We start from the raw sequence: 72,089 nt of genomic DNA, 5'->3' as shown, positions 1-72,089 counted from the left end.
AAACAACATTGATTCATCAATCTTTAATCCCTGATTATGGATATTACATGACAAGCTGCTTTAAGCTTCTATTGACATGACATGATGAACCGCATTTTAAATTACAAACCAACATAAACTTTTCCCTTAAGTTGCTTTTGCCATTTTGTATTTTATCAGGCAACAGACAAAGAAATGAATGCTATGAACTTAAAGATACTCTACTAGTAGTACTCAGGACTGTACAAACTTGGACAGCTACTTCATAACAGCTTACTGATTTGAGGAAGCCAAAACATCGAAGGTAGATCTGTCTACTATGCCCAAGACATAAGCATTACTAACGTTCCAATGGCTACAACATTAATAATTTGCTGCTAATGCTGTGTGTTTCTTGTTACAAAATAGGAGTGAAAAATAAAATGAAGGTCACTGTCAGGATGGCAAAGCAAGAGCTGGTCTAGAAGACTACCAAAGTTCAAAGCAGATATGGTACCAAAAGCAAAGCAAACAAGCAGAGGTGAAGTTGAAATAACTAAAAGTAATTTGGAGAGACAAAATGGTTTGATGTAGTATGAACTTTGTACAATGCAAAAGTAATATTGGGAAATTTGATTTTAAAATTAATAAATTGTAAATAAACAAAGCATGGGCTTGGGGAGATCATCAATTTTGGTAATAACTTGCCATAAGGAGACAATGCTTAGAATCCCATGAGAGGAAATGACAGGCAGAGTAAAGAAAGGATGACTAATCAGACAACCATAGGGAGAGTGATAAAGTAGTTGAGACAAGACAAGGAGAAAAAGGAAAAAACCACATCCATGAGACAATGCATATCCAGTGAGCTGGCTTTGTGGTGTAATCTCAGTACTTGAGACTGAACCTTGAATATGGTGTAAGGTGACATTCAATTCCAACTAATCTTCATCAAATATACACACGACAGTCAAGTCATGTTTTCCTGTAGATGAAAGCAAATCACCAGCAAGTGTTTGAAATGACGAAAATTAAATGAATGAAGTTAGAGAAGAGAAGAAACACAGGAATTAATCAACGCCTTAAGACACTGCTGAGGTAAAAAAGTGGATCTGTGAAAAGAAATTTAAAAAACTAAATTAAGCAAGATAGGAAAACAACAATGAGATCAACTTTGTCATGGTTTTACCAAGTTTTCTTGGTCCTCTAACTCAGAGATCCTTACATTCCACCACACCCAGCTTTATCAAATATTCATATCTCTCCCTCTCTCTCTCTCTCTCTCTCTCTCTCTCTCTCTCTCTCTCTCTCTCTGTGTGTGTGTGTGTGTGCGCGCGCATGCGTGCACAAATGTATGAGAGCAGGTAGAAGACGACTTTCAGAAGTTGTTCTCTCCTTTCATTGTAGGTTCTCAGGGTCAGATTCAGATTCTCAGGATTGCACAGCCAGCACTTTTTCCCACTGAGAAATCTTGTTGATTCAAATTTTGCAATGTTTTCAACCACAAGTTTGATCAGGAAAATATAAATGCAAAGAAAATGTTTTTCAAAAATATTATGGCTAGATTAATAAAGAAAATATATCCAGATACCACTTAACATAATAGCCCTACTTCTTCCAGCCAGGTTGTCTAGAGATGTACAAAGACACCCTTAAGAGAAGAGGAAAAGCATTGGTGAATTTTACTAGAATAGAAAAAATCTCTATTGGTAAAATCTGCATATGCAACATAAAAAAAACAAATTATCACAAACTTGTGATAATATTGTAAGTCACCTGACTTAAGGGAATAATCTCCCTAATTTGTAATGACCTTCAAATTAATAAAAAAAATTGTCAACAATCCTTTAGACTACACATCAGAAAAGCATTTAAGCGGACGCTCCCAAACAGGAAATACAAACACCACTTAAGTATACACAAACTCAAGAGATGTACTATAAACGCTAAAGTAACCAACTAAAAACAGAAAGCTTATAATAAAATAAAATTTAAACAACCCTGAAATAGTTCACTAATTTTTTCTACTAATTTAGTAAAAATAAAAATCAATAATTTTAATAACTTCCTTCATTGGTAGGGAATTAATTGTACAAGACTTTTACTGGTATGTCAATGGGTGGATGATGGATGGATGGATGGATGGATGGATAGATAAACAATGTCTAAATTATAAATGAATATATCACTAACCTAGACATTTTACTTTTAGGAATTTATCTTACAGAAATTTATTTCTGGAAAAATATGACTTTATTTCTGGAAAAAAAGTTGACTGTACTTTTGTATTGATGTTCTTTGTTTCTTCTATTGTGTTTTTATTAGACAGTATCTTTTTTTTTTTGGTTTTTTGAGACAGAGTTTCTCTGTGTAGCTTTGGAGCCTATCCTGGCACTCGCTCTGGAGACCAGGCTGGCCTCGAACTCACAGAGATCTGCCTGCCTCTGCCTCCCAAGTTCTGGGATTAAAGGTGTGCGTCACCAACGCCCGGCCTAGACAGTATCTTACTAAGTTGCTGAGACTGGATTCTCCATGATCCTTCAGAGTCAGATTCCCAAATGTTGAAATTATGTTGCATGCCTTACATTTTCTATCTTGGGTCTAGTAGCTTCATGATTTTCTTGCACATCCTGACAAGTGTTGTCAACTATGAAAAAAGCCACTTAAGATGTAAAATTAAGAATTTCTTATAACTTATCTTTCACAGTTCAGAATAAGGACACAGCTTCTAGATGTTAGACAACTATATTAAGGGCCAGTGTCTCCTTTGCAATGGTTATAGAACTATGGTATCACAAAATAGATAATAATGTTAGGAAAAGAGATCATTAGATGTGACTTCGTGTGATGACACATTGATCACACCTGCAGTTACCTGAGTCAGTCAGAGGCTCATAGGGAAACAGAGTGTACTCCACCTTTATAACTGTAGTATGGTTTAATAAACTGTCTATCTACAAATGGTATAAGAAAAGAAATGAATAATAACCACTTATTTTATCCTATAAGTTGTTCTACCTTTGAAAGTAAAGAGAAGAGTCATTGATAAGTTACTCCAGGCCAATGTGTCTGGCACAGCCAAACTGTAACTATGGGGATAGGGCAGTACACCAATGAGAAATAATTTGGAGCTGTTAGCAACCCTAGATCAAAAACGTCAAAATGATGGAATAGTTTCAGAGCCTGTCAGAGCAAGGTGAAAAGGCTCAATAAATAATCTGTGTCTCAGTAGGAGAAAGTATCCCATCTCCAGCTGGCCAACAGAAAGAGCGAGTCAAGACTTTGAAGATTCCCCCATGGAAGGCCTCAACCTCCCTAGGGAGCAGAAAGGAGTTGGGATGGGGGTGGGGAGGCAGGGGAAGAGGGGACCGGGATTGACATGCAAAAGAAGCTTGTTTCTAATAAAAAAAAAGAGTGAGTCAATAAAGATTCTTGGTTTATTCTCAGTCTTCTCTTTCATTTCTTGCTAGTATCTCATTTTGGTTACACTCAACCAGAAGTGGGGGGTGTTGGCTAAAGATAGCCTGTGAGCAAAAACCTGTGGGTCATCTCCCCAGGATATAATACAGAACAGGGAAGAGTAGAGAGAATTTACACAGAGGCAAAATGCAAGCTGTACAGCATAACTGTGTTTGCAAAGTATATGCATTCGCCTACAACTCTTCTGGACCATTTTAATAAGCTTTATCCTTTACACTTCTTAAACCATTTTTTCCCTGTTACTGCTTATACAGTGTTACCGACTACTTATACAGTGTAAAAATAATAGTGAAGTAAAGCAAGGCCTTCTTACTTTTCATGCCAGCTGAAAGCAAAACTATACACAGAATTGATTATAAGCATTAAGTTTTCATGAATGTGTCTCCATGGTCTAAGTCAAAACTTCTAATATTTCTCAGCCATGGGCTGATTATGCACTTTATCAACAGTCCTAGTGTAAAATAAAATGAAAGGATTTTTTGTCACATTGGTCATAGAAAATCTTCTCATTTTATGTTCCTATCTTCCATGTCTCAAAGGGTCTAAGGGGACGTTGTGAATTCAATTGCTCAAATCCATAACAAAGCTGTTTGAACATAATGTATAATACAAAAAAGTGAGGAAAATGGACAATTATCACAAACCATACAGCATATTTCCTAGTCACTATGCCAAAGTGAATCCAATCAAAGAAAAACATAAACAAATCAACAAGGAAGTTGAAGCAATGGCTTAGCAATTGAGAACATTCATGTACTGTTCTTGCAGAGGGCTTGGGTTCAGTTCCCAGCATACATATGACAGCTCACAAAAGTCAGTAATATCCGTTCCAGTGGATCCAACATCCTCTTCTGACTTCTGTGGCACAAGGAACATACATGACACATATATATGCATGCAGGCAAAACACCTACACACATAAAATAAAAATAAATTTTTTAAAAATAAATGCTTCACTATAGGTCCAAGAAGAGATCAGGAACTAGGGAGATCTCCAGAGACCTACAAGAATGACACGATCTGACAATCCAGGTAATGGTAGAGAGGATAACCTAAAAGCCCTTCCCCTAAAATGAGATTGATGACTACTCTTTATGCCATCCTAGAGCCCTCATCCAGTGGCTGATGGAAGCAGAGACAGACATCCACAGACATACATTAAGCTGAAATCTGGAATTTAGTTGAAGAGAGGGAGGAATGAAGATCGAAGTGGTCTGTACCAGGTTGGAGAAACCCACAGAAACAGTTGGCCTGAACAAGGGAGAGCACATCGACCCCAGATCCTGTCTGGGAGGCCAGTACAGGACTGATCCAGACCCCTGAACATGGATGTCAATAAGGAGGCCTCTGCACTCCAGGGAGCCTCTGGTGGTGGATTAGTATTTTTCCCTGGTGTAAGAAGGGACTTTGAGAGCCCATCCCATATGAAGGGTTACACTCTGGCCCTGGACACATGGGGAAGGGCCCAGGCCCAGCACAGGAAGATTTGGTGAACTTTACAGAGCCCCCGTTGAGGGCCCTACCCTGCCTGGGGAGTGGAGGGTGGATGGGGTGGGGGGGGTTGGGGGTGGGGGAGGAGGGTTGGGGTGAAAGGAGGAGAGAGGGAGAAGGGATTTACATGTGAAACAAGCTTGTTCCCTAATTTGAACTAATAAAAAATTTTAAATAAATAAATAAATAAATAAATAAATAAATAAATCTTACTTCAGAAAGTATGTGCTTTCACTTGTGCAAGAGGTGGAAATTATGCAACTAACATCTGAGAGAATCAGAAAAATACACATACTTCTGGGACACAAAGAAAATGATCTTTTGGGAAAGGTCCACTGTTACACATCATAAAATGGTACCAAACTAAGGTTGTCATCTGTCATCAATATTTCTTATTACAAAGAAGGGCATCTCCCCCATTCCTTCAATAAAATCTGTCTGCTATCACTCCCATTTTTAAATTCACAATTTCTATAATTTAGTACAATTTAAAAATAAAGCAGACTTTCCATAGAAATTTGGCTCTATTTCCCAAACTTAAACAGAGTGAAAACTTTAAATATACTGGACAAACTATGTATGGAGACATTTGGGGCAAGGAGCTCAGCAGCTTGAGGCCAGTTTGGGCAAGATAACTTGAAAAAAAGAAAGAAAAGAGAGATTTATAAGAGAAAGGGGAGAAAGCTGAGAGAAAAGAAAACTGAAATTCAGGACAAATTGAAGAAATGGGGTAAAGAAATAAATTTAGAAAGAGAAAGAAAATAAAGCATGGCAGTTCACTTTTGTCATTCTTGTACTTATGAGGCTGTGGCAGGAGGACTGCCACAATCACAAGGCCAGCTAAAGAGTGAGACACTGTGTCAAATATCTCTTTTTCAAAAGGGGGACGAGAAAGAATGAGTAAACAAACAAAGAATGAGACTATTTTAAAAGTTGAGGAAACAAGTGAATATTTTTCTAGTGAGAGTAGGGGAAAGGATGGTTATGCCATGGATCATCTTTGGGCCTGGCCCATGGATGAGAATATTGCTAAACTCCCTAAGTAGTCACCCAGATCTACCAATGACCTCATTCCTATTTCCTACCAAATGAAAGATGCCCCGGACTTAATCCAACCTAGGATTTCCCAAACTGCACATGTAGATACTGTTCAGACCTTCAGCATTTAAATACATGGAATAAGATAAAAACAGGAAGCTTTTCAGCACACAGGAATTTCCACCAAGATGCCCTGGCCTGATGGTTGCCCCAGGTAGACCTAAGTAGATTCCAAGAAGGTGGCAGCAATGAGCTACCAAAAGAAATCTGTGTAGCAAGCTCCCTTCAGTAGGTGGCTATGGTGATATCTAGGGCCTAAGATAACTCAACTTCTCCTAATACATGAGCAAGCTGTAGTCCCTGCTACAGTCCTCACTATGCCCCAGTGGTTTGGAAGCTCAATTATTCCCTTTGTCTCAATTGTCTTTTTTTTCCCCCAAATCTTAATAGTGATTGTTCTATGGCCTCCCTGTACCTACTCTCACTTCCTCATCCCTTGCTTCCATTCTTACCTTAGTTTGTTTTTTGTTTTTTGTTTATTTTTTTTGCTTTTTGTTTGTTTGTCTTGTGTTTTGTTTTTGCCTGCCTGCTTTCTTGTTTTGGTTTGGATTTTAACTTTGGCATCGTTATATTAACTTCAAGTGCTTCAGAGTGAGTAAAAAAAACACTGAACAGATGAATATTACAAATGAACACTGAACAAATCAATATTACAAAACACATCTTAGCTGAAGGATCTCACAGGAGGAGAGAGAGAGAGAGAGAGAGAGAGAGAGAGAGAGAGAGAGAGAGAGAGGGAGAGAGAGAACAAAACAAAACATGATGTAATTAAACACAATAAAATAGAAGCCCAAATAAGTACAGCTTCAAAGGTAGCGGGGTGATACCCCAGGTAGGAGAAATGTGAAATGGGGTGAGTATTGTACAACTCAAGCCAACACCTGAGGAGGTTAGGTCTGTGTCCTTGGGTGCATGTGACATCTCTCTTGCTACCCTCACCCCGGAGTACTCATGACACCCCACCACAACTCTCCTAAAAGTGCTTCCTTCTCCTCCCTTCACATTAGAATCCCACCCTATGATTTAATATAACCAGTGAAATGCAGGTACCATGTATGGGAGACAAAGATGCAAAAATCCTAAAGGACTCCATCTTGCCAGGCTCGGGATTCAGTTCTTTTTAACTCCAGCCTGTGTTAGCACAGCTAAAAGTTGTTTTCCTGAAGCCTGGTGTCACAGCTCTGTGATCAGAATCCCATAACAAGATCCAGAAGAGGCGAGTTCAGGAAATGTTCAGAGTATATTACCTTAGAATACTGTTTGAGGGAGGCCTGAAAAAATAAAGGAAGAAAGGCTAGAAAGAGCTTGGAGTCAACACAGTAGCAATAGGCAGAAATCAACTGTGAGTCTACCAAAAAGGTTTGAGGGGGGAAAAGTCAATATAATTGAAATGACATAAGATGTCACATAATTACCAGCAAGGAAACTGGATACCAAAGGGACAAATATGTAGGTGATGTGCTTGACAAGGAGATGCCTTCTAAAGTCCCTGAAGGATGTTCCATGCCTTCCTCAGATCTACCTAGACATACATAGACTATAGACTCATGTTTTAAAGGAGAAACAAAAGATGACAGGTAGGCTGGGTGCACCCCGAGGGGGAATGCAAGCCAAACCTTACCGGGAAAAACAGGTTGTTGTGTGACATTCTTGCCCCCATCAGCAATTACTCCCGGGCCCTGCAGCAAGTGAATCTGCCTAAAAGTTTCGAGCAGAAAAGCAATATAGCTCAAGTGACCTGAAAGACCACACAATTACCAATAAAGAAGTTAGTTCCCTACAGGGAAAGGCAAATGAGCTGGGACAACAAAATCAGCCACCATTTCCTTTCCTTTGTCCCTTGGAACTATCCTAATTCAGTGACCACATCAGGATCTTCTGCCTGTGCAATATCTAGCTGCTGATCAGAATCATGTCTGATGTCACACCAGATGAATCAGGCTTTGGCATCTTCCCACATCACTTCGAGAAGTAGCGATGGGAAGGGGGGTGGGGCGGTGATGCTACGTTCCCAGCATTTTATCATAACTTAAGTTTAAAACTTGCAGGGGTCCGGAAAAGTCTGTCTTTAAAGTCATCAGCGAAGCAGATGCTTTCTTACACCCTTCTGCTATCGCTGCAATCTTTTCTCTCTAGTCCTAACACTAACACCAGAGAACTGGGTCCAGCTGTTGAAGACCTTCTGGGAAAAGTTCACCTCTGGCTCCAATCTGTGCTTTTCCCGCATCATTTACCAATCTCTGTGCTCCTTCCCTGGCTCAGCGTGGTCTGTGACATTTGTAGGGACTCACGTGGAGTGCCCAACCTCATCGCTCTGAGCGATGACTCCTAGGAACTTCCCAAGGACCAGATTGATGCAGGCTCTGACACGCAAGAGAGGGGGGAGTGGACTGAGTGTTAGGAGGGCCTGGGGCAGCCGGCTGAGCTCCAGCAGAGTAGGGGTTCATCTCAACAGCTGGGTCGATTTTGGTCTTCACTGCCTGCTCCCGGTACTGGCACTGCTCCAATCAGAAGGCTGCTAGACATCCTCTCAGGCGCTCTCCGTGACTCAGTTGGCTGTACTTGTTTCGTACTCCCTCCCGTGTATCTACAAGGATTTGAAGTACAAATCCAAACCCGCCATCTAGATCCTTTCTCCATCCCTGCTATTGGTGCTGGGACACAGGCCTGAGGCCACCCAAAGTTTCTCAGGCTGGTTGCGGGGGGAGGGGGGTGGAGAGACAGGAAGCCTGCGCAGCTTAGCAAGTCAGAAACTGCCTATTCCAGGAGGTGAGCGTGCTGGACAGGTCCCCAGCAGCTTACAACTGCAGACCAGACCTCACGGTTCACTTTATGAAACCCCGCAATTCCTGGTGGGGTATCTCCACTCCACAAAGCCCTAGATAATGGAATTATGAAGGTGGCTGGGCGCTTGACTTTATGCTTTTAGAAAACTTTACACTTTTAGAATTGGGTATAGGAGTCCCCAGCCCATGAAGTGCCTCCCCACCACCTCCACTTTTCTTTATCAGGCTTAGGTGCTCATCCTGAAAGTTTTGAAGATGAGACTCATTGAACCTTTCTTCATACATTCTAATTTTTCATTGTTCCCATTCCCACTGTTTTGGTTGCAATTCCCTCAGTCCCAGTTTGATGTCTCAGTTAGTTATCTTAGCCCGAGGCTGCACTCCTCCAAAATGTATCATTTTGAACACCGAGTTGCTCAGTAGCACCAGCTCAAACTCCACGAAGGAAACTTTCTGGGTGTTCAGGGTGGCAAAGCATCAGTAACAATCCCTTAGAGGGACTGCAAGTGGCAGAAGGTGTTTTTCCCCAAGCAGAAAGGACCAGTCATAGAAACCGTACAGTAGGAGAAAGATGTCAAAATGACAGTAGAGTATCCATCCCTAAAAGCATATCCAAGCATGTAGCAAGTGTTTAGAGCAAAGTTTTTTAAAAGGAGAAAGGTGAGGGAAATTCCTGATAATTTTGCTAATGTTAAATAAAATTCCATAGATTTGGCTAGCCCTATTTCTTTTCTTTTACATCATCAATTTAGAATTCTATAAAGAAAGAATGACATCAAAGAAAATCATTGGCCTAGAAGAAAAGAGCCCGTAGGCGTTTAGGTGTTATATATATGGAGCCAGAAAGCACTGGAGCATCAGGAAGACTCCAACTTCAGGCAACAGCATGGGTGAATATGGACCTTATGTGGACTGGGGAGGTGGGTTGGGGCTGATGCCTAAGCACAGTGCTTGCAGGTCTAGAGGCTCTGCATGCGTGGAGGGGAAATTTCCATGGGAAACCGAGTTGGAACTGGGTTTCAGTGAACATTTTTTTTATGGTGTGTCTTTTCAGTTCTTCTCAGGGACCTCCTCATCTTGCAAGTGGTACAGTTGGTGCTAGCTTACAATTTTTCTAATTGTAACTTCGAGGAGATTTCAAATATGTATTCTGAAGCAATTTATCCTGACCTGTTTGAATATTTGAATGGGGTAAGTGGAGAGACTTTCTTGAAAATGGGGAGGTAGCTGCATATCACACAAGCCACAAATTAACTTTCAAGAAAAGGAAAATAATTTGGAAAAAATTATCCCCAAACTTTCTTAGAAGTGGTATTTCAAATACCTTGGCATATAAAATGTGTATACACATGGTTTTTATGGAGCAAGCAGAGTCTGGTAATAGTTATGGATATTAGTCTACTCCTGGCTACACAGGGGGAATCCTTGTGACATAAGAACTCAGGAGTGGGGGCAGCTAAGCCATGGAGCTGTGCCTTGTGGCTTTCTAGTGTTCTAGATGTTTCAGAATACTGCTGTGAGATATGGCACACTTTAATTTCTTTTAAATACAGAGTAGTAGCTATTTCTCTAATAATCCACATTCTTAAGTATAGTGTGAGTTGGTGGCAAAAATGGATGGCTATAAAACATCTGTAGACTTTCAAAGAATGGTCCTTTGCTGGAAGTGGCTAGTAAGCGCTAGGCGCAGGTATGCCTGCTTTGGGTGGGGCTAGGGCTCCCTCTGTAAAGCTAGCGAAAGCAGAAAACTAAATGTTTCACCACGTTGTCCATCACATAGGGTCAAGTCACTGGGTTGAAACTGCGTTCAGAGAGCCCTGGAAGCCTGGAAGCAAAGGTCTGGGGAACGATTTTCCCTCCGACTCAGATCTTTATCCCAATTTGCTTTCTTCCAGAGTCTGTTCGAACAAAACGAGGTCTGTGACAACTCGGTGAGTGAAGTTGTTGGCTGTGCTGGCTTTCCCCGGGGTGGCAGGCAACCGGGCAGGGAGCTGGGGAAGACCCCTCAGGCGGTAGCTGAGCTCCAGGAGATGCTGGCTGCTGAGCCGATAGGAGACATCTGGGTTTCCAGAGCAAGGCTCCAAGCAGTCTAGGGCGCCACTTCTGGGTTTAGAAAGATAAAGTCCCTGTTGGCGGAACAAGATTGCAGTAGGCAATCGCTTCTGCCTTGGGAAGAAAGGCCAATGGGAAACCCGGAGGAACAAAGTCCTGATACCTCCCAGGGACCCCGGGCATCTACCGTCTGTGCTGGCTCTTGACAACCTCCTATGTGGCTGGGCGGAGCCAGCAGGGGTGGAAACCCTTCCAGTAGGAGCTACTTTTGCCAGGCCCCTCCTTCCTGTGGGTTGATTCCGTTTCTCTCTCAACCCAGACTTTGGATTCTGATCCCAAACACCTTCGTCGTGTCTTCCGTTCTCCTCCCCAACCCCTCCCTGCCCCTTTCATTCAGTTTTTAATTTCTGGCGTTTTCTTTGCTCCCTGAACTCTGTGAGCAGACAGATTGTCTCATGAAAATCGAGTACCTTACTCTCAATCCTATCCCGGGCTGCCCGTCACTCCCCCGGGAAATATTCGCCTTGCATACGAAAGCGACCCTCATTAGTCAATGCCCAGGCTACTCAGAAACTCAGGTAAGTCGCAAACATCATATGCTAGCTTTACAATGAGTGGGGAAAAAAGAGCCCTGAGTTAACCCGGGGCTTTAAGTGCAGTGATTTATGTTGTTGTTGTTGTTGATTCTGATTTTATCTTTTAGGGAGCAAATGAACCAGGTGGTCAGTCGAGCTTAATTAGACAGAAACACACAAACACAGTCTATCTCTAGAGTTCCATTTTGTTGTTCTTTGGTTTGAATTTTGGTTCTAACTCTAAGTCGGTGTTTCAAGGTGTGATCATTGATCCTCTCTCCCATGGTAGCAGATTATTCTCCTGGTTCCTGAAATATGACAGTTCAAAAACCCAATTCTAGGGCACACAATCCACACCCCCAAAATTCCTGGGTCTGGTGCCCCTTAAAAGGTTGCTGTTCACTCTCTGCCTAGACAGTCACTTTGTAGTAATGTGCTTTTCCTTAACATTTACATTAATCTTCTACCCTATTTCACTCCCCTGCTTGTGTGGAATTGCAATCTCTTTTCACAAATTATTTGTGTATGCAGTTAGATATGAATGAGTGGAAAATTAAGACTAGGAACTTCAGAGACAGCCTGCCTAACTTTGAGCTACCGAGATTTGGATAAAGTAATTAGCCTACAGTGCTTTGGTAAAGCAGAGATGATATTAATGCTTCCTATGCAGGGTTATTATGGGAACTAAGTGAGTCAGCACATGTGAAAGCACTTAGAACAGTGCCTGACACATAATAACAGTTCGTCAGCATCTGCTTCACTTGGCAAGCAGAATGTTTGTTTTCATGATGCCATGATTAAGACAGACTTTTGGGTGTGCATGCACAAGTAAACTGGTTAACTTAGTGGACTTTGTCTATCACTTGAATGTAAATGTAGATAAGACTGTCTTGTGTTGGGGGGCTTCAAGACTGAACCCAGGAGTTCAATCAGGCTGGAAGTGGAAGCCACCTAGGTTGAACTTGCATGAGTAAAACAGTATTAGGCAGCCATCTAAGAAACCTGTTTGGCTCAGTGCCTTCTTTTCATGAAGACCCTAACAAATCTTCAGATAGACACAGTATAATTTAGCAATAACCAGAGCCCAGAGGACAGACTTGATTAAATCTATAAACTTTGTGTGAAAGGGGGACAACCTGGAGGAATTTATCTCAGCCTCTTCCTAGCCCAAAGGTGAAGCTGAAGAAGATGTAACATTACTGTTTAATAAGCCAGTAACTTTTATCCCCAGGAGACCCAGTCTGTCATGACTCTAGGGCAATTCATTTGAAGAACTATGCCAGAATCCTCTTCAGAGTGGGTCTGTAGGTATCTAGTAAGGTGGATGTGTGAGCAAGAAACCTTGAGTTTTGAAAAACAGCCTGAGTTGATTGAATTATGCCTACCAAGACACAAAAGACAGCTTGTGCCCTCTGGGAGCTTATCTTGTCAAAGGGATCATGAAACTGTAATTTTATTCATACATTTAATTATGCAATAAGTAACTAATGTCTCTTATTTATAAAACTCTGTACTCAGTGTTTTGGGGAATACCCGTGATGCAATAGCAGTAAGAGCCAAGTGAAATGACACCTACTGTGAGGTCCAGAAGTGTTTCAGAAAGAACTGTTTGAACCATTAGCAGAGGCTTTACGGAGGAGGAGGTGAGAGAGGCAGGGCCTTCCTTTGGAGAAGCACATGCAATCATACAGTGAACATGTATTTGGGGAATTTCTTGGGAAAGGGTTATAAATAGAAACATAAGCTGTCACTCACCAGTTGTTAAAGATAGCAAAACTAATGTTGAGTTTTCTTCTATTCCACAGAGAAACAATGCTCAGGAAATGAAGCTAGAAGTCAAAGACATCTGCCTGAATCAAACCTCACAAATACAGTTCTTGTGGCATTCCCTTCTTCAAACTCTAAAATACTAAACTTATCTTTCATTATATAGGGGGAAATATATCATGTTTTTAGTAGACAGAATACTAAGGGTGTGACATTTAAAAGAACACTAATGTTTAATCTTTAATTACAGAAGGGATTCTTAAACTTATTTCTGGCAAATTGCTATTGTTTGGTATAGGCACTTTAATGGGAGATAAGCACAGACCCTCTAATGTCAATGGAAATATCTATTCTGTTAATGGCTGGCTTCTGAGTAGCATCTCTCTTCTGCACCTGCAGACACCTTACTCTGGAGAAACCCAAAAGTAGAGTAGGGAAGGGAATTGAAAGTGGAAAAAATAGTTGGAGCCAGTGACAGCATCTAAACTCTGTTCAAGAGCAAGAATTTTTCTATCTGTAATGATTCTTCTAACATTCTTATCCTAAAATTTTACTAAGAAGAAAATGACAGCAAAGGAAACTGTGCAAGCAGTTGCTGCCACAATGAAGCAGTCTGAAGATGTGTGTGAAACTTGAAAGAAACTATTGTGTAAATCCAGCTTTAAAAGTGTCTAACAGACAACAGTGGGAGATACAGGCAGACCCAAAGTGCCTTTGTGCAGCTACAAGATATATATTTAAACTTGTATATAATGTATTTCTAATTTATTTTGTGAGCACTTTTGAAAATATATATGCTGCTTTGTAACTAATAAATTTCTTAATAGAATAATTCTCAAGTTCCTTTCTTTAGAATGATACTTTACATTGGTTAAGTAATTAACACATACTTTTCTAAATGACATCACTGTTGTTCACATCTTTTTTTTAAAAAAGGCTTCTTTATTGAATCTTTTGGGGTTTTACATCATGCATCCCAATTCTGTTCACTTCCTGCTTCCCCCAAGTCTCTCTTGTCCCTGTTATGCCCCCCACTAAAGAAAACAAAATGAAGTAGGCAAGCAAGCAAACAAAAGCAAGAACAAAAGCAACCCCAATAAACCAAAACAGAACAAAAGCCACACCAGGAACAGAAAACTCTCTGCTTCTCTTTCTCACCTCTCCATCCGTCCAGATGGCACCGGAGGCTTTGGTGTGTCATATAGTATACTCCTTTGTCCCATCAGCTTGACTGGCAGATGTCCATTGCCTCTGGTTTTTGGTACACCAACCTTGCTGGATCCTCACCAGAGCTCTTCTGGAGTATCCTGTGGGTGCCCCGAATCTTGGAGATCTTGAGAGTATTGTCCCACAGGACCAGTCCTTCAAGAGCTCCAGCAGGACCAGATGGAGTAGATGCTAGGGTGGGTCAACCCAAGACCCAGTTGAGGGCTTGGGCATTAGCCAGGTAGGCCAAATCGAACCACTGGGGCCACCAGCCTGAGTGCAGAGACAAAGTTGCCTCCCCTACATGCACACCCTCTAGGTAGGTAGGTTCATCCTCGACTGTGATGAGGGATGGGGGTCCTCTCTCCCAGGTGCAGGAGCCACTTCTCCTGCTGTGATGGCCGGCAAAAGGTAAGGCCAGCTTTCCCAGGGCAGTGAAGGGTGGGACTGGCTCAGTGTAGTCCTCTGATTTCATCTCACATGATTCCTAAGGCCTCCTGGGGTGACACTGGCCACAGACCTCAACACAGACCCCAGCTGTGGCTGGAATATGGACCAAGACATAGCCCTTGGCAGCAGCTTAGGCCTGGATGACATCTTGACTCTGGGTGGAAAGAAAGGCCCCTCAGGTGGGAATGGCTCTGGCAGCCCTGTGTTATTCATCTCTACCTCCACTTACAGCAACATCCCATTGGCCACAGCTCCTTTTATATGTCGCTGACCCTCCATGCAGGAGAAAAGTCTCCAGAGATAGTTGGCTGAAAATATTTAGATATACAATTGGAGTGCATCATTTTCTTATACTTTTTGCACTAGTGGATCTTTCGTTGTCTCCGTATAGATGGAACTAGCAAAAGTGGACAGTAGGAGTTAAGTTCATTCTGGCACACTGCTGCAAAGCGCCCTCTCTTTTATCCTCGGTTCTTCTGAGCACTGTCGGGAGAGGCAACCCTGGCTGCAGAGCTCAGGCCAGGTAAGGGTATGTGGAAACAGCTTATTCCCTCCAGTAGACATGTGAGCCTGAAAACTGTTTTGAGTGCTGCAGCTGAGCCATCAAAGAAAAGGAAAGTCAAATGTCCCCAAACTTGTCTTATTCACCAAAGAGGAGCTAACAATAAGCAACCAGTAACTATTTAAGAAGTGCCTACCATGAGCCAAGGTTTCTGGGTTGAGGTTTGAGCTGAATACTTAGATGCAAAAGTAAGATAGAACCAGTGTCTAGAGACACTCAGAGTAGAGCTGAATAAGCAATCATCACTAGCTCTTAACAAATTGACCAGTTAGTTTTCTTTTGCTTAGATTTAAATCAGGTCAGGCACACTCCCACAAGTCTTTCTCTAAATTGCCTAACCAGAAGTGTCATCCGAAGAAAAACTCCAATGGGTCCAGAAAATGACAGCATTCAATGATTTTCTGAATAAAAGTTGTGGAGGGCTTATATTTTAAATGTTAGCTCAGTCTTAATAGAGGTACACTCTACCTTTTATTAGACAGTGAGGAAAAAGTAGACCCTTAGACCCAATTGCCCAAAACAGAAAAAAATAACCTCTCTAAATGTAAAGAACAACTCTGAGCATTATTCCAGAGCTGTTTTGGGATTTCTAGTGTTCTCGCTTTTCCAATACTCAATTTTTGTGTGTGTTAGTTATAGTTTCCGGAAGATAGTCTAAGAGCTTGTGGTCCAGTAAGTGAAGGTTAGTCAGGGCCATTTGAGTTCTTTCCCCAGAACACACATATAGAGGGAAAGAAGCAAGTCTACAAAGCTGTCCTCTTACCTCCACATACATTCCATGGAGTGCACACTAATGCACACACACACACACACACACACACACACACACACACACACACACCATACATAGTAAATAATAATTTGAAAATATCACCAGCAGGTTGGAAATATAGCTCCAGTGACAAAGCATATGTCCGCCATGCTCAATACCTTGGGTTCAATGTCTAGCAGCACCTACCCAGCCAAGTAACAAAAATAGGAAACAAGAATGTCATCTGGCTGGTATTGCAATTTTTAAACAAAGCTGCACTTTATAACATCTGTTATTTGCAAAGGACCAACTGATCAAGTTTCACTGATTATTATCATGAAAATGTGTTTAGGTGCAAACATGAAAGTAATAGTTTGTACTTGAGGATAAAATTTAATTATATATCTTAATTCTCAGGATCTGCACCTCTAAAGATAACACTTCTACCATTTTTGGCTTATAGGAGTCGAACTAAACAATAAATACAGAGCCTTGGAAAAATCTGAGAAAAATACTTGAAATGTCATTATTCAACACTTCTTTGATAACAAAGGTGAGAAATGGAGCCTGGAACAGAAGCCTCTCTGCCTTTGGGCTTTTTTTTTTTGTCTGTTGCTGCTTTTGATGGAAAAAAGGCTACAATTTTTAAGTGCACAACTATTGACAACCTGGAAATTTTGACTTCTACCAGGTTGATGGAGTTTATAGGACAGAGTACCAAAATAAAGAGGAGTACTGAGGAAAAAACCTGGAGAACTTTAGAAGGTAACTCTCGTTGTTGGGGACAGCACTTAAAAGCATATGCCTTGAGAAAGTTACACAACAGAGAGAAGAAACAAACAACCAATTAGCAGAAACAGTGCCCATTGCTCACTCCAAGCCAGGAAAAGTGGCCTGTCATCACCAGGCAGACTGGAAGATTTTGTAACCCATTAAGCTATGAGTAGGGTGCTGAACTGGTTAGTTTGTGGTCAACTTGACATAAACTAGAGTCATCAGAGAGAAGGCAGCCTCAGTTGAGGAAATGCCTCCATGAGATCCAGCTGTATCCTAAAGTTGTGAACATGGGAAAACTGTCCCCAATTACTCATGTGTCATGTGGCCATATGGGCGGGGTAGAGATGCCCTCTGGCCCCACACTCATCAATGCATGAGGCAGATGGGAAAGCTGGCCCTGAGGTCAGAAGGGCAGGAGAGCTGCCCCTTCCCGCCACCAGCTGCAGCACTTGGGAGAGCAGGTCCTGCACCTTGCCTGGACAGCACAATAGAGCCAACCCCATTGGCAGAGGTGTGGGCAAGCCAGCCCTGATATTGCGAGCATTGAAGAGCTGTCACCATTACTCACCTGTCATGTGGCAGCATGGGTGGCAGAGAGATGTTCTGTTCCCACTGCCCCCCATCAACTGTTGAGGCAGGTGGGAGAGCTGGCCCTGAGGTTATAAGAGCTAGAAAGCTAGTCCTACCCCTCATCTGCTAGTGAGAACTGGAGAGAGCTGGCAGACTGACAAACCCTGCAACTACCCAGGCTCATAACCACCATTCTGAGTTGGCCCACCCCAACATGCAACCCATCTGTGATCTTCTGGAGTAAGTGAAGGGACCTGTCCTGAAGACCCAAAGCTGCAGGATCTCCACAACACAGGACAACAGCAGGACAACCAAGAGGAGTCCCAGTGAGAGCTCAGCATCCATAGTGTAGCAGAAACCAGAGGCCTCAAACCAGACCAATGTCTCTTTGCCATGAACACTTATAAGTAAAGATATATGGATAAAAAGGTTTACAGCATGACTCACTGTGTCACACTACAGCTTCCACAATGAGATTTTCCTCCATTTTTCTTTTTTCTCATAAATTTTAGGGGGCGCTGCTGCAAGGGCAGGAGGGTGGACACTCAGGGATCAAGATGCATGATGTGAAAGATACAAAGAATAAAAAAAAGAAAGTAAAAAATATCCAGCTGTAGGGCATTTTCTTAATTAGTGGTCAATTTGGGAATGTCCAATCCTGATGGTCCTGAGTTCTATAAACAAGCAGGCTGAGCAAGCCACAAGAGCAAGCCAGTAAGCAGCAAGGCCTCTGCATTAGCTCCTGAATTCCAGTTCGTTCCCTGTGTGAGTTCCTGTCCTGACTTCCTTGAGTGATGAACAGTGATACAGAAGACAAATAAACCCTTTCTTCTCCAACTTGCTTTTTGGCCATATTTCAACACAACAATTGAAACCCTAAGACGGGTGCTTACAAATGTCTTACCTTTGTATGGAAGTATAAATAGTCCAAGACTAATGGCTTTAATAATCTTACCTAATGAATATAAAAATAAGACTCAAAAGAAACTGTTCCTAAGTAACAGCTATATTCCACAACAAACCCCAAGGATGCTTATGAAGTAAATAATGCTTTACACATATGTAAATGCAGCCTCACAAAGATACACATACATAATTAAAAATAAATCTTTAAAGAACAAAAGAGAAAGAAAACGGAAATAAAGGGAGAAGCAAAAGTATGAAAGGATCTTGAGAATAGAAAATTGGTAAGAACTATTGTGTCCTGTTAGGCATGGTGGCACACCATGGCACACCATGGCAGGCAAATCTTTATGTGTTCAAGTCTGGCTTGATCTACACAGTGAGTTCCAAAAATCCAGGGCTACAGATCCTGTCTCAAAACTAAGGGGGGAAAATATGGTCCTTGACAAATATAAAAGTTACTACTGACTGAGAACTATAATAGAAGTTAGAAGTAATAGGTTGAATTTTAAATAAATTACTATACCTCCTTCAAAATGATTAGGGAACAGAGAGGATCCAAGCTCAACTTCTAGATACAAAAATCACAATGTGCAAAATAATGCACAGTGAATAGTTTTAACCGGAGGTTGGGCATTGAAATACTAAAATTATAGATGTGCTAAGGAAACTATCCTAAATAAATCACATATGGAAAATAATTAAACGTGTAGCAGGAGTGTCACAAACAGTGTAGTAAGAGGAACAGAAAAAAAATAGAGAAAAGCATTGCTTCTAGGCTCCAGCTTGGTAAGTCTCCAACCCTGCAATTCCAAGAAGCTCTCTAGAGAGAGTACGGAGAGCAAAACCGCTATGATGTTCAATGAATCAAATTGCTCAGAAAATACTAGTATCAGTGACTGGAGTTATACATGTCTTCAGAATAGCCTTTTTGAAACTTTTTCCAACATCTTTGATTCTACTTCTTTGATCTTTTCTGCTCTGATTTTTTTTTCACAAAAATTACATCCCATTGTAGTGTGTAGTAAACAAATAAACATTGAGTTATCTTAATTACTGACTTCCACCAGTTAACTCCCAGTTAAGTAGTACCACTGGAATGATCCTTGTGCTTATTCTACCATTTCTTTTATCTTCGATTGAATTGCCTTTATTTTATATTTTTTTATGCCTGCTTCCCAAGGGAAGCCGCCTTCTTCACAGGCCAGTGATCAGCTCTTCCAGCAAATCCCAGCCCAAGAATCAGTTTTCCAGCAACTCCTCCCTGGCAGCTCTTGATTGGATATGGTAATAGCAATGTCCTTCTCCTTGTTTTTTATCATTATTCTTTAATTACTACTCATATTTACATATCCATCTCCCCATTCCCTTGCCCTCCCATCCAACACCACCAACCCACCCCCCAATTCCTCCCCAGGGGTAGTGAGGCCCTCCACAGGAGATCTTCAAAATCCATCATATCATAGCGGGGAGGGCCTAGGCCCTCCTTGATGTATCTGGGCTGCAATAGTATCCCTCCATACAGAATGGGCTCCCAAAGTCTATTTGTGCTTTAGGCTTTACTTTTAATTTAATTTTTAATTAAAATATAATTATGTCATTTTCCCTTTCCCTTTCCTCCTTCCAGCTCCTCCTATACTCTCCATCTTCTCCAAGTTCATGGACTCTTTTCATTTAATGTTAATATTAAATATGTAATATATATACATGCATAAATATGTGGATGTAACTTAGTCATTTAGTGTTGTTTGTAAGTATATGATTTCAAGACTAAACACTTGGTATTGGATAGCCAAATGAAGTCTCATCTCTGGGAAAGATGAATTCTCTTGCTCTCAGCATTCATTAGTTGACTATAGTCCTTTGTTTAGGGGTAGGACCTATGAGGCTTTCCCCTTCCATGTTAGCTAGTCTATTGGTGCTCCCCTTGTTGAAGTCTTGTTCAGGCTGCCAACTTGTTGGGTATTTGCTGGGTGAAGCTTCCCTGTCATTTCTGGGAGATACAATCTGAAATAGAGGCTAGGATTATCATTGATACAAACAGTACTTAAATATCTGTAGCCAAACTTGTGATATTTATCCTGATTTTATAGATGTAAGAAAATATACAGTGAGTAAAACACACATTGTAATACAACTAATACATCAGTATCTGCTTAGTTCCAAACCTTGCATTTTCCACTACTTAAGATTATAAATTTACAGTGTTCTATACCAAGTGATGAATGCACATATTCCCCAACTAGAAGATGCTATAGTCATGTTTTCATCAGGTTTTGTACCAGTTCTTCATTATGAACCCATTCTGTCACTGATTACTCAAGAACTTTGATTAGTATATGACAGTCTAGGTGTTCCCAATAACCTGTTGTAGAAGTAACTGGGTTACAATCAATAGACACATGAGGTTCCCTTGACATTAGTTTTTTGCAGAGTGGGCATATGAATATGTTTTCTCTTTAATATAAGTTTTGTGGGAACTCTGAAAAGAAGAAGGGATAGAGAATGGAAAATTTCCACTCTGTGTGCAAAGACATGTGCATTAATAATTACAGCTGATAGGTATCTTAAAATTGGTATTGTGACTAGTTTGTAAATGCATAGCTTAGGATGAAAATAGTATGAGCTTTTAAAGTATAATTGAACAAGTGTGTTAATCATCATTGAACTATGTAGTCTGTATCTTGATTTCTCTTTCTGTGAACTAACTAAATGATTAATTTTGAACTACCTATTGTGAGTTTACTATCTACTGTTGGCAGCTATGAATTCTAAGCAAAGTTAAATTAATCTTGATATAAGGAGTAATTTTACATGGAGTTAAGAAAGTCTCTTGGTTCTTGTCTTTTTGAAAGCACTAAATCAAAGGACATAGACAATTTAAGCTGGAATTTATAGAGCAAAGCTAAACAAAACAAACACTTCAATGAGACATTGGAGAGAACTTTTCCAACATGGAGAGCAACCCATTGTCTTACAGATTTGAAACCAAACCAAACAAACACAAGTGCCAAGATGTAGCATGCCTGGCATGAATTTCATCTTAGACAAACACACACACACACACACACACACACACACACACACACACACACACCACATCATAAAAATGAGAGTTGAAATAAATTGTTTAAAAAATTCAATAACAATGATGCTTCTTATGGAAATTAGCTAAAATTTTTATAGTTCCGAGACATCAAAGCAAAATTTCCATTAGCATTATTAAAATGCACATGCTTCTAATACAGGGTTTTTTGAGAGTGATGGGGCCTATCATGGTTTAGTTGTATGTAACCCAATAACATAGGGTTTCCAATACTTCTAGTCACCAAAGATTGACCTGGGCCAGTGGATTTGTGTTCCTTGTGTAACATCAGTGAAGATTACAAACATGGATAGAAGTGGAAGCAAGCTTTGTAGAAAAATGAGAAGATGAAGAGAAAAATTAGGTAAAAGTGAGAGAAACTCCCAAGAGTAGGAGAGGTTCCCCAAAGAGGGAATACTAATGAACTTCCTTGCCTACTGTTTTTTTTCTTATTCTTACTAATGTTTTTTTTTTATTTAGGTTAGAAACAATCTTATTTTACATATCAATCCCAGTTCCCTCTCCCTCTCCTCCTCCCCTGCCTCCCACCAACCCCCTTTCCCACTCCCTTTCTGCTCCCCAGGGAGGGTGAAGCCTTTCATGAGGGATCTTCAAAGTCTGTCACATCATTTAGGGCAGGGCCTAGGCCCTTCCCCATATATCTAGGCTGAGAGAGTATCCCTCTATGGGGATTGAGTTCCCAAAGTCCATTCGTGCACTAGGGATAAATACTGATCCACTACCAGAGGCCCATAGACTGTCCAGGCCTCCTAACTGACACCCACTTTAGGTTCGGTTCTATGCTGGTTTCACAGCTGTTAGTCTGGGCACCAGGAGCTCCCCCTTGCACAGGTCAACTGTTTCTGTGGGTTTCCCCATCCTAGTCTTGACCCCTTTGCTCATCAATCCTCCCTCTCTGCAACTGGATTCCAGGAGTACGGCTCAGTGCTTAGCCGTGGGTGTCTGCTTCTGTTTCCATCAGCTACTGGATGAAGGCTCTAGGATGGCATAAAAGGTAGTCATCAATCTCATTATAGGGAAAGGGTATTTATTAAGGTAGCCTCTCCACTACTGCTTATTGCTTAGATTTTTAGTTGGGGTCATCCTTGTAGATCTCTGGACATTTCCTTAGTGCCAGATTTCTCTTTAAACCTATAATTGCTCCTCTATTATGGTATCTGTATCTCTTTTTTTGCTCTCCCCTATTCCCCCCACGACTCAGTCTTCCTGCTCCCCCATGTCCTCTTCTGCATTTGGTTAATACAATCAAAAAGAAGCAAACATTTACAAACTGGATAAGACAATGAACAGAAAACGATCTTTAAATTTTCCCAAAACTTAGCGGCTTTCAACAGCAACAAATATTCATTAGATTATACAGCTTCAGATTCAATTTTAGGAATGACATGATCCCCAGAGATGGTTCAGGTATCTTCATACAAGATGTCAGTCAAAGCAGCTACAGTCATCAGAAAACTGAGGTTGATGGATCTGCTTCCAAGGTGGGTAACTCACAAACCTGACAAGGTAGGGAAGTTGGATGACAAGAAGCCTTCAGTTCTTTGCTATGTGGAATGCTCTGGAAGCCTTCCTGAGAATTCCAACATGGTAGGTTACTCCCCCAGGAGGTAGTGACTCGGGAATGTTTTATGCGATCCAGTCATGTTACATAGTGTCAACCTTTTTAGTGTGAGCAATTTAGTGGGCAGCAATTTCCTTTGAATTGATACATTTCATCCTGGAAGGAGGCTCAATAAGAGTCAAGAAGTAAACAGCTCAAAAGTCTCAGGAAGTTCCTGGAACTTACCAGATTGACCAGACCCCTCACCAGATAGATAAAAGACTTCTGGGAAAAACTCTCCAACCTATTTAGCCACTTCCAAGTCCTGAAGTGATCGGCAGGGATGCAATGCTTATACAGTTTTTGATGCAAGGTAGCTCTAGATTTTTGGTGATGCAGCTACCTTTGTGTCTTCCTTGCTCTGTTAAGTAATATTTCAGCCATATTTCCTTTTTAAATTTATTATTATTATTTATTGTTTTTTCATTTATTTATTTAATATATTTGAATTACAAACAAGATTGAATTACATGACGATCCCAGTTCCCTTCTCCCTCCCTTCCTCCTCTACCACCCCCCAACTAAAATCTTACCTGTCATATGTCATTTCTTCTAATCTACACCTGACTCAAATTTTCTGCTCCCTCATGACCTCTGCATCCTTCCTTTTCTTCCCTTCTCACTTTCGTAGCTTCCTCTCCCCTCTTCCCATGCTCTCAATTTGCTCAGGGGATGGTGATCCTTTCCCCTTCTCCAGAGGACAAAGTTTGTCTCTTTTAGGGTCAGTTTCTCTGTATTGCTTTGGAGGTTGTCCTGGAACTCGCTCTGTAGACCAGGCTGGCCTTGAACTTTCAGAGATCTGCCTGCCTCTGCCTCCCGAGTGCTGGGATTAAAGAGTGCCACCAGTGCCCAGCTTTCAGTCATATTTTTTTTAACTCATCAAACTCATTGACTGTTCAAATTAGACTATAGCAGAATCATTACTTTGGCCAAACACTGACTTTCTTATTTAGGGTCAGTAGACTTTTTTTTTGTATTTCCTTCAGAAAAGTCACATATGAGAGATGAATACCAAGAAGCAGAAATCACTAAAGAATATCCTGGGATCTTGATATCATGACAAAGTCAATAACAAAACTTATTATTCTTATTACATAAAATACTAAGAAATAGTCATGTTTAACCTTTTAAAATGTTCACACTGGAGTAGTGTTATGTGTTTACAATCCAAACACTGAGGCAGGGGACTGAGGGGCATATCTAGTACTCATAAGGATTCTATCTCAAGAAGAAAAATATTAGCTCAAAGCAACACCTTTATGTAGCCATATATTTGGCTGATTATTATGAAGCCCTAATTCATTGAATCAAATTGAAATTTATCATTTCTCAACAGTGTACTACCTCTGCCATACTCATTCCAGATTGTACTTCTCCTTTGTAATTTGAGCTTGGTTCTGGTGTCGTTAGTGGCATCACTAGGGGACAAGAGTAGAGCCAACTTTCCTTCCTCTAATCACATAGTCACACAAATTATTGGCTCCTGAATAGCAAGAAATTCAGGAAAAGGCAAATTTTGGCCAACTCCTTAAACTATATAACTCCCAACTAGTCCATCATATCCCCTTCAAATGATAGGTCACTGTACTTAACACACGTATCTACCATAACTATACTGCTAGATTTTCCATAACCATTTTGATTTTTAAAGTGTGTTTCACTGCTCAGAGATCAGGAAACTTGCCAGGCTCAGGAAGATTAGAAAGTTACTAGATTCACAATGTCCCTCTCCCCAAGAGTTTTATAAGCAATAATAACTGCTGGGGATACGGTGGTGGAGCTTACTGCCATTTAGAAGCTTCAGGGATGTACCTTTTGTGAGTTGTCACCAATTTTATGGTAGGCTTTTTGGTGAAACAGTTGCCTTTGAATAACCCATGATTCTGCAAGTCATCTCCAAAGACACAGTTTCACCAAGCAGGATGTAGGTGAAAGTGTTTCTTTGGTCTGAGTGCCTTGTCTAGGAAGATTCCCCCTTTTCTCCAGGGAAAGTAGCACAATATCCAAACAAACACCAACAAAAGATATGACTGTCAGACTTTCCTAAAGTCAGGCTGCTAGACAAACATTACTTATGTGATCCTAGTGAAGCTAGGTAACATATGGGAATCTTAGGGTCTTTATCTAATGAATCTCAACACATCATATGACCCAGTATATGCTCTTAAAATATAACTGCTGATTGCATAGATCTCCCATCCTACAACTGTCTTTCTGTGACCTCCTTTCTTCCTCTTTTTGAAATTTTGTGCTGATCTGGATTTGGCACTAAACAATTTGCAAATTTGAGCAAGTCTCTTAAACTCAATAAGCAATTGTTCTCCTTTATGAAATAGTCTAGATTTTGGTCTAAACACCACCTGGCAGCGTTTGATGATATTAAGAAAATGGGTGTCAAATAGATTTGTGCACTGTACAGTCCTGGCCAGGAAAATTCTCAAAACCAAATTAATCATGTATTGAAAAGTGTTTGCTTTCAATAATAAAAGTAGTATTTTTTATACCTAATTAGAAAACGTTTTATTTGTTTTACTTGGGGATGTGTACTTCTAAAAAGTTTTTCACATATTTTGATCAAATTCTTTCCCCTTCTCCTAACTCTTCTCAAAACCTCCACACCTCCTTACTTAGGCACCTTCAGATTTGTTTGTGCTCTCTCTCTCTCTCTCTCTCTCTCTCTCTCTCTCTCTCTTTCTCTCTCTCTCCCTCTCTCTTAAAAAAAACAAAAATGAAAATCAAAAGAGACAATCAAACAAATAAAGAATATCAATAGGCAAAAAATTATACATACCAAAACAAAACAAAAAGTGCACAAAAAACATTGAGTCTGTTTTGCATTGTCCAACTACTGCCCTAGAGCATGGATGACATACACAGTAAGGCTCCCTTGTAGAAACCTGATTCTCCTTTTCCCAGAAGATATCAATTGCAAATAGATTCTTGGTTATGGGTGGGACTTTGTGTCCATTTCCTCTTAGTGCTGCGATTTTGTCTGGAGCCACACAAGACCTGTTCAGAAAAGTTTTAAGTTATACAAATATTTAGCCCGGCAGTGGTGGCCCACACCCTTAATCCCAGCACTCCAGAGGCAGAGGCAGGGTGGCCTTGACTTTTCAGAGATCTGCCTGCCTCTGCCTCCTCTGCTGTTATTTTAAAGGTATGGGCTACCACAAAGACTAATCTGATGAATTCTCACGTTATTTTACAACTTCAACAACTACCGATTTTATTTCAACTAAATCTACTTCCACTTTCAATTACCCTGAAGTAAATTCTTACACGTTATATTGATTTTCCAATCAGGTCTTCTATTTACTTCAAGCTGGTGTAGATCCCACTATGTATCCAGGTTGGCCATCCACCCTCTTTCTACATGCTGCTGCTGAGATTCCAGGCCTGTGTCACCACAACTGCTGTGGCATACATGTATACATATGTTGGTGTTGTATGCTTAACCCATAAAGAGTTTTAAAAGCAAACACGATATTACTATCAATTAAAATTAACTTCAATTGTTTGCTTGCTTATAGACAGCGTCTATCTATGAAGCTCTGGCTGCCCTGTAACTCTGTATGTAGACCAGGCTAGCCTCCAACTCAAAGACTTGCCTGCCTCTGCCTCCCTGAGTGCTGAGATTAAAGGCTTTCGCTTCCATGCCGGGCATTAATTTTAGTTTCTTAACAAATAACCCGTAGTCTCTTGTTTTTACACCTTTTATAATCCCAGTTTTAGCCTCTCCTATTTGTCATTAAAGTCCTTTCCAAACTATTGGGTATTTTACTTCACTTATCAATCCAGTGACCCGCCTGGAAAAGATTCCCTTCTACCAATAGGAAACCAAGGCCACGGAGACACCCTCCAGAAAAATGCAGTTCGCGGAACCACAGTTGCACGCGACCTGCGTGCTCCCGGGGGGAGCTGATTTTGTGTTACACCGAAGGCCGGCTCTGTTAGCACAATTGGCGCCGGATCCCGGAAGCATTCCTCACGCACTGCCCCGGCAGAGGCTCCTCCATGAGGCATGCTGAAGCGCCCGGTGAGCTCTTTCCACCCGGCCGCGAGCTGAGCAGAATCCCGGCTGAGGCGGAGATGGAGAGCGCTGTGGAAGGCCGCACGGCCAGCGTGCTGTTCGCCGGGTTCCGGGCCTTGGGGCTCTTCAGCAACGACGTTCCACACGTGGTGCGGTACAGCGCGCTCAAGCGCCGCTTCTACGTGACGACTTGCGTGGGCAAGAGCTTCCACACGTATGACGTGAGTGATTTCCTCCACCCGCTTCCCAGGAAGCAGAACTGCCCCGGTGTAGTCCCACTTTCGCCTCCCACCTACCCAGGGTTTCCCTTTTTGCTGCCCAGCCTTACGTAATCCCTCCCTGTTGTGCGTCCTCATGGCATCCTTGTGCCCTTGCTGTCCGCCTGGATGCGAGTTTTGGAGGAATCTTCTTGCCCAGGGGAAAACTACCGGTTTGGCAGTATGTCTGTTTACATGCATTCATTCCCCCAAGGATGTAAACAAATAAGGCAAGACTCTATACCGCATTCATAATTTTTCTTCGCTAGAACACTTCTTGGGCATTTTATTGTGTAATTGGCCTCAAAAATTTTGTTGGAAATAAATTCACACTAAAACAGTGGAAGAAATAGAGACGGTGAGATACAGATTTACGGAAGCCTACCTTTTTGTGCAGTATAGCTCAGGTCTTCAATGAAACTGCAGAAACTCAAGGCTGGTTTCATTATCTGGTAGCAGCCTTGAGCAAACTAGGAAGTAAGTTTTAGGAAAATTAAGCTACTTGCCAAGCCTCTTAGAGATGGTGTTTAGCTTTTAATAGCCTATCTGCCATACAGTTGTTTTCTGTTATGCAAAAGAATGTACATTCTTAATAAGGACAGCTGGAGATTTGGAGGCAGATGAACTAAAGCCAAAGTAGGTGTCGATGAAGAAAGAGCTATAGGGTTTTGAAAGCCTGGTTTAGCAATGTTGAGAAGAGTGGGTTGTAGTTAGGTTATTCACCTTGTAGAAGCTTGTGTTGCTTGCTAGCCTAGGGCTTTGCTGAAGTTTCCTGGCTGAAGTGTAACTTTTCTGCTTCTCAGTTAACAGTTCTTGAAATTGTCCTTGGTCTAGAACTCTCTTGGTACTCTGTTACATATAAACACACCTTTCCCCCATATTCTGCTTCCAAACAAATGTGATTAGAAAAGTATAACATTGCTTTTTTCTTTTGTTTTGTGTATAGAAGTTTGCTGTCTTAAAAAAAAAAATCAGTGAAGGTCTCGTCTTATAACTTGTGCATTTTTACAATTACTCCTACCATAACAGAATGATATATTTGAAGGCTCTGTGCTGCTCATACCAACCAGTGTACTGTCTGAAACTGGAAATAACTTAAGAGTAAAAATATGAATCTTTTTGTGTTCAAGTCACTGATATGCCTAAGACGTTTGTGAGCAAACTTGTTCTACCATTTATCTCTCCTCTAGCTTGTCTATAGACTTTCTGCAGATTAGCTTATAGTACAAGAAAATTAGACAGGTTTTTGGGTAGGACATATTTTGGATAGCTAATATTTATTGAACATTTATTGTATGATTGGCTCCATTCTGTTTGTTTAAAGTCTAATTGAACGATCCTATATGAACCTATAATGTGTGTATGCATTCTGATTCCCCCCCCCCAGTCAAATTTGAGGCACAAAATAGCTAAGTAAAATTCCTGATGTCACACAGCTAGATTACTACCCAGATACTAATATTAGTGAGTTACAGTGTGTAAACTAGTCACACCCATTGTTTTGTATGAGTAATGAGTGGTTCTATAATTTTGTAAGAGTTGGAGGAGGGTCAACAACATTTTATGACATGAAAACTATGTAAAAATTAGAGTTTGATATCCATACATGGAAGTTTATTGGATTCACCTATGCACTTTATTATATGTGTTTGCTTTCATGCCACAACCAAAATCTGTGTGACTCAAAAAGCCTAAAACATTTACTCTTGGCCATTTACAGAGGCTGTTTGTCTGTCCTTTATCTCATCACTCCTGGTAAAACAGGCATTCCTTATAATACAAGTTAGGATCAGTGATTATCTTTCTTCAAAAGGACAGCATAGCAAATTTATTTACGAGGTGATAACTTAATTTTGGAGTTCTAGGTATTATAGTTGTTTTTGTTAATGAAAATGTGTTTATTTGTTTTTTTTTTAACAGGTTCAAAAACTTAGTCTGGTGGCTGTAAGTAAGTGTACTTTTTTCTGAATTTGTTCACATTTGCTACATTTAGTTTTAATTTTGTCATAAATTTAAAGGACAGGACAGAATCATGTTTTATTGTTAGTTGTCATGTCACTTAGTTGTTGTTCTTCAGAACTTTGTTTTTATGATTTACATGATTTTTTTTTTTTTTTATGGCTGGTTCTTCTGTGCTGGGAATCAAACTGTTGGCCTTGCATACTCTAAGCAGCTGTTGTACAATTGAAGTTCATCTCAAGTTGAAAACTGTTGCTTATGAAGAGCCCAGGTTTTAGTTGTTGGTGGTTTTTAATACTTTTCCATTTGAGTTTTCTGGATTCAGGCACTTTGTCAGAAATAATAGTGAATGAAATTATTCTCGGTGCTGTGTCAGGGGGCACATGCTGTTGCTAGCCTTATCCCTCTCATTGATAATTTTGATTTGGTTAAGGTGACCCTTGTGAAGAGGATCCTTTTTAAAATTTCCTTTTCCCTTTGTTGTCACTACATATTTTGTGATAACATGCACTTAGAGATTGATTTAATAGAACATTTAATTCTGGCATTCAGCTGTGGGGAAACTGACCACCACTTGGGTCATGGGACCAAGGCAAAGAGTAGTGTTGTTAGATCCTGGTAGGGACTGAAATCCTGGAGGAGAAAGGAATTTGTATTTACTTTCTGAAGGCTGTGTAGTAGACTAAGGGCTTGGCAGCTAAGAGAAAGTAGTTTTACCTTCAAATACAATCCTTGTTAGATGAAAGACTTAAGGAATTCATTTTATATGTCTGATAAACCATGTGTGTGTGTGCTGTTTTAAGTAAATAAGCAGAAGAGAGCAAACTAAGATGAGTAAAAAAGTGAGGTGCTAGTCCTATAAAAATACTATTGTAGAACCTAAATCCCAAAATGGAACAGACAGGATTTTAGACTATGCTGTCTACAAAACTCTTTAGCCCTAAGAGAGGAATGAGAACGAATGGGCAGTGTGTTCATATAAGTGAAAGAGGACTTAGGAAGTTATGTCATGAGAATGGCTACAGGTCATAGGCATATTTAACTTTGCAAAAGACTGAGTAGAAACCATAGTGTATGTAATTATTTTAGTGGTCAGTGTATAGAATACTGTATAGTTTTTCAGGGTTAGTCCAAGTTATGATTTACTTCTAAATTTTTCTTGGAATTAGTAATAAACTTTATATTGTTTAGTATGTCCACAGTGATAGCTACTTAGTTGTCCATCTGCCAGAATTTTCTATAAGTGCTGCTTTTTTCAACTTCTCAAACAGATTTTTCTTTCCTTAGAATTCTGTTATGTCTGCATGCCACACATATTTATGATATTGAAGTAAAAAATTTATATCCTGATTCTCATTTTTATTTAAGTACATATTTGAATTACAGTCATGAAAACTATTTTATGTATATTTAAGATTTCCAGTCACTCCAGAGTCTTTAACAGCTCACATTTCTTTTCTGTTTCCCTAGGCAACTCCGTTCCACAGGATATCTGTTGCATGGCAGCTGATGGGAGGCTAGTCTTTGCTGCGTATGGGAAAGTTTTCTCTGCATTTGCCCGTAGTAAAGAGGTTTGTTTTGGTTTGTGTTTGTTTGTTGTTCAAGATAGGATCTCTCTACTTTAATGAAAGAACTATTCACTGTATGTTCAAGGTTAGGGGAACAAATTAGAGTCAGGGAAACATGGGGGCTATCAGCTGTGGGGAAACTGACCACCTGCTGGGCCAAAAGACCAATGCAGAGAGTAGAATTATTGGATCCTGGTAGGGACTGGAACACTGGAGGAGAAAGGAATTTAGTTATGGAAGGAGTAGCTGCTATAGAGTGTTTGTCTGTCAAACCAGAAATCTCATCTGCTGGTCACTATGGTGGAGTCTGTGAAGGACAGTCTTCCATAGCATACCTTTTTCTAGGATGCATGGGTGTTGCTCTGGTAACACTGGGAGTGGGACTTGTGTGTGCACACCACTTCTCAAACTGCAGCAGAGAGGCTGAACTCTCTAGCTCTCATTTCTGATGTCTTTCTACTCCATACTTCCTTCCTTTTTATTGAATTGGCTGAGTGAGCAGCTGAACAGGCCTGGTCCCTTATTCTTTCATCATTTAATCTCAGATAGTCAAAGCTGGACTACATTTCTTAGCATGAACATTTTCATTGTTAACATGCTTTCTGGATAATACATGATGAACTGAGTAATATGAATCTCTTTTAAACTTTGGCATTATAGATAGTACATACTTTTAAGGGCCATAAGGCAGAAATCCATCTCTTGCAACCCTTTGGGGATCACGTTATCTCTGTGGATACGGACAGCATTCTTATTATTTGGCACGTATATTCAGAAGGTAAGATTTTATTTCTCTACATCAGGATATTATATATACTTATGTATATAGTTAAAAGTCTTTGAAAACCATAAGCTGTACAATGAAAAATTAAAGACCCAGGGACTGATATTGGAGTTCAAACTTTTAAGCTGAAGTTCAGAAAAGCCAAGAAGCTGGCCACTAGCTCTTACCACTACTTACCTACCTCAGGCTGATTGGACTGATCCTGCTACCTCTCCTCAGTGTGTCTGGAGAATCCTGAGATTGAATGTCTTCCTATCCTCAATGTGACTGGAGAATAAATGCTCAATACTGACTACTGAAGACCCTGCTCCTATTTTTTATACCCTTCTAGTGCTGGGATTAAAGATGTGAGCTCTGTTACTCTTTTAGACTGATTCAATCTCATGTGTCCCTGGTTGACCTTGAACTCAGAGAGATCCGTGTCTACCTCTTGATCCTGAGTCCTAGGATTAAAGATGTATGCCTGTCTTCTATGGCTTGTGGCTGGCTTTGCTTTCTGAATCATCAGGCAAGCTTTAATAAATCATAAATAATATATCACCATAGTAAGCTCTATACCAGAATTTTCTCATGTTTACAATTAAACACTGAGAGTTGTTTAGCACATATGGAAAAAGGTTCTAACTAAGCAATTTTACTTAAGACTGCACTACTTTTAATATGTTAACATGTGCTCATTTCAGCTAACATTCTCCATTATAGTTCTCCAAGGTTAGTGATGTATTATGATGTGGTTTTCTCTGTGAAATGAATTTGGAATCACATTGACACATGAGTCATTCTTGGGTAAAATTTTCACCTTTAAGTAAAGGAGGTTATGGTTGTAACCTGAAAGAAAATACTCACCCCTTTTCAAAGGATGTGAGTCAGTGCCATTTAGCTGATATTCCTTTGTAGTAGCACTGTGTAAGAGCTTGTGTAATTTTCAAAGGTGAGGAGTTTACCATCAGGATATCCTAGCTTTCCTTAATAAGGTACTGTGAGTTTGTCCTGAATTGGCTCTTTTGAGTTACCTGTTCACATTTTTTTGTTTCTGTTCCTCTTGGTGACCTATTGGACAGTGAGTATGTTTACTTTTGGTAAATAATATTTAGATGTTGTCTTTGTGGGAGGTATCCAATTTCCTCATTGAAATTAGTAACCCTTTGTTTTCTTTTTGCTCAAGCAAGAGAAAGTACTTCCTGTGAAGACAGGAATTCATAAGGTCTCAGATGTGGTTCCTTGAAGCTAATTTCCAGATCTTGTGTTGTTACAACAGCACAATGAAATAGTTTCTTCATGGAGCTATTTATAGTGACTTTAGTAAAACTGCTGCTACACAAAAGGACATCTTAAAGTAGCACTCCCTAATGTTTGTACACTTTTCCCTTTATCCTTCACCATTGTGCCAGTGTGGGGTTTGGGTGGGGGTAGTGTGGTTACTCATAATCTGTAGTAGATTGAGTATATGAAAAATATAAAAATTATTTCATAAACAATAATCATGCTGTTGATAACTTTTACTCTTGTAGAAGAATACCTTCAGTTGACTTTCGATAAGTCAGTTTTTCAAATTTCGACGATTTTACATCCAAGCACCTACTTAAATAAAATCCTACTGGGCAGTGAACAGGGAAGCCTGCAGTTGTGGAATGTAAAATCCAAGTAAGTACTTAATTTTAAATGCCTTAGGTAATTCTCACTTTATCTACTGCCTCCTCAAAGATTACATTTTTGTAATTGTTTCCCTTATACTACCTTTGAAATATTGCCCCTGACTTCACATGTGAAAGCTAGCTTATTGTCCTGGAACGTGATGGGTAGTGTCAAAAATGCCCATTGAACAGTATTTACTAATGGCTCAATAATGGAGAAGAATCCATATTGTTATAGTGAAAGTTTCCATAAAGCAATTGGGCAGTGACTAGTAAAAATGCTTTTTAAATAGAAATTACTTTAATCACTACCAATCTACTATCTACTGTTAGTAGAGATGGAAGAATGCCAAAATGATTTTAAATACATATTTACCTGTTATTTGATTGCTTATCCAAAGAGAAGGGAAGACAGCTCAACCTTCTTTATGTAGTATTTTAAAAAGCAAACAAGGGACTGGAGAGATGGCTCAATAGTTAAGAACATTTTCTGCTCTTGCAGAGGACCTGGGTTTGGTTCCCAGCACCCACATCAGGTTCCTCACAACTGCCTGTAACTACAATTCCTGGGGATGTGACACCCTCTTCCTCAGGTACCAAGCATGCATGTGGTGTGCATACATACATGTGGGCACTCACACATACACAAAATATTTGAGTCCTCCCCAGTTGTCCTTTCTGAAGTCTTTATATGTTTGCAAGGGGAAAGTTTGATATTAATCCTATTTCTTTAGTTTTCAGTCAGTATTCGGTTCAACTTAATACCTTTTCACTGCCTACTCTACGCTAGGTTCAGGGGCATTGACCATGATCTGCTTCTATCTGTAAAGTTAATTTTTAGTTTTCTCCTTTACATTTCTTGCTGTTTGCTGTACTTTATCCATTGCATAATTATTGAGTAATCTAAACTATGCACATTTGCATAATTGAATTTATGATTTAATACTTTGGTGATTGTTTTGTTTTTGATACCTTTGTTTCGTGACTTTATTTCATTGATGATTTGATTCTGAAACCCAGGACAGCATCAGAATTACCCAATTAATTCATGTAGTGTACAAATACTACCCCCATCAGTGGTGATGTTTCTAGAAATAATTAAATTGTAATAAAATATGAAATCTACCTATATTTTTGTTATTGTACTCTAAAGTGGATTTTTCTCATCTGTTATTTTTCTTAAGAACTGGCAATTAGCAGCTTGAGGTCTAAAATCATCTGGACTCCTTTACTTCCTAGTTATGTTACCTTAGCTTAATTATTTCACTTCTGTTTTGTTTTCTGGAATATGGTGAATACTGATAGCATTATTTTATGTGATTAGATCTTAAATATTAAGTAAACTAATGTATGTTCTAAGAATAGTAAGTGCTGAAGCCAGAATTTACAATAAACAGCACCTGGGTGCCAGAGGGATGGCCCATGGCTTAAGAGCACTGGATGCTTTTCCAGAGGACCTGAGTTCAGTTCCCAGCACCTATGTGGCAATTAACAGCAGTCTGTAACTCCAATTCCAGAGGATACAACACCCTCTTCTGAACTCTGAGGGCACTGCAAACATGTGGTACACAGCTATAACATGCAGACAGAAATGCCCATATACATAAAAGAAAAATAAATGAATCCTTTAAAAAAGAGACTGTAGTATTCCTTGATATAAAGACAAAAACATCTGTTACTTTTCTTAAATACAGAGTTGATTTTGATTTTTTTAAAAAGTAAGTTTTATCTCTTTTTTTCTTGTAGTAAACTTCTGTATACATTTCCAGGGTGGAAAGTTGGAGTAACAGCCCTTCAGCAGGTTAGTATTTTTTTTATTAGAGAAAAACAAGGCTTGTAGTAGTCATGCTTACTCTACTAGAGTGACTGTGTTTTCAGACTTAAATAAAAATTCATACCTTGATTTCTCTTTAAATTGTTTTTGTTTTGTTTTGTTTGATTTTCAAGATAGGGTTTCTCTGTGTAGCCCTGGCTGTCCTGGAACTCTCTTTGTAGACCAGGCTGGCCTCGAACTCACAGAGATCTGCCTTCCTCTGCCTCCTGAGTTCCAGGATTAAAGGTGTACGCCACCTCCTACCCCACTCCACCTGGCCTCTTTAAACTGTTAACCCAAGGAAATTGAGGAAAGTGTTCTAGAAATTTAACTGAAAATAAGAAAAACTGGCTTTGTTATAAAGTTTGTGTAATTGTTTGTACTTGGCATTTCCTAGTGATTTCACTCATATGCATGCCAGTTAGTACCTTATATGGAACAGAAATGAAATAACTATCATGGAAAGGAGACTATAGAGCATATAGAGAAATTCATCAGGACTGAACTTTGGTATTTGAAATAACTGGTGTTTATTAGATGGTAGAATCTTTCATAAGCAGCTGCTTTTTGTTTTCACGTTTATCAGTGAAGTGTATACATGGTGTACATCTGCAGAATATCTGGTTTATCTACTGGGGTAGCCTTATTTTTCTTACTATGCACTGCCCACACCAGCTCAGTTTATTTGCATTCCACCATTGACTTTGTTTTGTTTTTGATGGTATACCCTGAGGACTCTAGTTCTCAGATGATTAAGTAGCTGGAGGACAAGGATCCTGTTTTGTTTTGTTATCCTTAGCTTCCAGAGTCTGACATGTAGTAGGCACTTAACAGCCTGTTGATGAAATGTATAGCCTGACTCATTGCATGATACTGGATATTCATTTGTATTAAAACAGGAACTTGTAAGGGAAGCCTTCTCTGTTAGACCAAAGACCATTATAATTATTCACTATTAATTCTGGAACAGTTTAATTATAAATATTAGAATATCTTCTAGGTTTTTCCTATCTTAATAAGCAATTATTTACTTCCTGTTTAAGTAGGTCAGTTATGTTTCCATGTTTGTGGCAATCCTTTTCATGATTTTAAGATTTGGCTGTTGTCCCCCATTTCTTCTAGTTAGAAATTGTAGTGAATTCACATGCAGTCTCCTTTTCTGTATGACTATTTTCTTACCAGTCAGCATTGGTTTAAGAGTTGGAAGGACACTGTGACTAGCAGAATTGAAGCTGGGAAGTAATTTGGAAAACACATTGTTAAATACCTGGATGCTAATAACTGATAATGCCAAAATGATAATATTAGTGGATTTTTTTCTTATTACTTTAGCATTTCGTTTGATAGAACATAATAGTGTATATCATCAAGAAGTTATTTAAGAAAATAACAGGCTGAGTCATTTAATTTTCAGGCACCTGCTGTGGATGTTGTTGCCATTGGTCTTATGTCTGGTCAGGTTGTCATTCACAACATTAAGTTTGATGAAACATTAATGAAGTTCCGTCAGGACTGGGGACCCATTACTTCCATTTCATTTCGCACAGGTAACTTAACTTACTTAATCATAAGAGTTAAGAATACTTAAAATTCATCACTAGAAAGGTAAAGGTCTTTTTAAAACATGTTTTCTTGTAGTTTAACCTAATAAGTATTAATATAATGCTAAGGTAGAAGAAAGCATAGAAATGTGAGTAGATTAATTAAATTTATACATTGAGAGAATTATTGTCTTGGGGGAATGTTTTGTTAATGTTTTTATTTTATTAACAGATGGTCATCCAGTAATGGCAGCTGGCAGCCCGTGTGGCCATATTGGACTCTGGGATCTGGAAGACAAAAAATTAATCAATCAAATGAGAAATGCACATTCCACAGCAATAGCTGGGCTGACATTTCTGCATAGAGAACCTCTGCTTGTTACAAATGGCGCTGACAATGCTCTTAGGGTATTACGATTATTCTCCTCTTCTAAACACAAGTGGCTTGGGGTTATTATAAGTTTGTTTTAATATACCATCCTTGAACCTATGACTAAAGGAGTGTAGGACAAGATTGGTATAGATGAAGCAAAAACACAGCAGGGTGCATGACTGTGTCGAAGTGGGTAAGAATTGCAGCTTATTTTTCCTGAAACCCTTCAATGGGACAATGGCAGTGCAAGCACTGCCTAGTGTTGGTTAATGTGTTGAGAAGATGACTGAACTACTTGTGGATGGTACATGGTTGAAGCAATTTACCATTATATTTCTTTGTAGATATGGATATTTGATGGCCCTACAGGTGAAGGACGGCTGTTGAGATTCAGAATGGGACATAGTGCTTCTCTAACCAAGATCAGATATTATGGACAAAATGGACAGCAGATTTTAAGTGCAAGTGAGCTTCTGCTTTTTAACCTTATTTTGAATAAACATTAAGAGGTAGAAACTCAGTATTCAATTGATTTGGTATTTACAAAGTGTAGCTTTGCCTAGAACTTAGCTTTCTAACATCTGTGATTGGCATGCGCTTATTGCTCTAGTTGGTGGCGCGAACCTGTGAGAGCAAGGCCTAAAAATGGGGGTAGACTAATGTCTCATGCAATAGCCAACTTCATTCAGAGCATCCGACAATTTATAATCTGAGGGCTAAAAACCACATAAGTAAGGTGTTCAACCATAAGGACAAGACAATGTGGCTTATGAATAACAACAGCTGAAGTAAACTCATTCCTGTCCCCTAAACCTGGGAGGAACACGAAAACACATTCCAAGAGCAACTCTTGTGTTTTGAAGAAACTGAGATCACAAGACTTTGTTTTCTTGCAAGCACTCAGAATTCTCATACAACCGCATGTCCTAACAGACATGTTCTGTATGAAATCTGACTGGGGCTTTCTGTTTATATTAATAGGTCAAGATGGAACTCTACAGTCATTTTCTACAGTTCATGAAAAATTCAACAAGAGCTTGGGGCATGGTAAGTCATTTGCAAGATAGAAAACAAGCTGATGGTTACAAAAAAAAGAAAAAGAAAAAATCAGTTCAAGATTCTGTGAGAACTGAAGAAGTTCCATTAATTCATTTCTTCTCTTGGATAGCATTTTGAAAAGTCTATGAAGGAAGCATTATTTAAACTATTATACTTAAATATATATTTAAACACCATTTATACCCTTGTATATCCATGTATTCATATTCACATCTCTAAAGTAACTCCTCCTGGAATGGAACTGGAGAGAGGTGATCCCTTCCCAGCTCTTCTCACTTTGTATACTTTTCAAATACTTTGTAATCTTTTCATACTTTGTATGTATGATTTTCAGAGGTTTTGAGTTCTCATGTGCCACTACACTTATGATGTTACTCAATGGTATTTTACAGGTTTTTTTTTTTTTTTCTAGTCATGCAGCATTTTTTAACCTACATTTTTATTTGATTGCTGCTACTGGGTGGCCTTTATATTGGTTCTGAAACATCCCATTGAACGTCTGACTTGCAGTATTTGATTCTTTTGACTTATCTGACTATGACTATAGTATCCTTGAAAAGTAATAGTGTTTTTATTTTTCTGTTATTTCATACAACTTATTTTCATGATTTAATTAACTTCAAACATTATTTAAAGGTAGTGGTAATAACCTCTTTGCTTTGCCTCTAACTTAATTGGGAATATTTTGTTCTGTACATTTATTATAACAATGAAAAACTTTTCCTTACCATACTTTTTCATTAAGGAACTTTACTATTATCCCTTACACCCAACTCCAGGATTAATAAATAAAAAGATAGTTAAACGTAAAGGACTTCAGAACACCATGTCAGTAAGGCTTCCGCCTATCACAAAGTTTGCTGCTGGTGAGTAGTTTCATACTTTGTAATGTCTCCTTTGTTTTATGTTTATATCCTCGATTTTGATAAATGCTTCTGTATATTAAAAGTTTAGAAAGTGGCCTCAAATGCATGCTGATCTTGTGTGAACACTGAAAAGGTTACCTTGAACAGGAATTTGTTTTGTGTTAATACCCTTTTCCTGTAACAGCCATTAGTAACATTTTGTTTTATAGTTCTCTTTACTGTATCATACGCCTGCTAATGAAAGCTCATTGAGACAGCAACACATGAGGGCATAGTTCTTGTCTAAAGTCCCTGACTTGGAATACTGTGGCATTAGGGCAGAGCTTCTTTGTAAGGAGGAGGCACATAGATAATCAGTAATTGGAAACTACCAAGAAATAGCTTAGTAGACTTGTCAATTTTTAAGGTTATTTCCAGATTACAGCAACAATGGGATCACTCGATGTTTTGCTTTGACCACTTTCCTGTCTGTTTTGCCTTTCTAAACATAAATCTCAATCATTCTTAGAACCATTTAATGGCTCTTCAGTAGAATATTATCTTCTAAACATGACTTTCAAGATCTTTTGTATTTTGACTAGTAGTTTTTCTTCTCCCACGTCTTCCAAGAAAATACTTCACCTACTTGCTCGACTCAATTTTTCTTACTTACTTTTTTTTGTTTAAAAATTTTAATTCATTTTTTAATGTGTATAGGTATTGTACCTACATCTATATATAATACGTACCACATATGTGCTTGGTGCCCATACAGGCCAGAAAAAAAAGTCTTGGATTCCTAGAACTAGAATTACAGATGCTTGTGAGCCACAGTGTGGGTGCTAAGAATTGAACCTGGGTCCTCTAGAAGGGCAGCCTGTACTCTTAACTTTCCTCACCACTACCACTAGCCTGCTAAATTTCTGTTTTATTACCATTCTTGATGAGCTACTATTTTTATCATAAAATCTCAGTAAACTCTTCTTGAGTCCCCTTAGTAAACACTGTCATTCCATCATATGTTATTATTATACATTTTTTCTCAATAATCTGTTGCAAAATATATTAGCTTCATTTAGCCATTTTATGTTGCATGTCAAACAGAATACATAATTTTTGTCTGTTTATAATCTATCAGATTGGAAAGTTGATTATTATTAGAGGTAACCTGCTTGTTTTATTAGTGTGTCCTTGGTACCATATGTGCATGTGGAATATAAGATGCCTAGCTCATAGGTGAATGAATGGAAAGACAAGCATTTTGATTTATGGTTTTACTGTGTTTAAGAGGAAGCTCGTCAAAGTGATTGGGATGGTATCATTGCTTGCCACCAAGGTAAGCTATCTTGCTCAACCTGGAATTACCAAAGATCTACAATAGGTGCTTATTTTCTCAAGCCAAAAGAATTAAAGACAGATGACATCATTGCAACAGTAAGTGACTTTGTTTATTATGGTGTCTTCTCCTTAACGCAGCACCCTTAGGTAATTTTGTTTAAAGTTTACTAATACTACTTATGAGTTAGAGATAATGCCTTAACAGTATCAAGTTTTTTAATTTGTTTAGTTTTCTTAAATTTGTGATTGGGTGTGAAGTACTGTCACCCTATGTTTTGATTTGCATTTCCTGTGGGCTTGTGGTGTTGAGCATCTTTTTATGTGGTCTTAGGCTATTTGTATGTGTCAGTTCCTTTTGGAGTTTTGTTTGTTTGCTTGCTTTTTGAGACAAGTTTCTCTGTGTAGCCCTTGGCTGTCTTGGAACTCACTCTGTAGACCTGGCTGGCCTCAGATTCACAGAGATCCACCTGTCTCTGACTTTCAGGTGCTGGGATTAAAAGGTATACACCACTGCTGCCTGACTGTATGTGTCTATTTTAGCAGCTACTACCCTGTCTTACGGTTGCTCTGTAAAATGTGATTCTTCCAGTGTATTCTTGTCACAAGACTAGCTTGGCTCTTTTGGTTCTATGAATTTTACAGAAAAATAATAAAGATAATTTGGATTTCTTTTTTTTTTTTTGCTATTATAAGTGGAATTGCTTATAAATTGTACTGATTACTAATGTATCAAGTAATTTATGTTTGCATTTGTGTCTTGATGAACTTGTTCATTCTAATGATTTTAAGTGGATATCTTGGCTTTTGAAAATGCTTATTGAAGTATAATTCAGTGTTTCACCCTATTTTGTGCAAATTTCTTTACAAGTATGTATGCAGTATTTTCTTATCTGAAACACAGATCTTAATCATTTTTTTATGGATTTCTAAACCTCAGAGATCTTTTGTCTTGTTTTGTTTTGTTTTTTGAGACAGGGTTTCTCTGTGTAGCTTTGTAGACCAGGCTGGCCTTGAATTCACAGAGATCCGCCTGCCTCTGCCTCCTGAGTCCTGGGATTAAAGGTGTACACCACCACCACCCAGGTTAAGCCTCAGAAATCTTGAGCTTCTTTAGGAAGTCTACCAGCATAATTTTGAGTAACAGTTTTCATGTAAGTAGTAGAGATGATTACAGCTAACATTTTATGAACACTTATTTCATCCCAGCTTCTCTGAGTAGCATGCACTGTTTCATTTATCCTCACAACAATCTCTAGTATTAGCTGGTACTTAAGTGATCAAGCTGGGATTTAAACCCAAGACAGTTTATTTTGAAATGTACAGTTGTAATTTACAGGCTACAGTGATCACTCATAGTGTAATGTGTGTGTCTCTGTGGTTGGTAGACAGCTATATCATGGGATCTTAAGTGGTGCTGAATCATTTGTCCGACAACTCAGCTACCTGGAGCAAAGCCAATAACCAGTACAGAATAAGCAAGAGTAGCTGTTAGAAAGCCTGCTCTGAAGTTTGTCTCTCAGGTAGCCTTTGTGCTTTAGTTTTGCTTTGCTTATTTTGTCTTAGATAATATATTTGAGTGAATTCATTAGAAAGGAAATTACTAGAAGTAGGTTTTCTAACTGGCAAATACTTTAAATAAATGCAAGTTCTGAAAAATATAATTAGGGCCCATAGGGACCTTTATTTTATTACTTGTAAGTAATGCCTTACTTTCTGAGGGCATACACTATAATACTACATAAATATGAGCTACTCAAAACTAGGTAAGACTAAGTGTTCCATTTTGAAAGATAAAATGTTTTTAAATAATGTTTTGTTTCCTTTTTTGTAAGCCGTTGTTTTGAGAAATATACACTCAACATTCTTACTCATTATTCAAGTATATCTTGAATAATGATGTGTAAGTTTTATGTTGCCAGCATAGTAAACTTCAATTAAATATTTTCTACTTGAGTCCTAGAAGCTATGCATTTATTTATTTGTGTGTGTCTCTTGGGTGAATAGCATCTAATTTACGAATTGGTATGCAGTGATTCTTCTGGCCATGAACCCAAACAGGAGATAGTCTTGTATTTTTGATGTAGAAAAAAAGCAGCTTGTTGACACATATTGATACTTAAAGTATTGAGATACATTTATTTTATATAAACTGCATAGTGAATGTTATATATTTTCTACTAATGTATCATAATTAAAATATTTTGGTTTTTAATAGGTATTTAACTATTATGTTTTTAGCTTTATATCAACTTTGAAATAACTATAAAAAATTCTCCTAAGTTTGTAAATTTTAGTTAACTAGTTCTATTTTGTTGCCTTAGATACTTTCTTCACACTTATTTAAAACAGAATTAATAGAAATCATCCCTCTTTTTCTTTTGCCTAAAGGCAGTAGATATAACTTCCTGTGGAAACTTTGCAGTAATTGGCCTCTCCTCAGGAACTGTAGATGTGTATAACATGCAGTCTGGTATACATCGAGGAAGTTTTGGAGATGATAAAGGTATTGAATTTTTTTCCCCCTCTTTTGAAATAAGGTTTATATGGGTTTCTACAACTCTGTGTGGCAGTACTGTTATATACACCATAACCACCATATTGAAACTGGGCGGTGGTGGCACACACCTCTAATCCAGAGGCAGTTAGATCTCTGAGTTCAAGGCCAGCCTAATCTACAGTGGGAGTTCCAAGACAGCCAGGGCTATACAGAAGCCCTGTCTCCAAGAACAAAACCAAAAAACCCACCTTATTAAAATATTTAAAGGGAAGAAAGTCATGACTGTATTAGGGGGAAAGTAGCTATGTATTATTTTTCTTCTTTGCTTTAGACAAAATTTTAACTAATTTATTAAATTATCTTTCATGGAATCAACTGTTTTTGTCTGAACAGTCTAATAATTAAGAATTTTTATTCTTTGTAATTCAGTTTAACTTCAAGATTTTAGGTTTTATCACTTATGAGACTAGGTATTAAAAGAGTCACTCTTGGTATGTTGTTCAGATATTGCCAATCCTGATTTCTCTTCCCTTTCAACATGTAAAAGCTCATGCAGGTTCTGTTAGAGGTGTTGCGGTGGACGGATTAAACCAGCTAACTGTTACAGCTGGTAGTGAGCGATTACTCAAATTCTGGAACTTTAAAAGCAAGGTTTTAATCCATTCTTTGAGCCTTGATTCATCTCCAAATATGATGCTGCTACATAGGGACAGGTAAACTTCTTCTTATAAACGAAGATTTGCTTTTTGTTGTTTTTAGTGAAAATTTGTAAGTAAAGCAAGTTACCAAGTGGGAAGAAATCAAGAGCATTTTAGTAAATAACTCCATATAGTTTAATTTCCTCAAAGATACATTTTAATTATCAGAATTCAGGTTCACATGTTTTTTCTTTGCTTATTAATACTTGTGCATTTGTCTTGCCAGTGGCATTCTGGGGCTTGCTTTGGATGACTTCTCCATCACTGTCCTAGATATAGAAACTAGGAAGATTGTCAGAGAGTTTTCTGGACACCAAGGCCAAATAAATGACATGGTAAAAACAAAACAGCTTTTTAAATAACCTCACTCATTTCTCCTTCTCTTCAGGATAAAGATGTTCAAGTAATTGAGTCTGTTATTTTTAATCTCCTCATTCTCATCCTAAGAAGGTTTTCAGAAGGAATGGTAATTTTCAGGCTAATTTTTTTGTTTTGTTTTGTTTTGTTTTTGTTTTTCGAGACCGGGTTTCTCTGTGTAGCTTTGGAGCCTATCCTGGCACTCGCTCTGGAGACCAGTCTGGCCTCGACCTCACAGAGATCCGCCTGCCTCTGCCTCCTGAGTGCTAGGATTAAAGGCGTGCGCCACCAACACCCCGCTTCAGGCTAATTTTTAAAGAGATTTTTAAGAAAACTTTGGGAGGTTGTTTGGGAGGTTGATTCCATCATATTGAAATATAAATGCCAGAGGGTTTTTTTTTGTCTTTAAATAAAGTCAGATATACTTTGTCGAGTGAATGTTCCACTGATTGTGAGTGTATAATTTTTCATTTGGTTTTAAAAATAAGCTGAGAGAATTTTTTTCCTTTTTTCTACTTTTAATGAATTTATCATAGTCTGAAACAACAGATTGGTTCTAATAGTGTTACTCTAGAATTTTTTAAAATTTTTTTCTATTAATTAAATTTTTCATTTATTTTATATACCAACCACAGTTCTCCCTCCTCTCCCCCAGGGTTCTGTCTCCCTGTTCCTATCAAACTCCCCTCCCCATCCACTCCTCTGTCTCTGCTCAGAAAGGGGCAGGTCTCCCTTAGTGTCAACAAAGCATGGCAAATAAAGTTGAGACAAGACCAAGCTTCTTCCCCTGTGTCAAGGCTAGCAAGGTAACCCAGCATGGGGAACAGGTTTCCAAAAGCCAGCTCAAGTGCCAGGTCCTGATCCCACTGGTAGGGGGCCCATAAACAGACCAAGCTACACAACTGTTACACACATGCAGTCAGTACCAGGCAGGCTCCCTAGCTATCGGTCCAGTCTGTGAGCTCCCACGAGCTTAGGTCAGCTGTCTCTGTGGGTTCACCCATCATATACTTTAGAATTTATATAACTAAACCCCAAAAGATTTCAATAAAATGTGATGAAGTTTGCATTATGTTTCTTAGTGGAATTGTGTGATATTGTTAAAACATAGCCAGATTTTAAAGTATACTTTATTTAAATAAACTAAACACTTTTAAAATTATGAGTTGAGGACTATACTGAGTATATGGTATCACTTATACAAATTGCAGATTCTCTGCTTATTTGAAAAGAGAAAAAATAAAAAAGTAATAAGCTAGTAGTTAGCAGCCATGTCACTTGTAAGCAGAAGTCAGAATGACAATCCTTTACCCTTTCCTTTAAAAGTGGGAGAAATCGGTTCAGGGAATTAATTATATTTTGCAACTTGAGAATGGCAAAATTAGCCTTCAGCAGATTTTGTTTTTGACGGTATCTGGAGGAACCAGGGTGGGGATGGGATGTTATGATGAAGTAGCATTTTAAAAAACATCTGTCATTGTCAGCTTGCTTTTCCCAGTTTTTCCCTTTGTAGCTTTTACTTCCCCATTTGTGTCTGTAATTTCTCCTACTCAGGTGTTTACTTCTAATTACTCGTGTTACCTTCTGTAACACAAGCCTATCTCTGAGAGCCAGTTTGTCCCACCCTGTACTGTCTGCACCACCCCTCCCTAGTAATCTTTACTGGAGCCTGATGAATAAATTAGCAGTGGGTTTACTCCAGTAACACTTGCTAATAAGAAATAATCCCTGTGATGTACATAAATTTTTGGGTGATCTACTGTTGTAACCTTACAGTTTTTCTTTTGGAGTCTTTTCACTTCTAAGCTAAGACTCTCAACACTACCTGGAAGAAGAGCTCTTGGCCAACCTTTTTTTTGGTTTTTTGAGACAGTTTCTCTGTAGCTTGTATCTTTGAAGCCTGTTGTGGAACTCACTCTGTAAACCAGCAGGCTGGCCTTGAACTCACAGAGACCTGCCTGGCTCCACGTCCCAAATTCTGGGATTAAAGGCATGCACCATCATCACCACCACCACCACCACCACCACCATCACCAGCAGCAGGCAGTTTCCATGCTTTTCTGGCTAGAAACAGATACTTAAAGTAGCATCAGGAATCCATTACTTTTTTGATTCTTGAAAATAAAAGTTTCCTTAAGGGAAAAGAGTAGGGTTGTTTGTTTGTTTAAGCTAAAAGTAAAAGAATTTCTTTATTAACATTCTTTAACAGAATTTTCATTCTCTATATTTAGAATCATAATGATTTAGATAAATTCCTAGAGTTGAGTACACTAGTTTTCAAAGAAACAGCTTTGTTTTATTTATAAATCTTTACAGAATATCTTTAACCACATAGTCTCAGAATATTTGAATATTTTTAAAACTTTACTTTTAATAATAATGTTCGGTCACAGTTTATTAATTCTGTAGGTAAATAAATAATGCTGTAAGTATTGGCACAATGTTAATTTCATGGACCTGTTGTGATTTCACTTAAAAACCTAATACTTATGTAAGGTCCAGAGTAGTGATATATAGAAAATACATTTTTATTTATATAAACTAGAAGTCTGCATTTTGCACAGTCACATTTGTCATTTCATGAAGCCTAAGATTTTTAAGTTTTGTATGCTTTAAGTTGTTCATGTATATACATATATCTATCTATATGCATACTAATATTACGTATTTTATTTGTTTTGTTTTAAAGACATTCAGTCCTGATGGCCGTTGGTTGATAAGTGCTGCAATGGATTGCTCTATTAGGACTTGGGACCTTCCATCTGGGTGGTGAGTTCATTTTTAAGTCCCTGAGATGATTTCTCAGTCATTGTCTGAACATGTGACTTTTGCCTGTTTATTGCTGTGTAGTTGGCACTGTCTTATTTTTAGTGTTGTTGATGTCTTAAGTTTCAGGCAGTAGCATGACAAAATAATTAGCAAGGTAAATTCCTATCTCTTACTCATTCCTGCAAGCTAGAGATACAGAAGTGGTCTGTGCATAAAGCAAAAGATACCCTGCTGACAATCTAAAACCCCAGAGAAACTAGACCCTCTTCAGGAAAAGATGGAAGCAGATGTAGAAATCCACAACTAAACATTGGGCCAAGCTTCCGGATACAATCGAAGTGAAGAAGGAGCTATAATATAAACAAAGGAGTCAAGATCATGATGGGGAAACCCACAGAATCAGCTGACCTGAGCTAGTGAGAGATCACTGACTCAGGTCTGACAAATGGGGAACCTGCTTTAGACAGAACTAGACTCCCTTAATATAGGTGACAGTGGTACGGCTGGGACAATATATGAGGCCACGGGCAGTGGGTCCAAGATCTAACGCTAATGCATAAACTGACTTAGTGGAGCCCATTCTATATGGAGAGATATTTTGCTCAGCCTCGACATAGGGGTGTGGGAGGTATGGGGGTGACTTGATCCTGCCTCAACAAGATGATGGGACAGACTTTAAAATAGACTTCCTAAGAGAGGCCTTACCCTCTTCAAGGAGCAGATAGGGGGGTGGATTTTTGCTGTTGTTCATACAGAATTTAATTAAAGGGTAAAAAGACATAGCTTTCCTAGGTATTGTTTTTCTCTCTTTGTAATGTGGCAGAGTAAAAAATCTGTTCATAAGTGAAACTGCTTATCCAGCACATTCTCAGGAATTGGTTAACTTCAATGTGCAAGCAGTTTGACCTTTAGGAAGGAAAAACCCATATTTCTCATTTCCCTGTAACTTTGCTATAGGCAGAAAGCACACCCACCTTCCATCATATTGCATCTGATTTAGAGTGAGTCCAGCCATAATCACTAGGGACTTTTGTCCACAGGTGTGTCACTTGTTCACTTAATATAGAGTGAAGCAAATTGGAGTTCCTTTAGCTTTAGCTTGAAAATAAGAACAGAAGTTTGAAGATACTTAGAAATATTGGTAATCTATTACCTCCTGGCCTGTTGCAGTTTTCCATAAATGGGTATCATAGAATTGGAATTAAAATAAGAATGGTGACTTCTTTGGTAGGAAGTTTATCTTTGGAATGGAAAACTAGGATCTGAAAGTAGCATTTAAAGCCTTGAAGTCTTGATTCAGCAGTAGCCTTTTTGCTGAACTTTTTATTTCAGTAATTTGTTGAGTAGATTTAAATCTGGTAAGTTTTCAACTTTTTTTAAAACATATGTATGTTTTAGATGAGCACTATTTAATGTTAATACAAAAGCGAGAAACAAGACATTGAGTTGTTAGAAGAAAGTGAAATCACCAATTCAACAAAGGTATATTTTTATTAAAGAAAAAAACAATTCTTTGACTACAATTTGGTGTGAAACAAATAACCTGAAAGGCAATATCAAACATCAAGCTACCATTTACACTGTTGTTGGATACTTCTTACATGTCTACTTTATTAGTGTCCTAATAAACATGGTGTTGTTGTTGTTGTTGTTATTATTATTATTATGTCTGTTGGACAGGTTAGGAAAGGAGGTTTAAAGAGATTCAGTCATTTGCCCAAGTACTGTAAATAACTGAGCAAAACAATAAGCACAGGAGGAAGACCTATACCAGCTTTGTTCAGGCTATGTCTTGCTTTCTAAGAATGAACCATTGTAGGTAATAGAGAAGTGTTAGTGTCTTATTGTTGAACCTTAGGAAGCTGTAATTTGTTTAGATTCCCCCTTTTAAAAGCATACCAGAACAGAAACCTTCCTTTATTAAACATTTTCATCACAGCTCTGGTGTTAAAAAATTAGAGCACTCTGAATGGGACTGTTCCTAATGTACATCATGAAAAATAACAACATTCCCACGACTCCTCATTTTCTAGGATTATCAGGAGACTTGGGTCTGGAATTAAGCTTGCATGTTGAAGTTTTATGAGCCAGGTGACAGTGGAAAATATGCTGTATATGTGTAAACTGCCTTCCTCAATTTGGTGTTTTTACATAGTGAAAGGCCAGTCTACCCACACACCACAGCTGTAGAAATGAAGTTGCACAATGAAATTGACAAAATTGAATTCTCAAATAGAACAAGTTTGCTTAAGCAGTTAATTCTGTGAACAGATGGATTCAAACATGGTAGGACATTTTACCATACATATTTAAACCTTTGCTATGCATCAAGACAAAGGAAAAGTATCAAAATGAGGAAATGTTGTGTTTTATATACTGGGATAATATTGTCTGCTCTGTGTTGTTTAGATTATGTAAATTAAGATAAATAATTTGACATTTAATCATCACTGAATTTTAAGTGGTTGAGTGTTCTGCTTCCTTGTCTTAAGTCCCCTAAACACAAGTGTTTCTTGTGAGTTTCCCATCCAGGCTTAAGCAGAAGCCAGGCTGCTTATTGCTTCTCTTTTCTTACAATAGAGAATTGGCCAACATTGATTATCTTGAACACAAACACTTTGGCATTTGTTAGTTTCCAAAATTCCTAGTTGTAGTTGTTTGTTTTCTCTCATTTTGGGTTGTCACTTAATGTCTTAGCTGAAGAGCTGTCATGGACATTTGCGCTGCTTACGGTGTGTTCCATATGCTGCTTGTGTACAGTTAATGATTTTACTAGTAATCATGTGGTTAAAAGTGCAGTCTGCTTGGGCATAAATCTAAGTCAGTTGCTTTCTATCTTAAACAAGTTTTGAAATCTCACTGAGACTTGGTTTTCTGATCTATAGGTAAACATGATTGTGTCTCACAGGGTTGTAAAGATTAGACTAGTCATTCCACTCAAATGCTTACATCAGGGTACTTGTAAGAACAAAATACAGGAGCAGATGACTTAAGTGATATTATCTCTAATCACTTGTATGAGCATAGAGCCTGAACTTCAGACATTTGTTACATGTTCCCATGAAAAATGCATTGTCTTTGACATATGATTTTTTTTTTTTTAATAATTTAAAAAACCAGTCTACTCTGGGATTGGAGAGGTGGCTAGCAGTTAGGAGTACTTATTGCTCTTGCAGAAGACTGGGGTTAGATTTTCTGCACACATTATCGCTCACAGCCATCCATAACCTCAATTCCAGTGGATCCAGCAGACACACACATGGTACAAATACATGCATACCTGCAAAGCAGTCATACACATAAGTAAAATGAGCAAATCTTTAAAAACAACAACAAAAACTAGTCTATTCTTCCCGAAGGTCTTCTTCCTCCTCCTACCAGGCTGAGGGGTCTATGGTCTAGGGGTCTGTGGTCTAGGCATTCTCTTGCCCCCTGGCTGCTTGTGCTTCCTTCCTTCTGCCACTAACCATCCTATTGAGATTTTTATTTCTAAATGATTACTACTGTAGTCCCATTATTCTTATTGTTCAAATATATTCTGAATTCTGATGGTAAATTTCTTTATGAAATAGAATCTCCTCAAAAGCTTTAAATGGCTCACTATTAAAATGTGCAGGTTGTATTGGAGACTTTACATAGTGGTCCCTCCCTACTCTTCTTTCAATGTGTAATGTCTTTAAAATTGTTCTCAATATGTGTACCAAAATTGGGGTAAGAAAAATGACATTTCTTCTTGTATTCTCCTTACTGTTGAATCTTTCTCCAGTTAATCAGTCTGTAATGTTTTGGTTCTTTCTCATTAAGTTAATTGTCTTCACATAGGAGCTTAGTTGATAAAGCAGTGGCTAATGATAACTTTCTGGCTATAATTTGTTAAAAAAAAAATACTTTCCCCCCAACTTTTGTTGCTTGTTCTTTTAATAAAAAAATACTTAAAAAAATAATATACCTCTACAAGTAGAGCTTAAGTACCTAAATTTCTTTTTGTAGCCTTATCGACTGCTTTTTGTTAGACTCAGCTCCTCTCAATATTACTATGTCCCCCACTGGAGACTTTCTAGCAACTTCCCATGTGGACCACCTTGGAATTTACCTGTGGTGAGTTCTTTCATATACATCTTTTATTTTGGGGATGGGGAGGAGGAAAATGACAATGGTCAAGATCAGTGGTTGTTAAAATTGACATTTAGTTTGTTTTTATACATCGGAACTGTCACATAGCCTAATTAATCTACCATGAGTATATGACTGATGCTTGATAATTTAGACAGCTGTTCAAGTTCCTATTCTACATTGCATAATTTTTGTCTATTTGTCTTTTATTTGCTAACAGACTAAGTGAATTTCAAAGATTAGGAAGGAAGTTCCCGTTAGGACTTGACCTCTATAACTGTGTGACCTTTGCTAATCACTTCTGAACTGTAGTATGCTTTGTATAAAGTAAGGCACATATGTAATCAGAATGCTTCCTAAGATGCATTCTAGTTGCATGGATCTAGAAAAGCTTCCTTTCCTGAGTCTATATATACACACCCAGTTCTTTTAGCTGTCCTGACACTTGTGTGTTTACTGCATGCTGGTCCTAAGTTTGTTGAGTGTTGTGACTACAGGGATATTCTACCATATTAGTCTTTTCTAATTCTAATTATAAAATATGTTACAATTCTAAGGGGAAAAGGGTAAATTTAATTTATCATTTTGGCCATCTTAAAAAGCAAACTGTAGTGTCATCTGGAATTAGTGACCTATGTAGGAATGTGGTACTTCTCCATAGAGTACAGCTGTTAATACAGCTTGGGACCTGAGTTCCCAACTTTTGTTTTTCATTGAAATTCATATCATAGGCATAGGGAAATCTGCCCCTACTTTGGTATAGGTTTTTTTGTGTCAGGGGGGTGGGGGGGGGGGAAGGGTGTTTGTTTTTTTTGAGACATGTAGCCCTGTTTTTTTCTCTATGTAGCCCTGGTTATCCTGGAACTTGCTCTGTAGACCAGGCTGGCCTTGAACCCACAGAGATCTGCCGGCCTCTGCTTCCCAAGCATTGAAATTTTAAAACATGTGCCACCATGGCTTGGTGTGAGTTATAGACAGTTGTAAAACAACCACATTGGTCCTGGAATTGATCAGTCCTCTTGAAGAGCAGCCAGTACTCTTAACTACCTGCAGCCCCCATTAATGGTTTTTTATTTTATTTTGTTTTGTTTTATGTTTGTTTTTGTTGTTTGGGTTTTTTCTTTTTTTCTTTTTGTTTTTTGAGACAGGGTTTCCCTGTATGGCTCTGGCTGTTTTGGAACTAACTTCGTAAACCAGGGTGGCCTTGAACTCACAAGAGATCCACCTGCCTCTGCCTCCTGAGTGCTGGGATTACAAGCATGCACCACCACTGCCCGGTTCCATTGTTTTTATACAGCTTTTTTATGATAACATTTTCATATTAATAGTCTCTCTTTGAGATATTAGCTAGTTAATTATTGTAGTCTCTGGCCAAATTCAATATACAGATCATTACCAGGTATTATAGTTTCTCTGAAGATTAAATATTTGCTTTTTCCTTATTCAGGTCGAATATTTCCCTCTATTCAGTTGTCTCCTTACGACCACTTCCTCCAGATTATGTCCCTTCAGTAGTGATGCTTCCTGGGACTTGTCAAACCCAAGGTAATCACAAAATAACAAAATAATTTTTTAGGTATATTATACATCTGTTAGGTTATTGCTGCAAAATAATCAAAATTTAACGCAGTCAATCAAATCTTTTTAGCTGACTTAAAATATGTTGAATGACTTTAATTTATAGAAATCTATAACTGATGATAAATATTTTAGATATAAAATATTATGCCAATGTAAAAGTGCTTGACGTCTACTGATGGGAATTATAATTAATAGGAAATAAGGAAAAGGGGAAGTAAGCAAAGGAAATATGTGAAACGAGTTTACAAAGCTGTATTGATTGAAACTGTAAAATACAAATGAATGTGGAATGAAATGTAAGATAGAGCTTTTGCCTTCATTTGTCTTACTGAATGTGTGTTTTAAGGTACAGAAGTGTTGGAAGAACAGATTGAGCCAAGTGATGAAATGATAGAGTATGAGTCGCCAGAACAGTTGAGTGAGCAACTGGTGACTCTATCACTTCTCCCAGAGTCACGCTGGAAAAATCTTCTGAATCTTGATGTTATCAAGGTAACATGGTACTCTTGATACTGCCACCCAGCCTGTACTCCATGAGCATTTCCTACTTTGAGGGTATGAGGGGAACAATAGTCAAGACACTGCTATTTAATTGAATGGTGTTTGATGGGATGCTATCACAGAGGTCTCTTCTCTGTCCACTGTATATGCACTGCAGGTTTTTGGATGTAGCAGAAGCAGTCTGTAACTTATAGATGTTTTAGACCCAGGCTATTTTAATATATGGTCTAATAAGTTATATTTCTTACTTTCAAAACCAAAGGAAGAGAAGTTGCTATCTAAATGTGTATGTCTTACTGCTATGTTTAAGAAAAGTATACTAGGGTTTTTATTATTGTTATTATTATTAAGACACAACCTTTTATGGTTCCGTATTCTTTCTGCTTCTATAGACTTTCAGAGCTTTCTGTATCAGAGTCAGCAAGTGAGTTCATGAGGTAGGGCTGAGGGATTGTATGCTGATAGTGTAGTAGTGAAAACAAAGTGAACCAGCCAGTTTATTCCTGAGGACAGTGCAATTGTAAGAAATGATTTTCCATCTGCAGAGATGCCTCCATGGTCAAGAGCAGGTACTGCTTTACAGAGGACCTGAGTTCAGTCCTCAGCACTCACGCTGGGTGAATCAAAACCACCTGTTACTCCAGCTTCAGCATATCTGGCATCCTCTTCTGCCCTCCGTAGTCACTGTACTCAAGTGTACAAGCCCCAACACATACATGCTCATAATTATAAAATTTTGCATAAAACAGAAATTTGTTCAGTAGAAATTCCAATGAAATTTTACTGATATGAAACAATTTTATAAGTTGGCGATAGTATTTTCTTTTTAAAAGTACTAAACGAAAGTTAAAATTCCAAAAGAATAAAAGAATTAAGGTCTCTGGGTGGTGGTGGTGAGAACCTTTAATCTCAGCATTTGGAGACAGAGGCAGGCAGATCTCTGTGAGTTGGAAGCCAGCCTGGTCTATAGAACTCATTCTAGGACAGCCAGGGCTACAGAGAAACCCTGTCTCAAAAAACAAAACAAAATAACAACAAAACAGAAGAAGGTCATACTTCTTCAAAATCTTAGCAGATTATTTCCAATGGGGGAGTCTACACTTCTGGTTCTGGTTCTGAATTTTCTTCTGGCACCAAGCCGTTTTGTTAAGTTGTTTCCATTTTGTTTGTTAAGAGATACTGAAGCTGTTTGGTTAGGTTGTTTCTATTTTGTTTTGTTAAGAGATACTGAAGTTGTTTTGGTAGGTTGTTTCCATTTTGTTTGTGAAGAGATACTGAGTATAACAATCTTGTGATGATAAACCTTGTCTCAGAGCTGCTTTTGTGTTTGCTTTTCTACATTGGGAAGCCTGGGTGAAGGATAGCTATGACATTGTTCCAATGGATTTTATTTTAACATTCTAGTGTGGAGAGGTTTTATTCCTGATGTTTGTTTTAATTTCATTTGTTCAGAGACATTAAAAACTGTTAATAGGATAAGTACTTACTGGTCTTTTTTCTCCTCATTCTCTCTTAATCAGAAAAAGAACAAACCAAAAGAACCACCCAAAGTACCCCAGTCAGCACCGTTTTTCATCCCAACGGTTCCTGGGCTTGTACCCAGGTTTGCTGTACCTGAGCAGAATGGGGACCCCCAGCAGGTAGGAGCCAATCAAGACTTGAAGTTTATGGGGTGTCTGTCTGTCACTTTGTGTAGCTCCCAGTGTCACAAACAGAGTAAATTAATGATCATTTTAAGATATAAGCTATGTTTTGAGAAATATTTACGTTCTTTAAGTAATGTGTAATTTTGTTTTTATTTAAGTCTAAGGTGGTAAACCTTGGGATTTTGGCTCAAAAATCAAATTTCTACCTGAAACTTGAAGAAGGATTGCTGAATAATCAGTGTAAGTTAAATTATAAAATAGTTCAACAAGTTTCTTCATTTTTGATTTAGTTTATCTGAAAGAAAAATTGAACAGAGTTCATAGAGATAAAAACTAAAGATATTGAAAATTTAACTCTAATCCACACCAACTTTAGCTTTTTGATTTCACTGACTGGGTAGTACTAAATTCAGATGATAGTAAATCTACTAAGACTTCTTCCAACCTCCTGGATGGAATTTCAGATTGTTTGGAGATGATGGATAACTTACTGACAGGTGCAAACACAGGGTTTTTAAGGTAGTTTTACATTTACTATCATACATTTAGGTAATTTTATGTGCAATTTTAAAAGAAAAAGAAAATTTAAACTTAATTTAGTCTTATTTAAATTTTTTAGGTTGCTAGTAGCTAGTAGTAAATATAAGCAATTTTTAAAAATTGTCACTCTCCTGAGAAATTTGACTCATCATCCTGTTTTATGGTCAAAGTGCTTGGGTTTCATACCAGTTCACATGATTCCACATGGGCAAAAGTCAGAGAATGGTTCTAATGACTTCTTGTTTATTGAGGAATGAAGACTAAATACAGTTGTTTAAGATATAATACAGAACAGAAAACGACATTGATTTTTTTCATGATTCAAAAGTTAAAACCATAGCCATTGCCACTGAAATAGCAAGGGACTGATAGAGTTGGTTGTGTTAAGTGTGTTTATTATGTTTTCATGGAATGTAAAGTGAATAGTAGTACTGATGTCTAGTGGAGCGTGTTGATGGAACAGGGGCTGGAGTCTTCCCCTTATGCCTTTCTGTTTTGTTGATGTTTTGTAACAACCAAGTGACAGAAAGAAAAGGTAATTCCCCCACCTCATTCTATTCGTGGTGGTAATCACTATTAATAGTGCAGTATTTCTTTGACGACTTCATGTTGCATTTTTTTTGTTCTAATTGATTTATAATTAATGAAGTATCCCCTATGAGGCATTAGGATTTTTTTTTTTAAGAGCAGAAAAAAAGGTTAAATTCCTAGCAGTGCAAAACTTTAAAGACTTACTGCTATTGAAATTTTTATTGTTTCATTGACCTTGGGTTCATTGTGCCATAATGTGAAAAAATTATGCACCAAAAGGAATTCTGATGCCATTTACATATATATTGCTTGGGGTATGAAGTAAGATTGTAGCTTCTTAAACTAAGTAATTGTAAGGAATAACTATATTCTTTTTACAATAATGCAGATGAAGCTGCTCTTAACCTTCTGAAAGAATTAGGCCCATCAGGAATTGAAACAGAGCTGCGAAACCTGTCTCCTGATGATGGTGGGTCAGTAAAAGTCATGCAGGGCTTTTTGAAAATGATCGGGATGATGTTGAACAGAAAGCGTGATTTTGAGTTAGCCCAGGCATACCTTGCCTTGTTTTTGAAGGTGAGTGAGGTGTAAGATAAGTTCCTTCCTTTGCATTATTAACAATATTCTTCTTTAATATTTCCTTCCTTCTTTAATATTATTAAACAGTATTCTGCAAAGATTGGTATGCTCTGCATCCAGGCTAAGTATAGCTGAACCACATCTGTCTGAGCCAATGTGTACCGTCCTGGAGTAACTGGACTGTGTGCTTTGTAGTCTTTATTTTTGTTATTACTCGGTGGCGTAATTGGTGGCATAATTTTTACTTTGTCCCTCTTGTCATTTGTTTGTTACTTGTGCTTAAACTTAGCCTCTTTTAAGTAGTTACATTTTTATTTTAAGTTTTCTGTGATCATAAGGGAAACTCCCGGTTCTTTTATTTGTTCATTTTTGTCTGCTGCTGCAATCAAAATATTCACTTCCATCAGTTTCAAGTAATTTGGCACAACTTGCTTTTTGGATGAACGAAATAGAGATGTGCTTTGTGGGTCCACTGTGGTGGTGTAATGTGCTCAAGGTGCAAGTATTTTAAATTTATTTAAAAGCTGAATGTTTAGGTAGTACCAAATAGGGTTTTTTGTTTTTTGTTTTTTTTTTTAAGAAATTCCAGATTGTCTCTATAGGCTTTCCTGTGTTTATCAAATGTTATTCCCTACAAACAAATTTACATAAGCCTTTAGAAAGTAAAGTACATGACATCCTTGGGGTGTAGAGGAAGGGGAAGTGAAAGCAGTCTGATAACTGGCATTTGTGCTATGTATGGAAGAATGAAGTTTCCTCACTTCTGTTAAGAGAGCTCATGGCATATAAAAAAGTTTGATGTAAAAAATAGTTTGATGGAACAGCAGGAAATCAGAGAATAATAAACCACTATTTAAGAAAGAAATATTTCAATACTATTTTCTTAGGTTCCTTGGTTTAAAAAAAAAATCAAAATTTTAGTATTCTTAAATAAAACGTCCAACATAACCATCATACTTTTCTTTTCAGTTACACCTCAAAATGCTTCCTTCAGAGCCGGTGTTGTTAGAAGAACTGGTAAAGTTGTCATCACAGGTAGAAGAAGACTGGACTCACTTACAGTCACTCTTCAATCAAAGCATGTGTGTTTTAAATTATATCAAAAGTGCTCTGTTGTAAAAAATAAACTTCAGCTGTGTGTAAAGTGGGCTGTTTAACTTGTCTTCGTTCCCAGGTCAGTGTGGGAGGGAGTGCTGGCGCTGCTGGACCGGCTTGTTACCAGCTTGAATTTTTTCAGTATGTTACATATAATAATGTCAGGTAAAACAAATCTATAATATGGTTCTAAAAATGCTTTTATTATATTGGAAAAATGAGTGTTTCTTTTCTGGGTGGCTTTTGATGAAACATGTTGATTCTTGAAGCTGTACTTTATGTCTGGTATCTGTGGTATAGCCCTTCTGTTACAGAAGAGTCCAAGTAAGGTTAGCTGGGACCTGTGGCATGTCTAGCTTTATGGTACAGGGTCTAGAGCTTTGTTGTCTCCTTCCTAAACAAGTTTTTATTAAATCAAAATATGAGTGGTGCTTGCTCCAGGCAGGTGCGCCAGGAGAGGTGCAGCAGGTGCCTGCACAGAGAAATTACAAGCTCCGCTGAAAAACCGTCTCATGGCTTTTCCTCCTTCTCTGATGTCTTTTTTATTTGGGAAGAAACTGCTGACTATACTTGTCATTGTTTTCATGGTCCAATGTTTTAGCAACACAGGATATACAGCAATGGAATCTAAATAAGCAAGACTTGGTGCTGTACGCCTTCAATCCCAACACTCCAGAGGCTGGAACATTAGAAAGACCATAACTGGAGGCTAGCCTGAAATGCATGAGATTCTGCTCAAAAGTAAATAAATAAAGAATGAAAAATAAGCAACTCTAAAGGACCCATACTCTTAAAAACTACTCCTAGATTGCATCTGGGTATTTTTCTCAATCTTAGCTTAAAGAACTTTACAGGCTTCCAGGAAAGAAGAGTCCATACAAAGAGGGGTTGGTGAGAAGACTCAGTGGTTAAAGGACCTTGGCACCAAGCCTCAGGGCCCAAGTTTATAATTCCTAGGACCCACGGTGGTAGGAGAGAACTAATTCTTTCAAGTTGTCCTCTAACCTACATACACTTAAATGTAGAAACAAACTCATTAAAAAAGAACCAATGAAAAATTTAAACAAAACAATAGGAGCTGGGAACTGAAGTGTCTTCTGTAAATCATGAACTAAACTTTGTTACCTTTTTCAAGTGAAGGTGCAAGGTTGGTAATGTCATTTTATTAGAGATGTCTCTAGACAATATTACCACCTTATTAGTCAATAACCTTCCAAAACCTTAAGACATTTGCCATCAAGGAAGAGGAAAAAAAAATAACCAAGTATTTTTGTGTATGTATTTTTCTTAAAATGTTATCTGTCTCTCTGCATACTTCTTTTGAACTTTAATCTTTTTATTTATTTTATTTATTTATTTATTTATTTATTTATTTGGTTTTTCGAGACAGGAGACAGTGTTTCTCTGTGTAGCTTTGGAGCCTGTCCTGGCACTCGCTCTGGAGACCAGGCTGGCCTTGAACTCACAGAGATCCGCCTACCTCTGCCTCCCGAGTGCTGGGATCAAAGGCGTGCACCACCGACGCCCAGCTGAACTTTAATCTTTACCTTTGAAATTTTATATGTATCATATATGATTACATTTTACTAATGCAAATATCAAACAGACTTGTTTTGGCAAGTTTTTGATCCCAGTACTTAGCCACAGAAAATAAAATGAAATGTAGAGGTTTCTTGTTTTTATTGTTGCTTTTTTTTTTTTTTTTTACATAAAGGTCTGTAACTTCAAATATCTTCAAGAGCACATCATATGTCTAATAGTCTACTTTGCCTATCATATACCTAAAATTAGGGAATTTTCCTCTGCCCCTCCCCCTGCCACACACAAACACAGTGATTTCACGCCACTGCTGAAGTAAGCAAGCATTGTGTTCCTTAGGTCTCTGGGTTTAAGGATTTCTGTGTAGCATATGCTAAGGGTTTGAATTGGTGGGCCAGAGGATAAGCATTCTTAGTTTGAAGAGGTATTCCAATATGGCTTCCACAGTGGTTGTATTATTTTCTTTTTCCACTCCCAGTGAGTACCTGCTGTCTCATAATATGAGGTATAGTCAGAATCATGTCTTTATCACTCGCATTAATAGAATAAAACCTGTTTTAACTTTGTTTTTATGTTGGAACTCACATTTGTATGTCTAATCTATTCAATCATCTGTCTTTTTATTAGAGATTTGTTGAAGGATTTTATTTTTTAAGACAGGGTCCCACTGTAGCTCTGGCTAACCTGAAACTCACTATGTAAACCAGGTTGTCCTAGAACTTAAAGAGATCCACCTGCGTCTGCCTACCTAAGTTCTGGGATCAAAGATGTATGCCACCATGCCCACTCGTTACCGGTGATTCCTCCAGGTGGCTGTATGTTTCTGACTTTCTGGGATTCTTTTATAGACTCCCTGGCATTTTATAGGCATTTTACATTTTATATATGGTCAAGTTGACTGTGTATGCATGTGTCTTTGGATGATTAATGGCTAGATGTATAGTTGATCAGAACAATGAAGACAAGGTATGGAAATGCTTTTAGTTGGTCATTTGTTCAGAATCATGAATTGAAGCTCTAATTATTTTGTCATTGAACAGAAATGTTTCATTGTATTTGTTTTTATTGAGCTATTTTGGGGTCTTAATCAACATGCTCTGAATATAGTTTGGTGGGATAGGGTTATCTTAGATATTTTCCATATATTTGTCTCCTCTTGGGCATATCTTCTTGAAATCTGGGTTTGGGTGGCATTAATTTATAGAAATGGTTTAGAAAAAAGTACAAAACGGAGTATTTTTCTTCAAGAGCAATGATGTATATTAAATAATATTTGTGGGCAGGCTCTCTTGGTGTCTTAGTTTCACTGTGTGTGTGTGTGTGTGTGTGTGTGTGTGTGTGTGTGTGTGTGTGTGTAAAACATTTTTGATGTTTTTGTGGATTTTTGTGTTACTGTAATCAAATCTCTGAAAACATTTTATAAATTTTTATCACTGTTGTAATTAAAAAAATCTTTGTATTTATGTGCCAGTTTGTCATGACAATGCAGAATTCTTATAAAGTGTTAATCAGGGTATTCCTGGAAAATAATTTGCAGTTGCTAGGGCTTTGTTTATTACTCACTGTTCATGTTCCATTTGTTTGGTTTGAGTTAGAATTGCTTGGTCTACTAGCTCTGCCTTGCAGAAGTGCTTGTCTTGTTGCCAGATTAGGTACAGATGCCTACAGTGGTCTTTTGTTACACAATGATGCATGTACTAAGCTTCCAATAGATCATTCTGCATCAAATTCTAATATATTATCATAGTGCTAGTTTCATTTTTTCCTTTTTGTTGAAAATAGATTCTTTCCTCATACAGTATATCCTGATTACAGTTTCCTCTCCTACTCCTACCAGTTCCTCCCCACCTCCTCTCCCATCTGGATCTACTTCCTTTCTGTCTCTCATGAGAAAAGAGCAGGCTTCTAAGAAATAACTATCAAACAGGACAAAATAAAATATAATCAGATAAAGCAACAAAAACAAAAAACCCATTACTTTGAGGCTTGCTAAGGCAAACCAAAAGAAGGAAAAGAGCCCCAAGAGCAGGCACAAGGATCAGAGACCCACTGGTTCACAAACTCTTGTCCCATGAAGAGTACTAAGCTGAAAGGTAGTGTGTGTTGGTCGGGGCAGGGGACCTGATGCAGATCTATATAGGCCTTGTTCTTGCTGCTTCAGTCTCTGAGCTCATACAAGTTTTTTGAAACTTGTATTTAAAAAATCAAGATTTTCAATTGGTATAATTTAATGAATTCAAATCAAAGTTTTCCCATATTAAATATTTCATTCCTGAGGTAGCACAGTTTATAAGTAAGATGAACTGTTTCATGTGTTTGATAGAATTATCTAAATTTGATTTAAAAAATTTGCCCTAATCAAAGTGGGGAAAAGCCTATTGTCTTGAGTCTGTTGATTTTTTTTTTTTCTTTTTTGGTTGGTGGGGGCGTCAATGCAGGATTTCTCTGTGTAGCCCTGGCTGTCCTGGAACTTACTCTGTAAACCAAGCTGGCCTTGAACTCGTAGAGATCTGCCTGCCTCTGACTCCTGAGTGCTGGAATTAAAGGTGTACACCACCACCGTCCGGTTCCTTTGTGTTTCTTGTCTTCTGTGGCTACTGAACTGCTACATTTCTGTATCTTCTCTAGTCAAGATTGGCAAATTATATTTTCTTTATAAATCATATTTTACCCAGATTTTCAAATAGGTTAGTATTATTTATGATAGTTTATGCATTTTTATGAATTGGTTCCATAGGACAGAAGCCCAATGCTAGCAATAGAGGAATAAAATTGTCTTTGCCGGACCTGCTGCTTGGCAGGCTCCATGATAGCTGGCTGCTGTGTTCCTCTGACCTCATAACTGACTGCTCATGGTCTGTCCTCACTCAACTTCAGGATAATTTCTTCATCACAATCCAGAATAAACTGGTGATCAAAACTTCAAACTGCCAACAGTTATAGATTTACATATTATTCTAAAGATGTTTTTTAATTGTGTGTGTTTTTGTAGAGTTATGTACATGGGAATGTAGGCCCTCAAAGGCCAGACATGTTCAGTTTGCTGAGATTCCTGGCATAGGTCCTGAACTAAGATCCTCTGCAAGAGCACTGTGGACTCCTAACCACTGAGCTATCTCTAGCCCCACACATTATTCCTAAACTTGCTACAAAAATAAGGCCTAAAACAGGTCTTATAGTGACTCTTCTTAACCTTTGAGCCATTTAGAGTGGCTAGAGGGATTCATTCATTGAACCCTAGGAAGGGGAGAGACGTACAAAACCACATGGATTGAGATAGATGTGTAGCTACCCAAGTAAATGTGTTCTGTGATGAAAGGGAAAGGTGGTCAAAGAATAAAAATGTATGTCTAAAAATGTATTTCTTCTCAGAGAATTGATCTTTATAAAAGGATCCAGGGAAGCATTCAAAAAACAAACAACAACAACAACAAAAAGTTTGTGTAGTTGAAAACTGAGTTTTAAATGTGTTTTGTCATTTAAATAAAAGCACTATGGATAGAAAAAGATGTAGAGTGAAATACACACTTCCTTTATTGAGGAGCTAAATTATTTATATTGTAATCCAGAGTATACAGGAAAAGTCTGGGCATTGAGACAAGGTTTTAATAGTGTGACTCCTGTGGAGCCAGTGTTAATGTTTTTTAATTATTTCTCTTGTTTTTTGAAAGTGTAGTATAATTGTATCATTTACCCCTTTTCTTTCCTTTCTCCAAATCCATATACGATAGCTTTTTGGCTACTTTCAAATTCATGGCCTCTTTTTAAAAATATTATTGTTACATATAGGGGAAAGCCTGAGGTCTCAACCCTACACAGTGTTAATTTTGTGTGTGTGTGTGTGTGTGTGTGTGTGTGTGTGTGTGTGTGTGTGTGTGTGTGTGTGTGTGCACATGTAAGGTAGGGTATTAGTGCTTGCTTGCTTAGACTTGAGTACATTGGGTCTTGGGTGTCCTGCAATGTTATTCTCCACTTCGTTCTTTTGAGACAGTTTCTCACTAAACCCAGGTGGTAGCCATCATGCCCCAGGATCCTCTTCTCCACCCCACCCCCACCCCCAGGACTAGGCTTGCAGACACACAGCACTGACCTGACTTTATGTGGGTGCTGGAGACAAATGTTGATCCTTGTGCTTTCAAAAGTAAGTTCTCTTTGACACTGATCTAGCTCTTTGACCACTTAAATTATTTTTATCATGTATTACTTAGGGCTCTTGATCACAAATTATAGAAGACTTTGGTGCTTGTTTAGTAGGAAGGATTTCATATATTTTTAAGACTTTAAGCCTTTATCTCAGGGGCACACATTGAATTATATTTCCAACCTTTAGTCTGCCTTTTTCATAGTATTTCATTCCTTTCACTTCAAGGCAATTATCCCACAGAAATGCAGCCTACTTCTGATATCTGCAGAAGCTGGAGACTAACGAAGCTCAGAAAAGGGGAATCCTTCTGCTTTTTCCTCTCCCCCTCACCCCTCTCTTACTCTCCCTTCTCTATTCCTTTCCAACCCTTTCTCTTCCCCAGGTAGAAAACTATCATCAACTTTCTTAAGAAGATTGAAGTCTCCAGTCCCTTCAAGCAATCTGGGAAAAGTGATGTTTCTAGAAGGGAAAAGGAAAACCAGGTCCTTGGTCTGAAAGGTATTTTTCTTACACATTTTGGTCAGAGTTTTGCTTTTTGCTATCTTGTTTTCTACTAATAAATGATTTGAGATCTTGAGATTTCAAAGATATAGTAATTACATGAGCTATATGTGTTGGAGCCCTTCCCATACAAAAAGCATGTGCTTTTTCCAAGAAATCCAGCGATACGGAAGCATATGAAGTTCAGTTATGTAAAGAATACAGTGCCTGCCTGTGTGGGTCTCTGATTGCAGATATGTTAATGTGTAATGATCACAGAGAAGGACTCTGGTTCTCAGAAAGTGCAGACCTCCAGTCAGCATCACCATCAGCTTGTTTTAAAGCACAGTCTTGATCCCAAGTGCAAACACAGCCATAAAGGCCTGGAGGGATGAGACCTCACAATGTCTTAAGGCCTCTGGTTTGAAGGGGACTTGAACACTGAAAAGAACCAGGGAGGGCAGGAGGCCATAGGCTTATTTTGTGACCCTCCTGATCTGAGAGGAGTACTAGAGAGAAAGAAAAGAACAGGGCTTAAGTTAAGACTTGCAGACCCTGGGCTCTCTGTAATGAAATGGGGTTAATGAAGTTACATTTGAAACACTTGGGTGCATTGCAACCCTAGATTTAGGAAGTGTGGCACAGCACCCCCCAGGAGCCCCTTGTGGGGCTTGTACCCTTGGACACAAGGTAGTCATATTCAATATGAGAATGTGCTGACGTGTTTAGGCAGAAGGGCCTGTTGCTGCTCACATGTTGTTTCCCCATAACTGGGAACTGTTTGAAGAGCTCTGAGAATTTTGGTCTGCTTCCTATAGAGAACAGTGGGGAGAGGGGGGTAACTGGGGAAAGAAGACTATTAACAGAGCCCTGTGATGGAGTGAGCAGCAATTACCTTCCACCAGAGCAGAGAGTGGTGGCTCCATCTTAGCCCAAGACAGGCTGACAGCACAAACTAAGTGGGCTCATGGACTCGGGTGTGGAAGATGAGAGAGAGTTTTCATGGAAGGCTTTCCCTTGACCCATACATGGAAAAAGGATTTAAACTGCCAGGAAAGAAACAGCTGTTTGTGTAAATAGAGAATTTACACAAAATATCACTAACCACCAATTGCCTAAATGTGAGAGAGGCATGCAGTTTTGATTGATGGTTTGTCTTGCTCTCAAGTTTCCACGTGTTAGGTTTAGAATCTTTACACAAAGAATTCTGTAGCAATTTATGTCCTTGTCTATACTGAATCTTCAATCCCAATTATGCTTGACCAGATGGTCCTGGGTTATGTAAGAAGGCAAGCTGAGCAAGTCATGAGGTGAAAGCCAGTAGACAGCACTCCTCCATGGCTTCTGTATCATCTCCTTCCTCCAGGCTCCTGTCCTGTTTGAGTTCCTGCCCTGACTTCCTTCAGTGACCACTTATGATGTAGAAGTGTAAACCATATAAATCCTCTCCTCCCCAGCTTGTTTTTGGTCATAGTGTTTTGTCACACCAGTAACCCTAAGACAGGCTGTAAGTTGTTCAATACTTAGTTTTCATCTGGTTGGTTTTCTTTGCACTTGTGGGTGGTATATAAATATGTACATATTCATGAGTGTGTCTTCACTTGTGTGTGGGAGCCAGAGGTTGAAGTTGGGCATCTTCCTCAATAGCTTGCCTGCCTTATATTTTAAGACAGGATCTCTTATTGAACTTGTAGCTCACTAATGGACTGAACTTGCTGGCCAGCAAACCCCAGGGCTCCTCCTGTGTCAGGCTCTCAGTGGTGAGAATACAGGCTCATGTTGCCACTCCTGGGTCTCACTTGGGTGCTAGGGACTAGAGCTCAGATTAGTATGCCTGTACTAGACATGTGTTACTGCTTGATCACCTGGACAGTTTTTTAAAGTAATTTTCAGCACCATAGTCATGTAAACAACAATTCAGTGTTCATGGAAAACTAAAAGGATAGCATATATGTTGACTTTCTCATTTCTGGGTAGAATGCCTGACACAAGCAACTTAGGAGGAGGGAATTAACTTATGGTTCCCCCACCCCACTCTACCTGTGGCCCTCACAGCAGGGAGCTAGTAAAGAAGCATAGTGTACCACATGATGACTACCAGGAAAAGAGAGAATATGATGTCATGCAGGACCCCTTGTGTTAGATCTCTCCCCATTAGTTCATCTTTGCTGGAAAAGACCTCATAAGCATTCCAGGTGTGTGCTTTACAATCTTATTTTCTCATCCCAATGAAGCTGGCATCGAGGTGGCTATCACAGCATAAATATTTTTATTAGCAGTACAAAAATTTTTAAGCAATATAATGTATTTTTCTACCACATCTAGTAATAGGTTAGCTATTTTTATTTGTTCTGCTCTCCCTAACTAAATTGCATTCTTTACAACTAATTTATTTTGGTTCTTTGCAAGGGTGGCCTCTATCCCACAATTCTGACCCTTTTATTCCCTCCTGATCCCACTCTCCTTGAGTAAGTATTATGAAAGCTCTGTGCAGGTGAGTGAGTGGCAAGTGGGTGAGATATGGGAGCCTAAGTGTTTCCATAACTTGGCAGCCTCTCTCCAGCAGTCAGGATGCAGCACTAGGTGCTGCACAACAGGATGCTGTCCAGTGCTCTCAAAATGTTTTAGAATATAAAGCATGCTACACTCTAGGCACTGGAAAGTTTATGTTTTAGCTCATACAGCAGTTGTGTTTGGCTTAGCCTTTTGCCTTTTTCTCAGCGCAATAATGAAGGAAAAGCCTTCATACTCTGTAAAGAGTACATTCTGGGAGTTTAGCTTGTGGTTGTGTGTGTGTGTGTGTGTGTGTGTGTGTGTGTGTGTGTGTGTGTGTTGGGATTCTCAGTAACCTTAATATGCATGCATAGCTGCATGCAAAAAAAAAAAAAATCAGAGTGCCCATATGCCAATTTTCTGTCATTTTTTTAAACAGGGAGTTTGATGATATAAAAATACACAGTGTGTATAAAGAAAGAGAATGGGGAGGAAGAAAAGGAACCTGCCTTTCTTTAGAAAAGACCACTTCTCTGTTCAGATGGCCAGATTTGAAGAAGCCAGATATCCACTTTGCTGATTGTCAAGCATGGCTTCTGGAGCAGAGGGCCACTCCCCAACAATCTCAGTGTAGTTTTAGCTCTCGGCTCCTTGGGTAGAAAGATGGAGATGGTGCAGAGATGGGTGGCTCATTGCTGCTGCTGTGATACCATGATGGTAAGGTGAAGACACTTCATAAGCATGAGCTCAAATGGGAGGAAGTAGCCATGGAACTCTGCTTTTCTCCACCTCTCTTCCCTTTCCTCGGATGTTTACTTAGTAAACCTGGGATGAAAGCAAAACCTGGCATCATGTTCAGAATCCCAAAGCAAAAGAGACAAGTTCCCGGATGCTCCCAGCTTCAGAAGATGAGCAGGGAAAGAAAGCGTGTATCTATCCATATCCACAGAGCCAGGGACAGCCAGAAGTCATGTGCTCTGAACCTTGAGTGAAGAGAGTGAGAAGACAGGAGTGCAGACAGGACATAACATGAGGGGAATAAGAAAGCAGGGGGACCTAATGCAAGTTCACTGTTGTCTCCAGGCTATGTAGAGGCGGTGGACCTCAACTGGGCACAAAGGAGACTTAAACTTTGCAGAATTTTATGTATTTTTATCTTAAACAAAAAGGATGCAATATTAGCAACTTGATTCTGGTGTTGCTATGTATAGCTTTAGTACTCTAACTTATTCTATTTTACCTCTGGTTTAGCTTTCAAATAAAATTTTTGCATTTGTTATAATATGTATTTATATACCATGTTCATACATCCTGTTTCAAAGATTTATCCTTTGTGGTTGGTCCAATTTCATTTTCTCCTAGAAAAGTATGCCAAGAAGCTACAGCCATGTTTGTTACTTGAGTCATTGGAGTGTCCCCAAAACTCCAGGCTCCCTCTCTTCACCTGAGCAGTATTTTGGATGTGAGTTTCTGGCTCTGGCTCTGGCTCTTTCAGAGCAGTGGGTGGTCTCCAGGTTGGCTCTGGCATGAACAGCAAGGAGACACAGGCAAGTAGCAGTGAGTCATAGGGTGACTGCTGAGCCAGGCAGCTCTCCAGGAAATTGTGGGAAGTACAGCTCTTGTCAGATGATCTCCTCACCCAAAAGTGGTCAGGCCCCATGTTTCCCAGGAAGTAGGCAGAATATGGGTGTAGAGTTTCACTTTCCTTCAGCAATAAACAAAAGTCCACCTGACTCCGAGAGCAAAATGGTGCAGAAGTGTTATCTCACACTAGCTTATCTCTGACCTTTCAGGCTCTCAGAGGAGATTACCACACTCCTTCCTGCTGAGAAGTCACAGTCACTCTGCAGGTATACCACACCTTCTATCACCTGACACGAATTTTAGTTTTACAGTCACTGATCTGGGCTAAAGATATAACTCAATGGTAGAGTGCTTCCCTTGTTCGCATGAAACCAGGGTTCAATTCCTAAAACCATAGACAAACAGACAGACAAACACACAAAATCTTTTCACAATTATCTTTCTAGGAGAAAAGGCCATATAAGTATTTTTATATAGCAAAACTTCTCAAATAATAGTATTTCCTAGGATACTAAAGGTAAATCTAGATGTCCTCCATCATTATGTCCCTGTATCTTCAGCATGTTTCAGCCTAGTTAGTGATACCGTCTTGTATCCTGGCCTGCTCTGTCATCTCATCATCTTTTGTTCACACAGTAGTCTCTCATCCCCATTGCTCTGCCTTTTTTTCTGATTCTGCCTTAGCTGAATTTACAAATTTTCTATAGAATTCATTTCAGTGCTTGGTACATAATTGGTTAGATACCAGTTATATTAAATTCAATACTTAATTTAGTGATGTTTAAAAGAGTAGTCCAGGATTCCCTGAACCTCCTTGAAACTTTTTCAGGAGGTCAGCAAATTATGAAAAAAATGTTTTCATAGTCACTATTATCTGACTGGTTACTTTCAGTATGCCAAGGATATCAAATACCAACAGAAATTAATGGGACTAAACCAAAGCTTAGTAGGCCCTCAGTTTTCCAGACTGAGCGAGTCCTAAGACCCCAACAACAACAAATTGAGGATCACTGCCCTACTAGACTAGCTGAAGAATCGTGGCCTCACATGTGCTATATAAAAAGATTCGTCTTCCAAATGCCTTCATCTGATACCTAAGATATGGAGTATACATTGCTACACTGTTAAGTCTTTTGTGGGGCCAGAGGGCCAGGCAACTCTAGAGTATTAATACCCCATTGACCCATAGATTAAGATGGTATTGATGAGTTGAGTCCAGTTGTACCTAGATTGGAACGCTAGGATAAACAAAACAACAAAAATAATAAATTTAGAATGTTTAAATTGTTGTTACAGTGAAATATGTCAGTGTGGGTGATCAGTGTCACATTTCAGCACAATAGTTGAAGAATGGTAGGTATCTGTCTAAATCTTTTTACTCTATGTGGTTGAGAACAACATTCAGGTCATCCAAAGGTACTCTGTCACAGTGAATACTGACCTGAGCCTTGTGACATCAGCCTCTGATGCCTCTGGACATTGGAAATCATGGTCACTACCCTCCCTGGTCAGGTTCCACGCAGCCCTTGCTTCACAGCACTCTCAACCCTTATCATTGCCAGCCAAGAAATCAGGGTTCAGGATTCTACAGTGCAAATTCCCAAAGCATAGAAAAGATATTGATTGGCAAGGGATATATCCTCAGAAGCTACAACTTCTCAGCAGTAACAATAGGCAGTTCTACCCTCCAGAAAAATAAAGGAGAACAAGTTCTAACGTAAGTCCAAATTTCTTTTTCTTCTGTTTCAGGGACTATGGAGGTGGGCAGTTATTCAGCTCTGGCTCTGTTATTCAGTGATATAATGAAGGACACAGATACATATGACAAGGCTATTTTGTTTTTCATAGCTAACACAATGTGGTCTCAAGGTGGCTGCCACGGCTCCAGTCATCAGACCAGGGAAAGTCTTCTCAAGCAAGAAGTCCAAGGGAAATGGGGAAAATCTGTCTACAGGAAAGAGAAATTCAGGGTTCCATTGGAAGGAAAGAAGCCACAGAACTTGCTGCATTGGCAGCAGCCACTGCCTGTGGCTCATTGTGTATTGGGGATTTTTAAATGTAAGTCATGGATAAATCCTGATTTCAACTAGTAAAATTTTATATATACATTATGAAAGGTAAACCCATTTAATCCATTTAGTAGGAAATGAAGTTATATGACTATTACAAGATAAAAACTGGCCCAAGCCGGGAATTGGTGGCACACACCTTTAATCCCAGCAATCAGAAGGCAGAGGCAGGCGGATCTCTGTGAGTTCGAGGCCAGCCTGGTCTCCAGAGCGAGTGCCAGCATACAAAGAGAATCCATCTCAGAAAAAAAAAAAAAAAACAAAAAACTGGCCCAAAGGGCCCAACCTTCAGTGGTCTGTGGATGTAGTACATTCTCTGGGTAGCTGTGTGATGAGCAATGTTTCTGGAGTTGACAGGAATGTGGCTTTTACAAAAGAAGATGATGTTTGTGGCAAAGCCAAACTAGTCTTGCTTTGAGTAAACTTGCCGTTAAACAGCTACCCAAACCCCAGGCTCCCGCCTGCCTATGGATGGCACCAAGAGATCTCCTGCTCTTACCTGTCGCCACTCCAAGCCCTGCCCTGCCCCTGCTGCCTGCCCCAACTCTACTGCTTAAGTCAACTTTCAGCAGAACAGCTACTGGAGTAATAAAGAAAGGAAAAGGGCCAGAGCCCGACTGCTTTCATGCTGTTGGACTTGGGCATCAGGGTACTCTCTGCATCCCATACCTATTCAACTTAAAGAATCCATGTCAACTTCAGACCCAGCCCAGGATGTCAGCAGAAAGTTCTGGAGAGTCTAGTCTGTCTTCTTATCACCTCATCTGGCAGTGGTGACAGCCTGTATAAATCAAGCATGAAGAGATTCCCACCTAAGAATGGCAAACAGCTGGCATCCAAACAAATGTTCCCATCTTCCTAGATGGCATTTTCTCCACCTGCACCAAAACTTTGGTTCTCTCTTCCATGGGCAGCCCTTCTTATTCTGCATATGAATGTTCTGACATTTTACACAATTACAAAACCCCAGAAGCGAATAGCCTGGTAGAATGTTATACAACGTACTAAAGACCCAGTTATGCTTCTGACCAAGTGTTTTCCTCAGAATAAAGCCACGGTTGTCTTTCCATATACAACACATAGATCTTCAGAAGTAGTCAACGGCCCTAATCTCAAGGTTTACAGTAATTGACCTCAACTGGTAACTTAACATATCATCTCATCTAACCCTTCTGTTGCTTCCCTCCTAACTTGGAAAGTTTGTAATTTGACAAGTTCAAGCTGGAATTGGGAAGTATTGGCTTTCTGTTTCCAAGCAATGTTCAAGGAAAGCAATGCAGTGTCACTACTAGAAACACAGGATTTAGGGAGAATTTGTGACCCTGAGGTGTCCTGGTTGGGATTAATTAGCACAGCAAGTTCTTGTTGTTCACCCTAGGGCAAGATCTGAATGTGTGTAGAAAAACCAGGTGATGTATTCATTGGAAAAGCCCTTGGGATGGCTATGCAGAGTTCTCACCTAATTGCCTCTAGTCCTGTTTGCTTAGGAACTGTATCAAAAATAAATAAATAAATAAATAAATAAATAAATAAATAGCCTGGCTAGCACAGAGCAGGGTTTACCAGTCCCAGCTTCATTCTCCTTCACTGCCCATCTCTGTACCATATGTTTAGGATATGCATTTTTTGGAAACTGACCCCCTACTGACCCACTCTCTGGTGACCCTCACTACTCATGGTAGAGAGACAACCTGCTGTTCAGGATCCTTAACTTAGGGACCTTGTTGCAAGGCTGTGGATGATAACTGTGATGACCCTTTATTTTCTTTTGGGGGGTTATTTAAATATTTAACCACACAGATCTCAAGTGTTCAGGTTAACAAAATTTGGCAACTGTAAACATCCACTAAACTACCAAGCAGCATATACACCATTCCATCACTCCAGACATCCCTTCTTGGCCCTTCCCATTCACTCTCCTCTCTCTTCCACTCATTCTATATAAGCTGATGCTGCTCCAGATTAGTGTTGGCCATTCTTGGATTCCACATACATGAGGTTATACAGAGTGTGGGTTTTGTGTGAGTAGTTTCATTCATTCGCCACATGCTAGCCTTCCTACTGGGAGCTTACTCAATCATTCCCCCAGAGTTCCTACTCTGAGCTTTGCTACAGATTGCAGTTGAATGAGTCCTCAGAGTGTATAAGCAGATGAAGGTCCCACTGGGCCCCACTTGATATCCTGTAGTATCACTTGGCAAACATTTGAGATGCTAAGCACACAGGTGGATATAACGTTTCTCAAGACAAAAGCCTGCCCTGTGTATTCTCCAGATTTGAGGACCACCACCCCACATCAGGGTAGGGTGGTCAAATCTGCTTGGGAGAAGGGATTGCACAAATGAGCTCCTTTTCCTGTTCCTCTTTTGGGATCTTTTCTAGTTACTTTTCTGTGGATTGATAAAACACTGACCAAAACCAACATGGGAACAAAGGCCTCATTTCAGTTTGTGCTTTATGGTCTATCACTGAAGGAAGTGAAGACAGTATGTCAAGGGGGGACCTGGGCACTGACAACATAGACAAACCTTGCTTATTGG

General features: G+C 38.9%; 2 protein-coding genes across 3 annotated transcripts; both read left to right on the top strand.

Annotated features, from left to right (window-relative positions):
- The first annotated feature begins 9,699 nt into the window (after positions 1 to 9,699).
- On the top strand, positions 9,700 to 13,353 carry Tslp (thymic stromal lymphopoietin). Its single transcript, XM_035438740.1, has 5 exons — positions 9,700 to 9,733; positions 9,868 to 10,004; positions 10,709 to 10,876; positions 11,309 to 11,443; positions 13,246 to 13,353. The coding sequence occupies exons 1-5, from the start codon at positions 9,700 to 9,702 to the stop codon at positions 13,351 to 13,353; spliced, it is 582 nt and encodes a 193-aa protein (XP_035294631.1).
- Positions 13,354 to 27,087: 13,734 nt separating this feature from the next.
- Wdr36 (WD repeat domain 36) lies at positions 27,088 to 57,289 on the top strand. Of its 2 annotated transcripts, none has more exons than XM_027400687.2 (23): positions 27,088 to 27,383; positions 29,340 to 29,367; positions 30,849 to 30,949; positions 31,607 to 31,724; positions 33,242 to 33,374; positions 35,111 to 35,165; positions 36,592 to 36,724; positions 36,951 to 37,126; positions 37,436 to 37,556; positions 38,073 to 38,138; positions 38,930 to 39,016; positions 40,284 to 40,429; positions 42,722 to 42,836; positions 43,378 to 43,543; positions 43,755 to 43,863; positions 46,575 to 46,654; positions 50,645 to 50,752; positions 52,215 to 52,312; positions 52,701 to 52,840; positions 54,370 to 54,489; positions 54,654 to 54,735; positions 55,955 to 56,142; positions 57,115 to 57,289. In XM_027400687.2, exons 1-23 carry the CDS (start codon positions 27,147 to 27,149, stop codon positions 57,262 to 57,264), a joined length of 2,757 nt encoding a protein of 918 aa, XP_027256488.1. In that variant the 5' UTR covers positions 27,088 to 27,146; the 3' UTR covers positions 57,265 to 57,289. The 2 variants fall into 2 exon arrangements, with proteins under 2 accessions (XP_027256488.1, XP_027256487.1); XM_027400686.2 differs by having other exon boundaries at positions 52,695 to 52,840.
- The last annotated feature ends 14,800 nt before the right edge of the window (positions 57,290 to 72,089 follow it).

This window comes from Cricetulus griseus, chromosome 2, assembly GCF_003668045.3.
Source record: "Cricetulus griseus strain 17A/GY chromosome 2, alternate assembly CriGri-PICRH-1.0, whole genome shotgun sequence".
NCBI lineage: Eukaryota > Metazoa > Chordata > Mammalia > Rodentia > Cricetidae > Cricetulus > Cricetulus griseus.
The sequence above is the reverse complement of the archived record's forward strand: the minus strand, read 5'-3'. Positions and strand labels throughout refer to the sequence as shown.

What these genes read in the sequence shown, in the direction of transcription:
- Tslp (XM_035438740.1), top strand. Translation starts at nt 9,700, where the DNA reads ATGGGTGAATATGGACCTTATGTGGACTGGGGAG. An exon ending in ACCTTATGTGGACTGGGGAG is followed by an intron (nt 9,734 to 9,867) that starts GTGGGTTGGGGC and finishes GTGTCTTTTCAG; the next exon opens with TTCTTCTCAGGGACCTCCTC. An exon ending in CAGGCTACTCAGAAACTCAG is followed by an intron (nt 11,444 to 13,245) that starts GTAAGTCGCAAA and finishes TCTATTCCACAG; the next exon opens with AGAAACAATGCTCAGGAAAT.
- Wdr36 (XM_027400686.2), top strand. Translation starts at nt 27,147, where the DNA reads ATGAGGCATGCTGAAGCGCCCGGTGAGCTCTTTCCACCCGGCCGCGAG. An exon ending in GAGTAACAGCCCTTCAGCAG is followed by an intron (nt 35,166 to 36,591) that starts GTTAGTATTTTT and finishes TTTAATTTTCAG; the next exon opens with GCACCTGCTGTGGATGTTGT. An exon ending in TATCACAAAGTTTGCTGCTG is followed by an intron (nt 39,017 to 40,283) that starts GTGAGTAGTTTC and finishes ACTGTGTTTAAG; the next exon opens with AGGAAGCTCGTCAAAGTGAT.